The sequence below is a fragment of the Chanos chanos genome, chromosome 8 (genome assembly GCF_902362185.1).
Source record: "Chanos chanos chromosome 8, fChaCha1.1, whole genome shotgun sequence".
NCBI lineage: Eukaryota > Metazoa > Chordata > Actinopteri > Gonorynchiformes > Chanidae > Chanos > Chanos chanos.
This window is the reverse complement of record NC_044502.1, coordinates 578,806-650,894: the sequence shown is the minus strand read 5'-3', so window position 1 is coordinate 650,894 and position 72,089 is coordinate 578,806. Positions and strand designations below refer to the sequence as shown.

The following is a 72,089-nucleotide window of genomic DNA, read 5'->3' as shown; positions in this document are numbered from 1 at the left end:
ACACACACACACACACACACTGTGAACAGTGAGCAGTGACTTTATCCTCTGCATAGTGAACACACACACACACTATGAACAGTGAGCAGTGACTTTATCCTCTGCATAGTGAACACACACACCAGGCACTGGAGCAGTGGGCAGCACTGTGCCCGGTGAGGAGTGGGGGTTGGGTTCCTTGCTCAAGGGCACCTGAGTCGTGGATGTTACCTGTTGGTCCTTACGGTTCTTGAGGAGTGACTGTGATTATTCAGGCAGCACATAGCCTTGTGCTCACAGGTGCACATTCAGGGTGGGTCAGTAAGTCGGGTGACTGTAATATACAATGTAATATATCCAGTATCATATAACTGGCGTATTATATATTACAGTGTGTTATATATTACAGTATGCATAGTATTAGTGTTGTGTATTATATACTACAGTATGCATAGTGTTAGTGTGGTGTAGTAAATAGTACAGTATGAATAAAAGTGAAGAGTATTATATGGTATAGTATGAGTATAAGTGAGGAGTATTATATGGTATAGTATGAGTATAAGTGTGGAGTATTATATAGTACAGCATGCGTATAAGTGTGGAGTATTATATGGTATAGTATGAGTATAAGTGTGGAGTATTATATAGTACAGCATGCGTATAAGTGTGGAGTATTATATGGTATAGTATGAGTATAAGTGAGGAGTATTATATGGTATAGTATGAGTATAAGTGAGGAGTATTATATAGTATAGTATGAGTAGTATAAGTGTGGAGTATTATATAGTACAGTATATAAACAAACCAGGTCAATATTTCAGACAGGCTATTCTGACTGAATGTGAAGCAGTACACAGTACTGGTTGTTCATCTAGATGTACTAAAATCCATCACCATGCTAAGGCATGAACTCAGTCAGAATAAGTCGTTGGTGTTTCCTTTCATACAAATCTCTATGGGAAAGTGTTACACATGGGAATCTGTTACTTGTTTTTTGTGGCTTTGGAAAATAAAGTGAAAACAACCGTCTCTAGTTTCAATGTTTGTATTTTTCACTCATTTTCTTTTGAAACATCAACTATCCTTTTTCCCCTGTTTTTGTTATGAAACCCTTGAGACAAGCTTTGAGGTTTGTGTGGCCTTGCATATGAAGATGCGGGGCGATGGACTCAAAGGGCGGGCCGTGGTTTTAAAGGCGGGCAGATCTCCTCAGGCCCTGCGCTGCTGAGCCGTCAATGGTTGGATGAGATCATACTCGGTTCTGTTCGGTTCTCTTGGCCGCTCCCCCGGCCCGGCCCACACAGGAGTCTCATCCTCTCTGTCGTTCTCGTACACGTGACTCTGTGGAGACAAGCGAACGCTCACAGACACAGCTGAACTCAGAGAGCCGTGTATCGGGACACTCATACATCACTCTTATTGTGCTCTCAGACCAGACTCCGAAAATCGGGCGTCCGGCACACGGTCTTTGAACGGAGCACCGACCAACTCATTCCCAAACCGAACAAACAGACAGAATAAGAGCACTTGAGGAGATGTATGTGACGGCTCAGAGAGCAGAGAATGGAAGGAGAGCAGTGTGAAAATCATGACAGATTTCTGTGGTTTTAGAGACTGATAAGACTCACCATCCTGAAGTCAGCGTTGTCAGTGCCTGCAGGGAGAAAAAGTATCAGGTTTCTCAGTGAACACAACACACACGTAAATCAAATCTTAGTCTTAGTCTCCATACACATTTTACAGCACAAAGACTTTCCTTTTGTTCGACACAACTTTGAGACGAAGGTACTCAGACACAATCGTCATCTGTGAATGGTCCTTGACCAAGAGCTTTGCTTTTCTCCGTGACAGGCAGAACTGGAATATGATTTTTTCTCCCTCTCAGATCATTCAGAATCAATATTTTAATATCTCTATACTTGTGTTCCAGTGACCACATCACAGTCCTGAACTGGTTATAGGACACAAAAATGAGTCATTAAATTATGTAAATATTGTAGTGAATACATTAAATTATTAAAATTAAATATTAAATCAATTGTTTTGTTAAATACTGAATAAATTAAAATATTCAAATGAAATGTTAAATAAATGTTAAATAAATGAAATGTTCTAACAGTATTATTGGGAAATAAAACATAGACTACAAATAAAACATAAACTACAGATAAAACACAGACTACAGATAAAACATAGACTACAGATAAAACACAGACTACAGATAAAACACAAACTACAGATAAAACACAGACTACAGATAAAACAGATACAGATAAAACACAGACTACAGATAAAACAGACTACAGATAAAACAGATACAGATAAAACACAGACTACAGATAAAACACAGACTACAGATAAAACAGATACAGATAAAACAGATACAGATAAAACACAGACTACAGATAAAACAAATACAGATAAAACACAGACTACAGATAAAACACAGACTACAGATAAAACAGATACAGATAAAACAGATACAGATAAAACAGATACAGATAAAACACAGACTACAGATAAAACAGATACAGATAAAACAGATACAGTACTTTACAGATACAGATAAAACAGATACAGATAAAACAGATACAGATAAAACAGATACAGTACTTTACAGATACAGATAAAACAGATACAGATAAAACAGATACAGATAAAACAGATACAGATAAAACACAGACTACGGATAAAACAGATACAGATAAAACAGATACAGATAAAACAGATACAGTACTTTACAGATACTGCCTCATTTGTCCATGAACTCTTCTCATTTACTCAGCATGTTACAGGCAATGTGACACTGGCATGTCAGAGAGCGCGTTTTAAAGTGTGTTTTAGAGAGTGTGTCAGAGAGCGTGTTAGAGAGTGTTTTAAAGCGTGTTAGAGAGTGTTTTAAAGCGTGTTTTAGAGAATGTGTTAGAGAGTGTGTTAGAGAGTGTTTTAAAGCCTGTTATAGAGTGTTTTAAAGCATGTTATAGAGTGTTTTAAAGCGTGTTTTAGAGAGTGTGTCAGAGAGCGTGTTATAGAGTGTTTTAAAGCGTGTTATAGAGTGTTTTAAAGCGTGTTTTAGAGAGTGTGTCAGAGAGCGTGTTATAGAGTGTTTTAAAGCATGTTTTAGAGAGTGTGTTAGAGAGTGTGTTTCACTGTGGGCCTCGTGGCATAGAAACACAGCACCGTGTCATTACCCCAAACCCTCCATCCAAACCACAATGTGGACCTTTAGTCTCAGGTCTCTCTCTCTGTCTTCATCAGTCTCCTTTACTTATTTTATGATAAACAACAGAAAAAAGCCAGGCACTATTACCACTGCATTTCATTGTCGGGTTCATATCTTTAGCCTTGCCTTTCTGTTTGTATCAGTATTTTGGCGTGAAATATTTTGGATGATGAAAATGCCGAGTGGTCTGATTCCTCGCGACTACGGACGATGAGCAGAAGGTTCGTTTCGCGGCCGGTGAGGGGGTGCTGGGAACTGCAGTTGAGAGACTTAGTGACTCGTGTTACACGTGTATACTCACGCACCAGAGGGTCTCCGCCGTGTCCTCCGCCAGCAGAATCCAGCGCCAGCAACACTCAGCACCAGGACCAGAGTGACAGCCGTCACAACTGCCAATGTCACATGACCTGCCAAAACGGAGTCAAAGAAATCCTCACTCACTGTTCGCACGCTGACGCACCTGCAGAGTGGTTTACGTTACTGAGGCCGGGTCTGAACGTGAGCGGCTGGGCGGAGTCGAGGTTAATATTAACAAAGTTCCTCCCTGTTACATTAATATGCCAACTGCAAGTCTCTGTTATTTACATGTGTTCCTGACTTAGTCTCTGCCACCCTCACACAGAAATCACAAAGAGAAAAAGGTTCCATGTCAAACAGACAGAATACAGACACAGCTCTGAAACCACACTTATGAAAAAGTGTGTCTTTGAAGTCTGTGGTTGGTGGGTTACCGCTGTAATGTTCCTAAGTGTCTTTTTTTTAATTGCTTTTGGTCCCTCTGGCCAATAGAGGGCAGCAGAGATTTGGGACACGACAGTGAGGGAGAGCCAAGAACAGTCAGAGTGTGTTGAGGGAGAACGCAGGTTAGTGTGCTGTTCCCGTGACAGTAGGATTAAACAGATGAATTCCATAAACTCTTTGCCAGTCTCTAAAACTTTACCCCACCGCCTCAAAGACAGCGTTGACAGACACAGAAAGAAACACAGAGAGTCTGTGCTCCTGCAGACTGACACGGCATCTTTATTCAGACTGCAGACTCACCAGAGTGGATGGTCCATCCTGTTCTGGCCTTTTCAACGCCCTCCCTGAGGACGACACAGAGCATGTCCTCGGAGAGCCGCGGCTCAGGGAGAAAGACTGAGGAGGAGACTGTGCTGTTCTGCCGGACAGCCTCTCTTGTCTCAACAGCGTCCACATGGGGGCGCCACATCACATTCAGGTCACTGTCACACACATCGGCACATGTGAGCGTACAGATAAGACTCATGTTCCTCTCCTCCGGGACGGTGACGTCCTCTCTGGTCACTGCACATGAAAAAAATCACCCACTCAGAGACCATCTGACCACCGGACACACACACACACACACACACACACACACACACACACACACGCTCACACCCACACACACACACGCACGCACACACACATACACACACGCGCACACACACACATACGCACACACACACGCACACACGCTCATACCCACACACACACACATACACAACCACACACACATACACGCGCGCACACACATACACACACACACACACACACACATACACACACACACGCACACACACATACACACGCACGCGCACACACACACGCACACACACACACCCCCACACACACGGGCACACACATACACACACACACACATGCTCACACACACACACACATGCGCGCGCACACACACACACACACACACACGCACACACACACACACACACACACACATACACACGCACACACATGCATACACACACACACACACACACGCACACACACACACACACACGCACACACACGCACACACACACAAACACACACACACACACACTGTGTGTGTCTCGAAGTTAAATAGAAAATGTCTTCATCTTATCCACTTGGTTCTGGAGCAGAGTCACAGACTGAAGTAAACTTGTGTAAATGAACTTGTTAGTTCCTAATATAGTCTTGATAATTAATTACAATTTTATCGGTTTTATGAATTACAGGTCGGAGCTGAATCCTGATCATAGATTCAGTTAAAAGAGTCACTGATAGACCATCTGAAGAATACCTGTGACCGAGAGTGGACTCTTTAGCCTTGTGTAATAAATACATAGATCAGCTCCATTTCCAAAATGCTCATACTGACTTTAGGTTTGAGTGCCCTTAACTTTCATTCACATTTTCAGCTCCAAACTAATGTGTGTGTGTGTCAGCTCCCCCCAGCTCACAGGGCTTTACTGCCAAGCAGTGCTCACCACCCAGAGTGTGTAAGAGAACCCGTCTGTTTACTGCCGAGCAGTGCTCACCACTCAGAGTGTGTAAGAGAACCCGTCTGTTTACTGCCGAGCTGTGCTCACCACTCAGAGTGTGTAAGAGAACCCGTCTGTTTACTGCCGAGCAGTGCTCACCACTCAGAGTGTGTAAGAGAACCCGTCTGTTTACTGCTGAGCAGTGCTCACCACTCAGAGTGTGTAAGAGAACCCGTCTGTTTACTGCCGAGCAGTGCTCACCACTCAGAGTGTGTAAGAGAACCCGTCTGTTTACTGCCGAGCAGTGCTCACCACCCAGAGTGTGTAAGAGAACCCGTCTGTTTACTGCCGAGCTGTGCTCACCACTCAGAGTGTGTAAGAGAACCCGTCTGTTTACTGCCGAGCTGTGCTCACCACTCAGAGTGTGTAAGAGAACCCGTCTGTTTACTGCCGAGCAGTGCTCACCACTCAGAGTGTGTAAGAGAACCCGTCTGTTTACTGCCGAGCTGTGCTCACCACTCAGAGTGTGTAAGAGAACCCGTCTGTTTACTGCCGAGCTGTGCTCACCACTCAGAGTGTGTAAGAGAACCCGTCTGTTTACTGCCGAGCTGTGCTCACCACTCAGAGTGTGTAAGAGAACCCGTCTGTTTACTGCCGAGCAGTGCTCACCACTCAGAGTGTGTAAGAGAACCCGTCTGTTTACTGCCGAGCAGTGCTCACCACTCAGAGTGTGTAAGAGAACCTGTCTGTTTACTGCCGAGCAGTGCTCACCACTCAGAGTGTGTAAGAGAACCCGTCTGTTTACTGCCGAGCAGTGCTCACCACCCAGAGTGTGTAAGAGAACCCGTCTGTTTACTGCCGAGCTGTGCTCACCACTCAGAGTGTGTAAGAGAACCCGTCTGTTTACTGCCGAGCTGTGCTCACCACTCAGAGTGTGTAAGAGAACCCGTCTGTTTACTGCCGAGCAGTGCTCACCACTCAGAGTGTGTAAGAGAACCCGTCTGTTTACTGCCGAGCTGTGCTCACCACTCAGAGTGTGTAAGAGAACCCGTCTGTTTACTGCCGAGCTGTGCTCACCACTCAGAGTGTGTAAGAGAACCCGTCTGTTTACTGCCGAGCTGTGCTCACCACTCAGAGTGTGTAAGAGAACCCGTCTGTTTACTGCCGAGCAGTGCTCACCACTCAGAGTGTGTAAGAGAACCCGTCTGTTTACTGCCGAGCAGTGCTCACCACTCAGAGTGTGTAAGAGAACCCGTCTGTTTACTGCCGAGCAGTGCTCACCACTCAGAGTGTGTAAGAGAACCCGTCTGTTTACTGCCGAGCAGTGCTCACCACTCAGAGTGTGTAAGAGAACCCGTCTGTTTACTGCCTAGCAGTGCTCACCACTCAGAGTGTGTAAGAGAACCCGTCTGTGCTCAGACGTCTGCTCCGAGGTTTCTTGCTCGACGCACTGATAATACCCAGCATGCAGAGCGCTGACAGACCCAATGAGCAGTGAAGAGTCGTCAGTCAGGTGAAGGTCGGGGGGGCGGCTGTGGGTGGCGTCCATGGTGATGGCGGGGGGAGGACTGAAAAGTGCTCTTCCATTAAAAGACCACTCCAGTCTGTTCCTTTTACCAAGACCAGTGTCAGCACAGCGCAGACTCACAGCCTGACCGACAACTGCAAACACTTCTTCCACTCCATCTACAGCAAACAGACAAAGAGACAGTTACTCTGACTACATAAACCAGTTACTCTGACTGACTAAACCAGTTATTCTGATTGACTAAACCAGTTACTCTGACTACATAAACCAGTAACTCTGACTGACTAAAGCAGTTACTCTGACTACAAAAACCAGTTACTCTGACTGACTAAACCAGTATCTCTGACTGACTAAAGCAGTTACTCTGACTACATAAACCAGTAACTCTGACTGACTAAAGCAGTTACTCTGACTGACTAAACCAGTATCTCTGACTGACTAAACCAGTTACTCTGACTACATAAACCAGTAACTCTGACTGACTAAAGCAGTTACTCTGACTGACTAAACCAGTATCTCTGACTGACTAAACCAGTTACTCTGACTACATAAACCAGTAACTCTGACTGACTAAAGCAGTTACTCTGACTGACTAAACCAGTATCTCTGACTGACTAAACCAGTTACTCTGACTACATAAACCAGTAACTCTGACTACATAAACCAGTAACTCTGACTGACTAAAGCAGTTACTCTGACTGCATAAACCAGTAACTCTGGCTGTCTCAACCAGTTACTCTGACTACATAAACCAGTAACTCTGACTGACTAAACCAGTTACTCTGACTGACAAAACCAGTTACTATGATTGACTAAACCAGTTACTCTGACTGACTAAAGCAGTAACTATGACTACATAAACCAGTAACTCTGACTGACTAAACCAGTTATTCTGATTGACTAAACCAGTTACTCTGACTACATAAACCAGTAACTCTGACTACATAAACCAGTAACTCTGATTGACTAAACCAGTTACTCTGACTACATAAACCAGTTACTCTGACTACATAAACCAGTAACTCTGACTGACTAAACTAGTTACTCTGACTAAACCAGATACTCTGACTATAACCAGTAACTCTGATTGACTAAACCAGTTACTCTAACTGCATAAACCAGTTACTCTGACTGACTAAAGCAGTTACTCTGACTGACTAAACTAGTTACTCTGACTAAACCAGATACTCTGACTATAACCAGTAACTCTGATTGACTAAACCAGTTACTCTGACTATATAAACCAGTAACTCTGATTGACTAAACCAGTTACTCTGACTATATAAACCAGTAACTCTAACTACATGAATCAGTAACTCTGATTGACTAAACCAGTTACTCTGACTATATAAACCAGTAACTCTAACTACATGAATCAGTAACTCTGACTGACTAAACCAGTTACTCTAACTGCATAAACCAGTAACTCTGATTGACTAAACCAGTTACTCTGACTACATAAACCAGTAACTCTGACTACATGAATCAGTAACTCTGACTGAATAAACCAGTTACTCTAACTGCATAAACCAGTTACTCTGACTGACTAAACCAGTAACTCTGGCTGTCTCAACCAGTTACTCTGACTGACTAAACCAGTTACTCTAACTACATAAACCAGTTACTCTGACTACATAAACCAGTTACTCTGACTGACTAAACCAGTTACTCTGACTACATAAACCAGTTACTCTGACTGACTAAACCAGTACATAAACATTGTGGGGTCTCGTTGGTCCTGCCTACCGGGCACCAATACAGCTGACCACTTATGCCTGAGTGTAAGGCCCATCCATACCTAATCATTTACTAAACCCATAACATCTCTTTTACTAAACCCAGAACTTCTCTTTTACTAAACCCATAACTACTCATTTACTAAGCCTATAACTACTCATTTACTAAACCCATAACATCTCTTTTACTAAACCCAGAACTTCTCTTTTACTAAACCCATAACTACTCATTTACTAAGCATATAACTACTCATTTACTAAACCCATAACATCTCTTTTACTAAACCCATAACTACTCATTTACTAAACCCATAATCACTCATTTACTAAACCCATAACTACTCATTTACTGAACCCATAACTACTCATTTACTAAACCCATAACCACTCATTTACTAAACCCATAACATCTCTTTTACTAAACCCATAACTACTCATTTACTAAACCCATAACATCTCTTTTACTAAACCCAGAACTTCTCTTTTACTAAACCCATAATCACTCATTTACTAAGCCTATAACTACTCATTTACTAAACACATAACCACTCATTTACTAAACCCATAACATCTCTTTTACTAAACCCATAACTACTCATTTACTAAACCCATAACATCTCTTTTACTAAACCCAGAACTTCTCTTTTACTAAACCCATAATCACTCATTTACTAAGCCTATAACTACTCATTTACTAAACCCATAACTTCTCATTTACTAAATCCATAACTTCTCTTTTACTAAATCCATAACTACTCATTTATTAAACCCAGAACTTCTCTTTTACTGAACCCATAACTACTCATTTACTAAACCCATAACTATTCATTTACTAAACCCATAACTACTCATTTACTAAACCCATAACTACTCATTTACTAAACCCATAGCTTCTCTTAAAACCTAAAAGTGGACACACAGGTTTGGTGAAGGATGTGCAGATGCTCACTTTGGAGAAACGTGGTGTAGTTTGCTGACGCTTTCACCTCCTCTCCCTCTGTAACCACACACCTCCACGCCCGCCCGTGGTCTGACCTCCTCAGCTGAGTCTTCAGCTCCGTATGGCACGGGGACCTATCAGAGATTTTGTATCTGCTGCCATTTAATCTCATGCCCGCCTGGTTCTGCCACTCCAGCCTGACTCGAGTGTCCTGGCACAACTTAGCGATGCCACTGAAGAGGCTCAGAAAACACTCCAGATGCAGCTGTCCAGGAGCCTGAAGCACAGAGTCTGGGGCCAGAGTGACTGAACACAAAGAACAGTTAGAGTATTAGTCAGTTTATACACACACATAAAGCCTCACAAAGAACAGTTAGAGTATTAGTGTCAGGGTTCCTGCATGAACTGTTTTCTCTGTTGTGCCCCTGCTGGTCATGTCTGGTGTTAGCTGTCATTTGTTTTTGGTTTTGTCATGTGCTTTTGTTTATTTTGGTTTTCCATGAGCTCTGGCCCCGCCCCTCACTTATTGTGTCATTGTGCTCACCTGTCTCTTGTTGAAGTTGTATTAGTCTGTCTATTTAAACCCTGCCTGTTCTACCCTTTGTTTGTCAGTTCGTACCGCTGTCCCCAGTGTATCATACTCGCCTTCTGTTATTCTGATTGCCTTCTGTATTTGACCTCTGCCTGTTTTTTGATTTTTTGTTTGCCTGTTGGATTTTACCTCTTCTGCCTGCCTTGCCCTGCACCTGTTTTTGAATCTTTTGCCTGTCCCTGGAATTTGCCTTTGCCTTCCGTTTTGGATTGTTCACCTGCCTCTGACTGCTCTATGGTATGACCCTGCTTGTTTTTTGGATTCCGATTTCGGTCAAGTGTATTGAAAGACTTTTGCCTGGCAAAATAAACATCTTATTAATTTATCAGTGAGTCTGCAACTGAGTCCCCTGTTTCTCCTGACAATTAGTCAGTTCATACACACACATAAAGCCTCACAAAGAAAAGCCCATGGGGACTCTACATCATCTTGAACATCTACAACATTCATTAACTGATTTATCAATTTTCATGCAATGAAATTTAGCATTTCAAAATGGTTTATTCAACTTTATATAACTGAGAGAAGTGGGATTTAGTGGGACTTTGGTGGAAGTACCACTAATTATTTACTGATTATTCTTATGCTTGTTAAGTGTCTTTGAGTATCATGAAAAGCGCTCTACAAATAAAATGCGTTATTATTATTATTATTATTATTATTACCTTTACCAACAGCACTAAAAAAATCTGAGGCTATGTCAGCAGAAAATATTAACTCAACATCCTGCACTTGCAGTAGTTGAGCACTTTTGTTTGCACTTCACACACATACAGTGAAAAATGGGTGTGTGGAGACAGAAAAAGTCTGTCTGTTCAGAGAGTCTGGGCTTCACTGATTTGATGAGCGTGTCGTAAGTCTGTGACCTCAGGGTTAAACCAAAGCCACTCTGGTCTGTCAGAAGAACACGCAAAAACCAAACGAGTAAAAGAAAAGAAAAGAAAAGAAAAGAAAAGATAAACAACGAGGGTGAAAGTTCTTGAAAACTTCTCTTACTGTTTGGAAAATGGAGGAAAACATCTGACGTGTTGTTGTTGTCTTGACACTGGTAATTTTTTGCATCCTCCATTTGAAACTGAGAAATCATCAGTGAACAGCTGGGTGGCAAACACAGCGAGTGCATCCACCTCTTACGGTCCATTTTCTCCTTACACGAGGCCAGAGGCTCAGGAAAACCTGCTATTCCTTCCCTAGATTTCCAAACAACATCAGAACAGGAGCTGTGGTTCTGTCTTCCACATGGCAGATACACCTCCTCCCCAATGGAAGCATAAATGACTGTGAGCTCTTCAAAACCCAAAGAAAGAAAGAAAGAAAGAAAGAAAGTTATACAACATGCATCAATCACAGCAATGTCTCTGAAATGTTTAAAATGAAAAAAAAAAACAAAAAACAAAACTGTGACCCCCTATTTGAGTGTATATTTTGTGTGTAACCACACACACTGTGAACAATATGACAAACAGAAAGAGACATTTTGTCAAACCAGGAACATTTACATCCTGTGACATGTTGTGTAATATAAGGTGTTGACGCACAACCCAATGCCAGCACTTACTTCTCTCTGGACAGACTGCCACACGCTGAGTGAAACAGGGTTTGATTCGGTTAGTCAAACTGTAGAGGACACTTACCTGATGACTTAGCGTCCATTTCCAGAACTTTCTGCGACAGGAACAGGAGACGCAGGATCAGAGCTAGAGCCATTTGGACTGGCATCTGAGAGACTTTTCTCCTCGTCTCTGTTGGGCTCTGAATAAGGGAAGTGACTCATTTCCTGATGATTTCTTACAAAAAAAAAGGATTTCTTTTCTTAGCTTTACCTGTCCACAGCTCGTCATCAGCAGCGTTTATCAGAGTATTAATGAAACAGATGCACCGTCCACTGTCAGCAGATGAAAGAGCCTTAATTGCCCTGTAGTTAAAACACAAGACTAAACAAAACGCATGGCTTTCATGGCCCCCTTACCGAGGCCATCAAACACAGCCAACACAAAGTACAGACGACACTGACTGCAAGGGCAGACTTTCACTGAAACTTCACAGTTTTATTCATTCATACAAAAAAAAAAGGAAGAAAGAAAGACAGAAGTGTGACAATAATGTTGAGTAAGATTTCACACCGTCCATTTTCCTTCAAAGGTCAGTATGGGAAACAGCACTAGTGTGGCAGTAGTCTTGGATTTTGTTCTGTAATGGTGATGCTGTCCTGTAATGGTAATTCTGTTCTGCAATAGTAATTCTGTTCTGTAATAGTAATTCTGTTCTGTGATGGTAATTCTGTTTTGTAATAGTAATTCTGTTCTGCAATAGTAATTCTGTTCTGTAATAGTAATTCTGTTCTGTGATGGTAATTCTTTTCTGTAATAGTAATTCTGTTCTGTGATGGTAATTCTTTTCTGTAATAGTAATTCTGTTCTGTGATGGTAATTCTGTTCTGTAATGGTCAGTAGGTGACCATCCATCCCCTAGGTTAGTTGAATCTGGTAGTTTAGTCTAGTCTGCCTGACTCACTGATCTTTTATCTGACTGAGGTTTGTTCAAATTAGAACCTATTGCCCTGACCAGGGTCCTGCTTGCAGTGCATTGTGAGAAACGTGAGAAAACCCACTGGGTCACACCCCCCCCCCCCCTCCCCGTTAAAAAAATAACAAATCACCTACTGGTAATAGTAATTTACTTAGCAGTAACTTGCTTAGTACTTTTTGTTTTTAATATTTATCACCTAGTACTTTTGTTTTTGCTTTGAATATTGATTGTATGTTATTTATTTGTTTTATGTGGCACTGTGGTCCTTGTGTAAGGCAATCTCGTTCCCTTTATGTATGAGTCATGCATGTGTGGAAATGACAATAAAAGCAGTCTAAGTCTAAGTCTAGGTCTAATATGTTCTGTATTGGCAATTCTGTTCTGTAATGATAATTCTATTCTGTAATGGTAATCCTGTTATGTAATGGCAATTCTGTTCTGTAATGGCAGTTCTGTTCTATAATGGCAATTCTGTTCTATAATGGTAATTCTGTTCTGCAATAGCAATTCTGTTCTATAATGGTAATTCTGTTCTGTAATGGTAATCCTTTTCTCTTTATTATTTAGTACAGTAATTCACAGTTTTTACATTAACTGCATTGGTAAACCATTTTCATCCAAAAATGTAGTTGAGTTTCCTGATAATGTTCCTGTTTCTTAAAAGGACCACAAAAAAGCTTTTGTACCTGTCATGTCTGTGATGTAATAAAATCCTTCATATCTGTCATATCTGTGACGTAATGAAATCTTTCATATCTGTCATATCTGTGACGTAATGAAATCTTTCATATCTGTCATATCTGTGATGTAATGTATCTGTTGCCCAGGTATATCAGAGGAAACACCCTCTCTGTGAGTGTGGGCGAATCAAGCAGTCGGTAAATGTGAGCAGTGCTGCTCCAGGTGAGACCTGGCAGAGGGCTGGTCTGTAACATGAAGATTCACATCAGTAAATAAGAGATGTACTTTGCCTATGTTCATCACCTGTCTGAGTAATCTGAGAGACACAGGGCTTTCTGTGTTCTCACAGGCCTGCTGAGCTGATGCTGACCATAACTGTATGTTTTTTACATGCGTTCCTCATTCTTACTGTAGTGTTAAGTGTCTGTGTTTTATGGAAATGGCTGAATGTAAAGAAGTGAGACAGTTCCCCAGAGTTTCACAGGCCACTAAACCAGCACCCTGGCAAATGTGAACTCAGAGCTTCAGCCCAGGACCTTTAACAGTTCAAATGATTAAGCAAATAGAAACAGCACAGTGATAAATACCTTGTGCATAAAAGGGCCACTAGGTGGCGCACACAGCACAGAGCAGAGGTCTCAGATAAACTAACTCTTCACAATGACTGCTACTCCAGATAAACTAACTCTTCATAATGACTGCCACTTCATCTTTTGAGAGACATGACAGGAAACAGAAAACATATCTAACTGTAAGAACAGACCAGTCCTTTGTCTTTATAATGAAGTGAAATGTCCTGACCCAGGGAGAATGACAGAATAAAATCTTTAGTTAATTACACAGTTTAGGGTTAGTAACCCACTATAAACCGGTTACTGAGTAATGTCAGGTTTTCAGACTTGATACTGAGCCTGTGTATTGTAAGCAGTTAAACTTGAATATGAAGTTAAAGTTTCACAGCTGCTCGGGGATACAGGCAGGGAGTGTTTTAAAACAGTGTGATGTCGAGGAAGAGAAAAGGGTCATGTGACGTTAGCTGTGAGTGAGAGTGATAAAGAGTGAGTGATATTAACCATGAGTCATAACACGGTGAGTGATATGCACTAATTCAGGTGCATGTCTGAAGTACCAGTGAAGTAGACAGTAAGTTATTAAACTTTACAGACAGATCAACAGATTTATAATACACAGCCTCATTAAGACTTAATGCAAACAGCACCAAATTACAACCGCTGCTGTGTCTCCTCCCTCATCTACACTGAACACCATTATAATCACCGACACACTGAACATCGTTATAATCACCAACACACTGAACATCATTATAATCACCAACGCACTGAACACCATTATAATCACCAACACACCACACTGAACATCATTATAATCACCAACACACTGAACATTATTATAATCACCAACACACTGAACACCATTATAATCACCAACACACCGAACACCATTATAGTCACCAATGCACTGAACACCATTATAATCACAAAAACATTGAACATCATTATAATCACCAACACACTGAACACTGTTATAATCACCAACACACTGAACATCATTATAATCACCAACGCACTGAACACCATTATAATCACCAACACACCACACTGAACATCATTATAATCACCAACACACTGAACATTATCATAATCACCAACACACTGAACACCATCATAATCACCAACACACCAAACACCATTATAATCACCAATGCACTGAACACCATTATAATCACCAACACACCACGCTGAACATCATTATAATCACCAACGCACTGAACACCATTATAATCACCAACACACCACACTGAGCATCATTATAATCACCAACACACTGAACATTATTATAATCACCAACACACTGAACACCATTATAATCACCAACACACTGAACATTATTATAATCACCAACACACTGAACACCATTATAATCACCAACACACCGAACACCATTATAATCACCAATGCACTGAACACCATTATAATCACAAAAACATTGAACATCATTATAATCACCAACACATCACACTGAACACCATTATAATCACCAACACATCACACTGAACACCATTATAATCATCAACACACCACACTGAATATCATTATAATCACTAACACACTGAACACCATTATAATCACCAATGCACTGAACACCATTATAATCACCAACACACTGATCATCATTATAATCACCAACGCACTGAACACCATTATAATCACCAACACACCACACTGAACATCATTATAATCACAAACACACTGAACACCATTATAATCATCAACACACCACACTGAACATCATTATGATCACTAACACACTGAACACCATTATAATCACCAACACACCACACTGAACATCATTATAACCACCAACACACTGAACACATCACAATCACCAACACACCACACTTAACATTATAATCACCAACACACTGGATATCATTATAATCACCAATGCACCACACTGAACATCATTATAATCACCAACACAGTGAACACCATTGTAATCACCAATACATTGAACACCATTATAATCACCAACACACGCAACATGATTATCACACACTGAACTATACTACACAGAGTGGGTTACAAGAGCAAAGTGTATAACCCTCCATAACAAAGGGAAACTAATGTAAGGTCATATTTCTGTCTAATGTAAGGTCATATTTCTGTCTAATGTAAGATGTGAACTCATGGTGTTGTGATGTGGCAGATGTCTCCCGGCCCTAATGTGGTCTTTATTTACTGTCTCTGCCCACATCACTTCTAGAGAAGCGTGTGTGTGTGTGTGTGTGTTTCAAAGGTCAGTTGCTTTGTCAATATGCCACACCACAAAACCACAGTGAGGATGTTCATCACAGCACAACTGCAGTTTTTCCGGACTGTTCTCGAGTTAACCACACAAGTCTCATCAACAACACAGAGAAAACTGAAATTAAAAGACCCTTAGTGTAGGTAGGTGTGAGTAATCGTGAGTTAATCATCCAGAGCTGTTAGTCTTAGACTGATCACAGCTCTGAGTGTTAATCATCCAGAGCTGTTAGTCTTGGACTGATCACAGTTCTAAGTGTTAATCATCCAGAGCTGGTCGTCACATTCTTATCGAACTCAGCTGCATTTCAGTCATTTCCCCTGCTTAAAGTATGATCATTACATAGAATGAGAACAGGATATAAGAACCTCTATACAGAATGATCTAGAAACAGGCTATCAAGCCAGTAAACACAAATGTACTTTTATAGATTTTAGGCGGTGGTTGACATCTAGGGGCTTTAAGAGATGAAATGACATCAGGTCGTTTCCATGTGCATCAGCCTCGTAGCATTTATCCCTGAAATGAAAGAGACGTTGACAGTTTTTACCGTGAGGTGAACCGCCTAAAATCACACGGAGTCACACCTTCTCAGTTCTACATTTAAATGCAGTACTGAAGCTGACTTGGATCTGAGAATGAATTTCGACTGCTCATTCTCTAAAAACTGTGCACTGTGCAGACCATAAGAACACTACCGCACTGCAACTTCTCTCTGCCCCTCTCTCTCTCTCTCTCTCCCTCTCTCTCTCTCTCTATCTCTCTCTCTCTCTCCCTCTCTCTATGTAGATATAGATATAGATATGGATGTAAACACATAGTGAAGTGACAGACAGGCAGAAAACAGATGTGTGAACAGTTTTCATGTTTTGACTCTGTGACATTTTGAGCCCTCTGTCACTTCACTCATAGAAAGGGTCACACAGAGAACAGAAAAAGGAAGTGTGTCTTTGTCAGTGCTGTTGCTGAGGGCTGTGAGTGGAGGCCAATACACTGTGAGATTTGGCTGTTATTTGACTGGGTCACAGAGTGCTCACTCTATATGCGCAGAACCAGTACCACTGCTGTGACTAAGAATCTGGCTTCATGTCTGTAGGATTTCAGCAGATGTCTCTGTACTTGTGGACAAGAGTATGGAGCAAAACAAGCTCTCACTGCTGAAGAGCTCAAGCGTGTGAATGCACCAAACAAAATAAACCTCCTCCTGCCAAACACTAAAAATCCCCAGCTCAAGTTTGGCTTCTTTGAAATCAATCGTGCATAAACAGAATAAAAATAATCATATTTGCATCACAATTTTCTGTGTACTTTTCAAAATACACCACTACTAAACATACACACATTTACTAAAGTGCAGGGCCGTGGTGTATTGGTGTGAGTTTGATTTGGCAATCACACATGCCTTTACTGATACAAAGATTTCTCTTTAGCTCTGAATGAATCCTCCAGAGGTTATGTCTGTAAGCAGACTCCATATCTGTGGAAGTCCAGAACTTTATCGCCTAGAGTTTATCTGCAAACTGCAGGTGCAAAACACTGTTTGACTTTCCTGTTTGAGGAGTTTCTGTGTGTCTGTAATAAGCATTTATGTTTGAAGAGTTTCTGTTGTTTGGGTTTCTTTTTGATGCGTTTATGTTTAAAGAATTTCTTTTAGAGGAGTTTATGTGTGAAGAGTTTATTTGTGAAGAGTTTATGTGTGAAGAGTTTTTCTGTGTGAAGAGTTTATGTGTGAAGAGTTTTTGTGTGAAGAGTTTATGTGTGAAGAGTTTATGTGTGAAGGGTTTTTCTGTGAAGAGTTTTTTCTGTGAAGAGCTTTTCTGTGTGAAGAGTTTATGTGTGAAGAGTTTATGTGTGAAGAGTTTTTGTGTGAAGAGTTTATGTGTAAAGAGTTTTTCTGTGAAGAGTTTATGTGTGAAGAGTTGGAAGAGTATCTGTATGTTGCTAAAGTCATTTTATGGACATGAGGCCAGCAGTGCCTCTCTTCCCACTGAAAGGACAATGTCAATGAATGAATTTGACACTTACCACCCTGGCTGCCCTGTCACCAGCTGCAAAACATGGCCATTACCAGAACCAGAACCAGAACTGTTTCCAGGACCACTTTTGACAGTGGACTCTGCATTTGGAGACGTAGTCAGAGCTGAGCTGGGCTCATGAGGGTGTGTGAAGTTTTAGATGTTTGTGTTAATCCCATACATCATATTATTTTGTTGTTTTAAAAAACAATCTTATAAAAAAACCCAAAACAAATCTATCCATGAGCCACTGGTCTTATGAAGGGAAATTTCAGGTCAGCGTTGACTTTATGGGGAATAGTGGGGTGAATAGTTACACTGCTCACTTAAAGAAACACTCCAACAAACTCCACAGTCTGTGTCAAAGAGATTTATTGCAGGGTGTTTAACAACAGAATTTAAAACTCCATTTTTCTCTTCAGCTCATGTACTTCAAATGCATGACTGCAGTGTCAGTGAAGTAGACAGTTCGACTTTACAGACAGATCAAAAGATTCATAATGTACAGCTTCAGTAAACCGTTACTGTAATGAACACCATCACAATCACCAACACACCACACTTAACATTATAATCACACACACTGAACACCATCACAATCACCAACACACCACATTTAACATTATAATCACACACACTGGATATCATTATAATCACCAACACACTGAACACCATCACAATCACCAACACACCACATTTAACGTTATAATCACACACACTGGATATCATTATAATCACCAATGCACCACACTGAACATCATTATAATCACCAACACACTGAACACCATCACAATCACCAACACACCACATTTAACGTTATAATCACACACACTGGATATCATTATAATCACCAATGCACCACACTGAACATCCTCATAATCACCAACACACTGAACACCATTATAAAACACAGAGTGGGTTACAAGAATCAAGTGTATAACCCTCCATAACCAAGGGAAACTAATGTAAGTCATATTTCTGTCATATTTCTGTCTAATGAACACACGGTGTTGGTATGTGGCAGATGAGTCCTGGCCCTCATGTGGTCTTTAGTTCTTTATTTCTTTATTTGTGTTTATGGGTGAGTGCGAATTTATTTCAAAGATCAGTTGCTTTGTGAACATGTTCTTACCACAAAACCACTGAGAGCGTTCACCAAAGCTTTTCAAAACTATTTTCAGTTAACCACACAACACTGTGTGTGTGTGTAGGGTGTGTGTGTGTGTGAGTGTGTGTGTGTTGGGGGTGTGGGGTTTAGTGTGGCACATCCGTCCAAGCGTTCACTTACTTACAACACAGTTTTAGCTACTGATCTCTGTAAAGCTGTTTCATTAAAACATTAGGTTTAAGGCACTGATCTCTGTAAAGCTGTTTCATTAAAACATTAGGTTTAAGGCACTGATCTCTGTAAAGCTGTTTCATTAAAACATTAGGTTTAAGGCACTGATCTCTGTAAAGCTACTCTGAGACAGTGAAAAGCACTATGGAAATCGATTCGATTGTGAGTTGAAGTCATTCTGACATAAAGGTGACATATGGAACACAGTCAAAGCAAGTGAACGTTTCAGCGACAGTCCTTGTTTTTATGTGCATCTCACAAAACAATGTAATTCATAAAAAGACTAAATTTACATCTTTTGTACAATATTACGCAAACAAACAAACAAACAACAACAAAAACACAGCAAGCGGATTTGTGATTGTTTGCTGTAAGGGACTGAGACGTGTGAGTGAAGAGTTGAAGAGGTCTGTGGAAGAGTTCAGTCTGACAGCCGATGCAGGAGCGAACGCGGAGAGACGCCCAGCGTTGACACAGATCAGACAGGTCAGCGTGTGATTTGGCAGCATGGCTGATACCTCTCAGTGTTTACCGTCTGTCCAAGAGGCACATCACATTTCAACATCTAACTCTTTCACGCTCATTAATGTCACTATGTTTTACAATACAGATACACAATTACAAGACTTTCCAAAATCTCCTCACATTCATCTTAAAACTGGGTAACCGGATAACTGGGTAACCGGAGCCCCATCATGCAGTAAAATAAACAGTGCTGACACTAACCATACACTATGGGTCATAGAGGGAACATTTAAGATATTTAAGATATGAAAACTGTACATAAGATTACACCATAAATAAAACCAAAGATTTTCATCTGCTGGAGTTGAAACTTACAGGAGTGCATGTCAAAGGTGCAATCTGAAGCCTCACAGTACAGGACATTGTCCTGCAACACTGCTGAAACATCGCACAGACAAACAAACATCAGGATATTACTGTGTGTCTCCTCTCATGGTGCCAATATGACAGATCAACTAGTTTCATAAAAGGGTTGTGACAAGAAACAAGAAAGAAAGAAAGAAAGAAAGAAAGAAAGAAAGAACTATCATCTGAAAAACTGCCTATATGATTCTGTGTATTTGAGCTTGTTCATCCTGATGACCCTGTGCTCTGAGCATACAGCAAGTACATACGACAAATATAAGAATAGAACCAGTAGGTGATTTTTAGGAGGATGAGGGGGGATGCCATCCCCCTATATACTCTATAGAGCAGTGTCAGTGACTGTCAGGCCGTCCCCCTATATACTCTATAGAGTAGTGTCAGTGACTGTCAGGCTATACCCCTATATACTCCATAGAGTAGTGTCAGTGACTGTCAGGCTATACCCCTATATACTCCATAGAGTAGTGTCAGTGACTGTCAGGCTATACCCCTATATACTCTATAGAGTAGTGTCAGTGACCGTCAGGCCGTCCCCCTACATACTCTATAGAGTAGTGTCAGTGACCATCAGGCTATACCCCTATATACTCTATAGAGTAGTGTCAGTGACCGTCAGGCTATACCCCTATATACTCTATAGAGTAGTGTCAGTGACTGTCAGGCTATACCCCTATATACTCTATAGAGTAGTGTCAGTGACTGTCAGGCTATACCCCTATATACTCTATAGAGTAGTGTCAGTGACCGTCAGGCCGTCCCCCTACATACTCTATAGAGTAGTGTCAGTGACTGTCAGGCTATACCCCTATATACTCTATAGAGTAGTGTCAGTGACCGTCAGGCTATACCCCTATATACTCTATAGAGTAGTGTCAGTGACCGTCAGGCTATACCCCTATATACTCTATAGAGTAGTGTCAGTGACCATCAGGCCGTCCCCCTACATACTCTATAGAGTAGTGTCAGTGACTGTCAGGCTATACCCCTATATACTCTATAGAGTAGTGTCAGTGACTGTCAGGCTATACCCCTATATACTCTATAGAGCAGTGTCAGTGACCGTCAGGCTATACCCCTATATACTCTATAGAGTAGTGTCAGTGACCGTCAGGCTATACCCCTATATACTCTATAGAGTAGTGTCAGTGACTGTCAGGCTATACCCCTATATACTCTATAGAGTAGTGTCAGTGACCGTCAGGCTATACCCCTATATACTCTATAGAGTAGTGTCAGTGACCGTCAGGCCGTCCCCCTGTTAAAATATGACAAATCACCTACTGCATAGAACAAAATGATTAGAGAAAGCGACAGCCTAAGAACCCATTTATATGCAAAGTCAGGACCCTTGTCTGTTGTACTCAGTACAGTACTGACCAAAGACAGACCAGAAACACACGACACAGACAGAACCAAAGCCTCAGTACTGACCAAAGACAGACCAGAAACACACGACACAGACAGAACCAAAGCCTCAGTACTGACCAAAGACAGACCAGAAACACACGACACAGACAGATCTCTATATATCGCTGTTATCTGCTCAAAAATATGAGTTATATAAATATAAAGTTAACAATGTGCTTTCTCGGAGAAAAAAATACAAGTCATGTTTTCTCTCCTTATGGTTGGTGTCAAAACTACTCTTAAAATCAAGCCAAAAATAAATTAATCGCGGAAGAACAGGGTGTACAAAGTAACAAGATTGGATCACAAATAATTGTGACATCAAATATTTTAGAAAGAAATTTATTATTGTAGAAAAGCATACATTTGAATGATTTCTTTACATCCGACTGAGGAAATACAAACTCGAAAACAACATTTATCTCATGTCTCCTGGGTCCAGTGCCCCTGTGTGTGTTGGTCTGTATGTCTTCACTCAGGTTGCCAGGCATTCTGAGGGTGACAACACGCGTCAACTGAAAACAACAATCTGGCAAATGCTCAGAATAGCTTTGGCCTTTGGAACGGAAACATCTACCAGAAAGTGATGATTTGTGTCTAGATGTGGGCGAAACCTCAGAAAAAAGGGAAACAGAGCGAAAAAAGGCGGGAGTCCAAAGTTTCAGGGGGATCTGAGAGGTCTCGCTCCTGTCAGCAAGCAGTGAACCAACCACAGGAATGTGTGTGTGTGCGTGTGTGTGTGTGCGTGTGTATGTGTGTGTGTGTGTGTGTGTGCGTGCGTGTGCGTGTGCGTGCATGTGTATGTGTGTGTGTACGTGTATGTGTGTGTGTGTGTGTGTGTGTACGTGTATGTGTGTGTGTGCATGTATGTGTGTGTGTGTGTATGAGTGTGTATGTGTGTGTGTGTATGTGTCTGTGTGTGTGTGCATGTGTGTGTGTGTGTGTGTGAGTGTGTATGTGTGTGTGTGTGTATGTGTGTGTGTATGTGTCTGTGTGTGTGTGTACGTGTATGTGTGTGTGTGTGTGTATGTGTCTGTGTGTGTGTGCATGTGTGTATATGTGTACGGAGGCCAGTGATATTTTAATGTTAGCAGACCTTCTGTCAACCTGATATTTGACAACAATGTCTGAGGTCCTGAATAATATCACTTCTTCACCAACATCACTTTATATCCATGACAACAGCACTGTATTTCCATGACAACAACACTGCATTTCTCTAACAAACAGTGACAGGTGCCAGGACAGACATATATATATAACACACAAATAACACACACAGTGCAAGGACATTTGACTTCAACATATACAGCTCTGCTTAAACTCACATAGCCCCACCCCTTAGTTAAATTAAACTCGCATAGCTCCACCCCCGAGTTAAACTAAACACACACAGCTCCACCCCTTAGTTAAATTAAACACACACAGCTCCACTCCTTAGTTAAATTAACACACACAGCTCCACCCCTTAGTTAAATTAAACACACACAGCTCCACCCCTTAGTTAAATTAAACTCACACAGCTCCACCCCTTAGTTAAATTAAACTCACACAGTCCCGCCCTTCATTTCACAGGCGCAGTGAATGCATTTGTAGGGATTTTTCAAACGTAAGGAAGGAAAAGACTCTGAGTCTGTCAGTGTAAAGCCTTCATGAACAGTCACTGTACTTACAGTTAGAACTCATGGCCGGTTCATTCACAGCTGTACAGTACAGGTCACAGGGCATGTTATCTACAGGAACAGTACAGAAATCAAGACATGTTACCGTGATTATTATCAATAACAAACACTCTGTGTTACTGTGATTATTTTCAATAACAAACACTCAGTGTTACTGTGATTATTTTCATTAACAAACACTCAGTGTTACTGTGATTATTTTCATTAACAAACACTCAGTGTTACTGTGATTATTATCAGTAACAAACACTCAGTGTTACTGTGATTATTATCAGTAACAGACACTCAGTGTTACTGTGATTATTATCAATAACAAACACTCAGTGTTACTGTGATTATTATCAGTAACAGACACTCTGTGTTACTGTGATTATTATCAGTAACAGACACTCAGTGTTACTGTGATTATTATCAGTAACAGACACTCAGTGTTACTGTGATTATTTTCAGTAACAAACACTCAGTGTTACTGTGATTATTATCAGTAACAAACACTCAGTGTTACTGTGATTATTATCAGTAACAGACACTCAGTGTTACTGTGATTATTATCAGTAACAGACACTCAGTGTTACTGTGATTATTATCAGTAACAAACACTCAGTGTTACTGTGATTATTTTCATTAACAAACACTCAGTGTTACTGTGATTATTATCAGTAACAAACACTCAGTGTTACTGTGATTATTATCAGTAACAGACACTCAGTGTTACTGTGATTATTTTCAGTAACAGACACTCAGTGTTACTGTGATTATTATCAGTAACAAACACTCAGTGTTACTGTGATTATTATCAGTAACAGACACTCAGTGTTACTGTGATTATTTTCAGTAACAGACACTCAGTGTTACTGTGATTATTTTCAGTAACAGACACTCTGTGTTACTGTGATTATTATCAGTAACAGACACTCAGTGTTACTGTGATTATTATCAGTAACAGACACTCAGTGTTACTGTGATTATTATCAGTAACAAACACTCTGTGTTACTGTGATTATTTTCAGTAACAGACACTCTGTGTTACTGTGATTATTATCAGTAACAGACACTCAGTGTTACTGTGATTATTTTCAGTAACAGACATGCAGTGTTACGGTAACAAACACTCAGTGACATTTTCAGTAACAGACTGTGTTTATCACTGATTATTATCACTGGCAGACACATGATGTTACTGCGATTCTTTTCAGTACCAGATCTGGGGAAGAGCAGCTGCTTTGGTAAAGTTTACCCACCGAAATCTGTGACCTGTGAATATTCTGCATACTGAAGCTCTGGTTTGGCTGGAAGAAAGAGTGAGAAGACAAACACACACACACACACATTTGAAAATAAACAAACAAACTGTGAATTCAATGTCAAAACATTTAGCGGCATAGTATATGTATGTACTTCTCATTGTATTGTCAGTTGTTATAAAGAAAGAGCATTTTTGGATGAAAAATACAAAACACTAAAAATTCAACTGACTGAACAACCACCTGAGGTACCAACAAACACACATGTGAGGGTTACAAATGGCTTATACGCATGTGTGTGTGTGTGAGAGAGAGAGAGAGGGGGCGGGGGGGGGGGGGGGGGGGGGGCTCTGTGAGACCTTCATTAACACATTAAGAACAGTAGATGTGCCCCTGGAACAGGATTTACACGGTAGACCAAATTCCAAACACCCAATCTGGGGATGGTTTACTCTGTCCCAGGACAACGATTCAGTGCTTATCTGTAAAATTAATTGCTAAATGTGCTTTTGTGGTGCCATTGAAAACAACATGGGGAACATTAGACTGATATGTACCTTCATTTTTACCCTTGAGATGTCTCCAACATACAACTGCTACAACGGTTAATGCACCAACGACACACATGGATGCAACTAAAACCGCAGTCAAGGCGTGTTTTACTTTGTCTTTAGGACTGGTCTGTCTCTGTTCCGTTCCTGTTTTGATGTTTAAGTGAAGAAAAACAGCACGATTCAGTGAATCAAAATTAGGCCCACACATTTTCAGAACCATGATACAGACGGAAAAAATCCACACACCAACCTGCAGCAGAACTTGTGGTCACTTTGATTGGCTCAGTTATTGTTGATGAATTCATTTTTCCACTGTCTGCAGCATCTAGACAAGACCACGCAATACATTTTACACCCAAACTCAGTGAAATTTAACATAGGTCTGAACTGAGAACACAGAGAGCGTCATAGCCTAAGTCAGGGCAGATACAAACCGACGACGTGTAGCTTGACTTCGTAACACCGCTTTGACGAATGACTTGCGACTCGGCAACGATACCAGTTGGTATCGTTGATCTTCAAGCTGGTTATTTTCAACGAGGCTTCTCCCGACGAAAAGTTTCTACTAAGTCTTGCTCTGTTCCCTAGGGCTTTGGAATTTGAGGAAAGGGGAGGATATTGGTCTATAAGAGTGACCTGGTCACCCTGAACAAGTTCCCATGTTACATTAAAGTCTGTGGAGGGTGGATTCAGTAGAGGGCAAGTGAGCATGACACTTGAATTCTTCACCTTTTCGACCTTATCGAAAAATGAGCATTCTGTTTGTGGGGAGAGAGAGAGAGACAGAGAGAGGATCAGAACGCGAGGTTTGTTTTTTTTAATCAACAACCAATGATAAAACTAGCCTAAAAATAGCCTACTGTATATAACATGAAAAATGACACTAATTAGCACAAAGCAACGTGTAAATGAAACTCTTCTGTAAACTCTATAGCTCTACCTGAATGTGGCATTAACGTCTTGTTATGTTTGTCACACAGAAACGGTAGAAAAAGCCTTCTGCTACTGTTTTTGAGCACCGTGAGGAACAGACCAAAAGACCACATTAAAATAGTGACATAAAAGTGTTATTAACCTTTTATCTTCAGTGTGACGTTGGCCGACATCAAGCAGTTCCATGTCTCCCAGACCTCACACGAATAAAGCCCTTCATTTGACAAACTAACGTCCTTCAGAAAAAGCGAGAAATTCCCACCAGCTGCCCCCTTTTCAGCCCACTGGAGAGACGCTTTCCCTGACGGCGAGGCTGGGTCCTGGCTTGGCCACTTTAGGATTTCGGTCTTTGAAGACGCTTTGGACCATTTGACTCTGAGTCCCTGATGTTGCCGAATGTTTGGCATAAAGCAAGGTAACGAAACATGATCGCCTCTAATGGCCGTTACAGCTGCGGCGGGAAGTTTCTTCACCTGTTTTCCCTTACAAGAAGTGTCAGCTTAGATGAAAGATGAAAGAAGAACAGAAAACGGAAAATTAAGGAAACAGTAAAGTGGTCATTAACACGAAAATGTCAAAAGACCCTACAGAAAACCAGTCCAGATTCGTTTTGTGCAAGCCAACTTTTTCCCGTAACTGAGGGGATGAAGAAGCTGAAATTACGTGTGATAATAAGACTGAAGTTCCTTGATAGTGTTCTGTAACATTCGTAATGTGGCATAAACAGTAATAGCCTATTTCTACTGGGGCTCCTCCTCCATCATACTAATGTTAAAGTGTTGCGTTACTAGTCTCCAATCATGTTATTTTCATACGGATAAAGTTTTATAATTTTGAATAATGGGGCAGCGTGATTACGATACGTATTTTTTTTTTTTTAGATCAAATTACTGTGAACAGTGCAACACTTGGATTGTCCAACTGGAGTAAAAGAATGAAATACCTCGTTCGATGTTGTGTCTAACAAACAAACAGAACAAACACTGAATTTTATCCATTCTCTCTACTATTTTACCACTGACTAAACCGATACAGTCATCACTGCTGAAACCCGCTGGAACATGCGCTGATTCCTGTTCATGGCTAAAAAACTGCTGGACATTCTATAACAGTCAATTAATTTATGACAATTGATACATTTTCTGAATGATTTTTTTAAAATCCTTGTATGTTTTGTATGTGATCATGTCATGACTAAAATAGCTCACAGATCTGAAAGAAGCAATTCGATTTTACTGTCTTCTGCTACTGTCTAAATGCAACTTTTCACTCTCACAAAACATATTTAGATTTAGTTTTTAAAAAGCATTTAATGTCAGCCTCACACAACACTGATTTATTGGGCTGAAACAGTTGCCATTATCTCAGAACTTTTAAATCTCCGTGATCAATTCTAAACTAGTATGTAGAGAAAGGCGTCTTACCATAACCTGTTTGTATAATTGTCATTATACTCAAAAACCTAAAGACATGGGAAAACAGGTAGTGCGCCATCCCGTTTCTAATCCACAAACTCTTCTCAGTAAATCTTTTATATTCCACAACCCAGAATACTCCTGTACGAATGTGTAACTGGCTGAAGTCCCACAGATGTGACCAGTTCCCAGTCTTTCTCTGTTGACTGGTTTCTCACTGTGTGACTGGAGTGAAGAGGAAGTTACTGTGACCAGTGTCACTGTTTCCTGTGCTGCCACCATCAAAGCAAAGCAGAGCATGTGTACCATAGAACTGTCAGCTCTCAGCTCTCACCGTATGACTGCTAAACCACTCAGCTCTCACCGTATGACTGCTAAACCACTCAGCTCTCACCGTATGACTGCTAAACCACTCAGCTCTCACCGTATGACTGCTAAACCACTCAGCTCTCACCGTATGACTGCTAAACCACTCAGCTCTCACCGTATGACTGGCAAACCACTCAGCTCTCACCGTATGACTGGCAAACCACTCAGCTCTCACCGTATGACTGCTAAACCACTCAGCTCTCACCGTATGACTGCTAAACCACTCAGCTCTCACTGTATGACTGCTAAACCACTCAGCTCTCACCGTATGACTGCTAAACCACACAATGTCAAGAATGTTTTAGTGGCCTGATGAAAATCTATTCTGTATGAAATAACGCTCTAAAAGAATTTCAGGCCTTGCTTTTCCATTACATAAAAACACATTATGGATTCAGTGGTGGAAACCATGTGGATAGTGAAAGTGAATGTCTTACAGAGTCCAGAATGCTGGTGCTTCCCTGCCCAGCCAATCAGGTCCCTGGGATGAGTGTGGCCTCCTGTAGCAGCTGAGAGACGCACAGATCTCCTCAAAGAAGAGACGCATCTGCCCTCTACAGAATTGGAGGAGGAATGATGTCTCCCATCCAGTGGGGAGTTGAGTCTGGCACTGGTAAAACAGCAGTGGTTATGGTAATGAAAGTGCCTGCTCACAGTAAAACATCTGCTGTAGCAATGCTGCTGTGTGCCCCAAAACTCACCTGGGCTACTAACCACTGACTGTTTAACTTTTTTGGTTAGCACAGCACTACGGGATGATGCAGTGTGTGCTGTGCAGTTGGCAACCACTAGAGGGAGACACATCACCACCTGTCAGAGACCTTTGCCTTCCACAGACTGACAGCTCCTCGGGAATGATAATTGTGTTACTTTTCTATGGAGACAGGTATGTAGCTTTGAGAAACAGCAGGTAGTGAAACTTCTCATCTGCTCTTCACTGGCACTGAGCGACAGACTGTCCAGGTTCTTCACAAGCTTCTCAGAGCTTCTCTAACCAGCTTTATGCTCAGTGCATTCCTCAGAATTAAAAATCGGAATGACACAGATTTCTTCAACTGTGTTAGAGTGGCCAGTCTCTGAGTCAATGCCTGAACCCCCCAAAATAGCAAATAGCACTGTGACATTCTCTGTGCATGTAACTGATCGAGAGGAGTACGTCAGGCCCCCTCAGAGTGGAGACAGAGCAGAAACGGTCGGGGGGGGGGGGGGGGGGGGGGGGGGGGCACACAACCGTTTGGTTTTGCGTAACTAAAAGAAAAGTATTTTTTGTGTTTAGTCAAACCTAAATGGCCATTTATGCCAAACAGAAAAATTTGTGTCTGTTTGTGTTTTGTAAATTTGTGCTGTATGTTGTCACGTCAGTGACGCTGACTGTGTTCTGTCTGGACTCATGTTAGTGATGCTGACTGTGTTCTGTCTGGACTCATGTTAGTGACGCTGACTGTGTTCTGTCTGGACTCACGTCAGTGACGCTGACCGTGTTCTGTCTGGACTCACATCGCTGCAGCTCTAGTCTTTTCCATAGCTAGAATGCACTTCTTCTCACAAGTCAAAACCATCCATAAATATTAAGATCTACAACACAAGCCTGTCCATTATCGAGACTGAATCAGTCTCCATTAGATTTACAGACAGCCCCATTGAAATGTACCTCACACCATCATCTCCAGTCAAACTGCTATGCTGAAAGAGTAACAGTTCATCTCATTCAGAGGTTGAGACTGTAGTGAAGCTTTAAGTTGAATATCAACAAAAATATACATTTAGTGTAAACACTGAGATAATGACATATAGGAAGTATACATAAACATTTATACTCAGTTTCTTTAGACTCACCAAAACCCTGTACACCATTATAATCACCAACACACTGAACACCATTATAATCACCAACACACTGAACATTGTTATACAGTAATACACAGAGTGGGTTACAAGAACCAAGTGTATAACCCTCCATCACAAAGGGAAACTAATGTATGGTCATATTTCTGTCTAATATAAGGTCATATGTCTGTCTAATGAAGGTCATATTTCTGTCTAATATAAGGTCATATTTCTGTCTAATGAAGGTCATATTTCTGTCTAATGAAGGTCATATTTCTGTCTAATATAAGGTCATATTTCTGTCTAATGAAGGTCATATTTCTGTCCAATGTATGGTCATATGTCTGTCTAATGTAAGGTCATATTTCTGTCTAATGTATGGTCATATTTCTGTCTAATGTAAGGTCATATTTCTGTCTAATGAAGGTCATATTTCTGTCTAATGTATGGTCATATTTCTGTCTAATGTAAGGTCATATTTCTGTCTAATGTAAGGTCATATTTCTGTCTAATGTAGGGTCATATTTCTGTCTAATGTAAGGTCATATTTCTGTCTAATGTATGGTCATATTTCTGTCTAATGAAGGTCATATGTCTGTCTAATGTAAGGTCATATTTCTGTGTAATGTAAGGTCATATTTCTGTCTAATGAAGGTCATATTTCTGTCTAATGTAAGGTCATATGTCTGTCTAATGTAAGGTCATATTTCTGTCTAATGAAAGGTCATATTTCTGTCTAATGTAGGGTCATATTTCTGTCTAATGTAAGGTTATATTTCTGTCTAATGAAGGTCATATGTCTGTCTAATGTAAGGTCATATTTCTGTCTAATGTAAGGTCATATTTCTGTCTAATGTAGGGTCATATTTCTGTCTAATGTAAGGTCATATTTCTGTCTAATGTATGGTCATATTTCTGTCTAATGTAAGGTCATATTTCTGTCTAATGTATGGTCATATTTCTGTCTAATGTAAGGTCATATTTCTGTCTAATGTAAGGTCATATTTCTGTCTAATGTATGGTCATATTTCTGTCTAATGTAAGGTCATATTTCTGTCTAATGAAGGTCATATTTCTGTCTAATGTAAGGTCATATTTCTGTCATATTTCTGTCTAATGAACACACGGTGTTGGGATGTGGCAGATGAGTCCCAGCCCTCAGGTGGTCTTTATTTATTTATTTATTTATTTACTGTCTCAGCCCACAGCACTTCTGGCTGTCACACTAAAGCAAGGCCTTGCCTCTCTGCACCAGAGAAAAGCAACAGACAGTGAGAAAGCAAGCAGGCTGTAGGGGTTACTTGTGTCTGTGGGTGAGACAGAGAAAACGTACGTGAGTATGCGCCCATAAACGTATTTGTGGAAGAACTTAGCTGAACTGAGGTCAGAGGTCTGTCAGTGGTTTCGTAGATGAGTATACCTTTGCTAAAAAAAAACCCTACCGTGAGAAGGTTCATCACAGCACAACCACAGGTGTTGTTTTTTTCCCCAAAACTATTTTATTTTGTATATCAAAAATAATCGAGACACAGAGATGAATATTTCTTGAAGGTCTTTTATTGGAGCTCAGTGGTGGTTACAATCAAAGAACAGGGCTCTCTCTCTCTCTTTCTCTCACTCTGTGTGTGTGTGAATGTGTGTGTGTGTGTGTGTGTGTGTGTGTGTGTGTGTGCTTCACAAGGTGTTACTGAGAGCAGACAGTGTGTTTGGGATAGAGAAATGCACACACTCCCATACCGGGCCCAAAATGAACACCCACCACTCGCCAAATGCGAGTAAAAATCTGCATCGGTGAATAAAATAAATGAGGTCGGTCGTCATTGGCGTGTTGCTGAAATAGGCCTACTTCACAACAAACTTTCATCACGACAACACACTGATTCTTAAGACATGGGACAAAACATGTCCAGCAACTGTAACTGCAATCAGGTTTAATAATTAACATATGTTTAATTGTAAATGTTATGAAGGATTAATAATCTAATGTATTTAACACAATGATCCTTCTCAGTTTTATTTAGTCATTATTATATCAAATTTATGACACCTAATGACTTCTCACTACAACTAAAACAGTGTGTCTACAGCAAAGGGTTCAATCGTTCATAAGTAATAAAATGTATTTGAGTGTTTAACAAATGATTAAAAAGAGACTTTTTCATCAAAAGCAACATTTAAAAATATCTCATATGAGCAAGCTTGTTTTCCAACGACACATACGTGTTTTCATACAGTGTCACAGCTGTGTCCCCACTTTTTGTCAACACTGTCAGACATTCATTAAAATGTAATACAGTTAGGCAATATCATGGACAGCTGTCACTCTCAAGGACCCCTTGGCACATTTCACCTCTGCAGAACACAGCATTGTCAGACAGGCTGTGATACGTTTGGTAGTTTTTGAATATTTTAAATCTTAATGTTAATGTCCTAATGTCTCCTGTGTCACTACCATGATATGTCAACATCGTCTTTGGATCTCTGAGGAGCTTATTTGCAATTTTTGGATAACTTTATTCTTATGAAGTAGGTTCTGTTAGTCAACACTGACAGATTTTCTGTCTGACGGTGCTGACAGTGTCTGACAGAGTTGACAGTCAATTTGGTTTGTTTAACTATATTAAATATAGTTGCTATTCCTAATAATGTAGACATACTAAATGCGACATGACAGCTTATATGGCCTTTATGGATTGCTAGTTATTAAGTGCAGCACGGTTAGGGCTTAGGGGTAGGGTTAGGTTGGAGTGAGGGGTTAGGATTATGGGTAGGGTTAGGTTGGAGTGAGGGGTTAGGATTATGGGTAGGGTTAGGTTGGAGTGAGGGGTTAGGATTATGGGTAGGGTTAGGTTGGAGTGAGGGGTTAGGATTATGGGTAGGGTTAGGTTGGAGTGAGGGGTTAGGATTATGAGTAGGGTTAGGTTGGAGTGAGGGGTTAGGATTATGGGTAGGGTTAGGGTTGGAGTGAGGGGTTAGGATTATGGGTAGGGTTAGGGTTGGAGTGAGGGGTTAGGATTATGGGTAGGGTTAGGGTTGGAGTGAGGGGTTAGGATTATGGGTAGGGTTAGGGTTGGAGTGAGGGGTTAGGATTATGGGTAGGGTTAGGTTGGAGTGAGGGGTTAGGATTATGGGTAGGGTTAGGGTTGGAGTGAGGGGTTAGGATTATGGGTAGGGTTAGGTTGGAGTGAGGGGTTAGGATTATGGGTAGGGTTAGGGTTGGAGTGAGGGGTTAGGATTATGGGTAGGGTTAGGGTTGAGGGAACACAGATTAACTCCCCTCTAGTATAGCATAGGCTATTCTGATAACATGATACTCAAACATGGGAGAAATGGAGCAGCACAGCCACATTCCTGCTGACAGAAAGAGAGTGGCAGATAACATGAACTGGGCAGACTGGCCTGCTGTGGTATAAGACAAGAACTGGTGGTTAGCAAAAGGCATCACTCGAAATAGACAATACCAAGATGTTTCAGTGGAATTCTTCCACACAGATGGGTCAAACACTCATCCAAAACGGGGAACAATGTGTGTGCTTCACTCCATTCCAAAAGATCCTGGTGAAGCTGACTGGGTGAAGCTGACTGGATGACGCTGACTGGGTGAAGCTGACTGGGTGAAGCTGACTGGGTGAAGCTGACTGGGTGAAGCTGACTGGGTGAAGCTGACTGGATGAAGCTGACTGGGTGAAGCTGACTGGGTGAAGCTGACTGGATGAAGCTGACTGGGTGAAGCTGACTGGGTGAAGCTGACTGGATGAAGCTGACTGGGTGAAGCTGACTGGATGAAGCTGACTGGGTCATCGTCTCCTAGTCGTGCGAGCAGCACTAGAGATATGTTTCTCCTCTTAGCTGAGGTGATGGACCATATAGAGATAGAGCACGTTCATTTTCTGAAGTTTCAGTGAGCAGCATGAGATAAGAGCAGATCCCAATTTAGAATGATAACCAATTATTATTCATTTTTTAATCTGTTAAAAAAAATGGTACCATAGTAGATGTACTGCTGACATATTGTTCTTGAGATTAGATTAAAAATAAATCGATATAATACATCTATAGATTTGTGTTCTGATGATATGATACACTCTGATTTTTTAAATCATTTGTCAGAATACTTAAATAATAAACTTCAATAAAATGTTTATAAAAAATAACACCCTCACTATTATTTTTGTTTTAATATTGTAAGTGATTAATTCAAAGTATTAAATAATTAAAATGACTACAAATCCAGGCTTTTGAATGAACATTTGGTTTATTTTTTATTATGGATATTTCATATTTGTCGAGAATTGTAGGTCATGAGTAAAAATATAAGTTGTCTTCCAACAAGAGAATGTGTTTTGAAATCTTAAAAACATCTTGGTTGCTGTTAAGGTCAAAGTTAAAATTGTATTGCACAGTACAATTAAAAAAAAACACAGATCAAAAGCTCTATAATATTTATGTATGTGTGTCAAAAGTAACTGTTACTCTGCCTCTTTGGCATTCTTGGTGAAACTGAGGGGTTACAATACCTCTTATAAGTCTAGCATGATGTAGGTGAAAATTAATTTGAGTTTTTGGTGTCTGACTGTCTTGACATAAAATCAGTAACAGCAAGCTAATAGGCATATTTTGGTAAAAGGTTTGGGAGGGAAGTTGGGAGGTTTTATCAAAACATATCTCTGTAGTTTAGCATTTGTTAAATGTATACATGCAGAATAATTACGTCTAAGCGGTTTTATTTTTTTCAATGTTTCATCGTGTTTTGTCCCGCTTCTCAAGAATCAGTGAACACATAAGTTGATTGACTACGTTTCGCAATTCTTTGATTGAGCTTCGCTGTCCACCGAGTAATTAGTAATTACATTGTTTTTAATGACATCGTTTCCAGTGGCGTAGCCAGAAATTTATTTCCGGATGGGCCTCGGCAAAAGTGAGCGGGCACGACTTTCACTCACGGTCCATCACTGGCCTACACATTCTATATAACCTACTATACTATATATACTACTACACTCTATATAGGCCTAACCTACTATACTATATATTCTGCTACACTCTATATAACCTACCGTTGAACTGAATGACAGGTCAGACACCCCCGCATCACAACTGTAGCGTACTCAATAACCAAGCCAGTCCAGTCGTCCGTTCTTTGTTGGCATTGAAACGGAATATGTCGTAAGCCACAAAGTACTGCCGCATTTAGGCTGCTGAACCCACTTTAACCAAGCACACTTAAAACAGAAGTAACGTAAAACGCATACCCTGCCACAACAAGCGCACAATATAATGCCGTCACAACACTAGCTAGGTTTCCTTCCAACTATTTAATACAACTAGCGCTTAAACTTCGCTTCAAACCTTTTAATTCGCATAAGAAATTTATTCGCTGTAAAGAGGTGCTTAGCATAGGGTAAAATGATAATATTTGATGGAAATAGATTACGTCACATCAGCAAGGAGTTTGTTGCGATTTTCCGTTAAATTAAACATTTTTCCGTTAAAGTTGCCCTAGACAAGTTGCCCTGTTCACAACTTCTCCCGCGATGAGGAGAGTGCACATTTTTAATCCGCATAACACAGTTGATGGAAATGCGCATGGACATTTCCTTGGCCGAATTTTCGTAAAGATAGATATGCGAGGTTGCTGGACGGAAAACAAGCCACTATCTCCTGTTGAGGGTTTACATCGCTGAAAATATAAAGTCAAACCCAAACTTGTTAATTGGCTAATACAGATGTCACTCAAACCCTCAAGCATTAGGCTATACAAATAAAAAAACAGGACACATTCTCTGTACTTCAGGAGCATTTGTGATGATATTTTAGTTATATTATCAACCAATCTGACTAACAATAACATATAATTTTTTTTTTTTTTAGTACTCAATGAAATAATTCCAACCTAACTTCGGGGGGGGGGGGGGGGGGGGGGGGGGTCTATGCATCTTTTGGGCGGGTCTAGGCCCGTCCGTTGGCTACGTGCCTTCTCATGTCTTACGCAGTTCTATGATGGCCGTTGATAAACAATTTGGCTGGTAAATCGTTTCCGTCTACTAGCCATTGGCAGATAGACCAAAACGTTAATTATGGACCCTGCTCCCATGACCGTGGTGCATCAGATAACAACAGTCGGAGCACCTTACACACACACGCATCTAGTAAACAAAAGAGCACATTTAACATTACTTAGCCCCACATCTCCCCATTCTTAATCATTAAGAGTTGTGATGATTATGAGGAATATGCAAGCCAATCACTCATTAAACCTCTTTACATATAATGGGTGATCAGGCCATTATCCATCCTCATCCTCAGAGTGAGGAAGTCTAACAGATTCAGGCTGCATAACAGGCAAAGGGGGAGGAAAGTGTCAAGTCCAGCAAATCAAAGATGCCATGTTCTGCTTCATGATGACTTCAGCAAACTCACAATACACTACAATACTTAATTTTGCTAGTACAATCAGTAGCCATGCACATATATACACACAAACACATACTTTCAAACACATACCCACATAAACAACCAATTAGGAGATTGTTTCCTCTAACAAAAACTGTCTCAAAACACTGCTTTAATTCTTACCCGCACACTCTGCCTCTAAGAAGACACTATGAAGTTTGCATTGACAGCCTTTCGCAGTGCTAAGTTAATATATCAACAATTTATCATTTAGCCAACATGATGTATAAAGTATTCCTGTTTTCATTAATTAATTGTTGATTAATTGCTAAATGTGTTTGTGCTTTTAGTGGCGCCACTGAATATAACACAGTGAACATTTCACTGACATGTGCCTTTGTTTTTACCCTTAAAGTGTCTCCAACGCACAACTCCAACAGTTAATGCTCCAGTGACACACACGGATACAACAAATGCCAACGCCACAGACGTGCAGTAAGACAGTTTCACTTCAGCTCCTCCACCGGGCTGGGTCTGGTCCATTCCTGTTTTGTTGTCTTGAGTGAAGAAAACAGCAGGATCGCATTCAGTTACAAATGACACATTTTTCACAACCATGATACAGACGGAAAAAATCCACACACCAACCTGCAGCAGAATTTGTGGTCACGTTGATTGGCTCAGTTATTGTTGATGAATTCATTTTTCCATTGTCTGCAGCATCTAGACAAGACCACGCAATACGTTTTACATCCAAACTCAGTGAAATTTAACGCAGGTCTGAACTGAGAACACAGAGAGCGTCATAGCCTAAGTCAGGGCAGATACAAACCGACGACGTGTAGCTTGACTTCGTAACACCGCTTTGACGAATGACTTGCGACTCGGCAACGATACCAGTGGGTATCGCTGATCTTCAAGTTGGTTATTTTCAACGAGGCTTCTCCCGACGAAAAGTTTCTATAAAGTTTTGCTCTATTCCCAAGAGCTTTGATGGAATTTGAGGAAAGAAGAGGATATTGGTCTATAAGAGTGACCTGGTCACCCTGAACAAGTTCCCATGTTACATTAAAGTCTGTGGAGGGTGGATTCAGTAGAGGGCAAGTGAGCATGACACTTGAATTCGTCACCTTTTCGACCTTATCGAAAAATGAGCATTCTGTTTGTGGGGAGAGAGAGAGAGACAGAGAGAGGATCAGAACGCGAGGTTTGTTTTTTTTAATCAACAACCAATGATAAAACTAGCCTAAAAATAGCCTACTGTATATAACATGAAAAATGACACTAATCAGCACAAAGCAACATGTAAATGAAACTCCTCTGTAAACTCTATAGCTCTACCTGAATGTGGCATTAACGTCTTGTTATGTTTGTCACACAGGAAAGGTAGAAAAAGCCTTCTGCTACTGTTTTTGAGCACCGTGAGGAACAGACCAAAAGACCACAATAAAATAGTGACATAAAAGTGTTATTAACCTTTTATCTTCAGTGTGACGTTGGCCGACATCAAGCAGTTCCACGTCCCCCAGACCTCACACGAATAAAGCCCTTCATCTGACAAACTAACGTCCTTCAGAAAAAGAGAGAAATTCCCACCAGCTGCCCCCTTTTCAGCCCACTGGAGAGACGCTTTCCCTGACGGCGAGGCTGGGTCCTGGCTTGGCCACTTTAGGATTTCGGTCTTTGAAGACGCTTTGGACCATTTGACTCTGAGTCCCTGATGTTGCCGAATGTTTGGCATAAAGCAAGGTAACGAAACATGATCGCCTCTAATGGCCGTTACAGCTGCGGCGGGAAGTTTCTTCACCTGTTTTCCCTCACAAGAAGCGTCAGCTTAGATGAAAGATGAAAGAAGAACAGAAAACGGAAAATTAAGGAAACAGCAAAGTGGTCATTAACATGAAAATGTCAAAAGACCCTACAGAAAACCAGTCCAGATTCGTTTTGTGCAAGCCAACTTTTTGCCGTAACTGAGGGGATGAAGAAGCTGAAATTACGTGTGATAATAAAACTGAAGTTCCTTGATAGTGTTCTGTAACATTCGTAATGTGGCATAAACAGTAATAGCCTATTTCTACCCGGGCTCCTCCTCCAACATACTGCGTTACTAGTCTCCAATCATGTTATTTTCATTCGAATAAAGTTTTATAATTTTTGAATAATGGGGCAGCATGATTACAATACATATATATATATAATTTTTTTTTAAGATCAAATTACTGTGAACAGTGCAACACTTGGATTGTCCAACTGGAGTAAAAGAATGAAATACCTCGGTCGATGTTGTGTCTAACAAACAAACAGAACAAACACTGAATTGTATCCATTCTCTCTACTGTTTTACCACTGACTAAACTGATACAGTCATCACTGCTGAAACCCGCTGGAACATGCGCTGATTCCTGTTCATGGCTAAAAAACTGCTGGACATTCTATAACAGTCAATTAATTTATGACAATTAATACATTTTCTGAATGATTTTTTAAAATCATTGTATGTTTTGTATGTGATCATGTCATGACTAAAACAGCTCACAGATCTGAAAGAAGCAATTCGATTTTACTGTCTTCTCCTACTGTCTAAATGCAACTTTTCACTCTCACAAAACATATTTAGATTTAGTTTTTAAAAAAGCATTTAATGTCAGCCTCACACAACACTGATTTATTGGGCTGAAACAGTTGCCATTATCTCAGAACTTTTAAATCTCCATGATCAATTCTAAACTAGTATGTAGAGAAAGGCGTCTTACCATAACCTGTTTGTATAATTGTCATTATGCTCAAAAATCTAAAGACATGGGAAAACAGGTACTGCGCCATCCCGTTTCTAATCCACAAACTCTTCTCAGTAAATCTTTTATATTCCACAACCCAGAATACTCCTGTACGAATGTGACCAGTTCTCAGTCTTTCTCTGTTGACTGGTTTCTCACTGTGTGACTGGAGTGAAGAGGAAGAACTGTCAGCTCTCAGCTCTCACCGTATGACTGCTAAACCACTCAGCTCTCACCGTATGACTGCTAAACCACTCAGCTCTCACCGTATGACTGCTAAACCACTCAGCTCTCACCGTATGACTGCTATACCACTCAGCTCTCACCGTATGACTGCTAAACCACTCAGCTCTCACCGTATGACTGCTATACCACTCAGCTCTCACCGTATGACTGCTAAACCACACAATGTCAAGAATGTTTTAGTGGCCAGATGAAAATCTATTCTGTATGAAATAACGTTCTAAAAGAATTTCAGGCCTTGCTTTTCCATTACATAAAAACATGTTATGGACTTTAACTTTTGTGTGAGGACAACAACAACGCTGAGAGTACCGTTATGGCCCTCTGGAGATGTAAAGAGACCGGTCTGAAATATCTGAGCACTAATCAGTGGTGGAAACCATGTGGACAGCACGGTGTGAATGTGAGTATCTTACAGAGACAGTGGCAATCCTGGACTCTGAGGGGTGCCAGGCAAAGAAGTCCATTCAGGTCCATTTACAAACACACATATAATGTACACCTAGATTGACCAAAAAAAAGAAAACGACCTCAAATCAGTTTGACTATTTAATGAACAGTAACGATTTAGCAAAACGAAAAATAACGATTGAGCAAAACCTTATCATTAGCCGCTAAAATGTAGGCTATTACGAAACATCTGTAACCTGTTACATCTGTAGCCTGCTTTTATAAAAATGCCTAGGCCTACATCGCATCAAATGTATCCTACAGGCTACCAGGTAACATTTTATTTTCTCCTTTTTTCATTGTGGCAAAGTCTTCTGCTGCTGACTTGAAATCGAACGTGTCTAATGTGTCTTTGCAGCGTGCAATGCTGTTCCGCTGTCAAAACACAAATGTCCTGTTTAGGGATAGGCTCCGTTATAGCTACGTTTTATATGAGCATTGTTACCGGACATTTTGACAGGCAAGTTTTTAATTTCTCTTTTTTTTTTTTCATATAAATTTTACCAGGGAAAATCCGGTAATTATCAGCGAATGGGAGCCCGAACGTCTGAGTATTTGAACAACCAAAGAAGAGCAACATGTAAATATGTAACCTCAAATGTCAACTCAGAATAATGCTAACGGTGGCTAGAAGGGGCCCCACTTAGGGGGGTTTTGGGGGCAGCAGTGGTTCACTGTATAGTGCCTTTATGGGGGGTTTAAGGGGGTTTACAATTGTCTTTGCAAAATGTGCCAATAAAAGTGGCCACCTTAGGCCCCACTTCCCAAATTTTTTTGTGGGGCCCCAAACATTTGCCTGGTTTGCCTCTCCTGACGGTGTGCCCCTGAGTGTCCAGAATGCTGCTGTTTCCCTGCCCAGCCAATCAGGTCCCTGGGATGAGTGTGGAGGATGCCTCACAGCGTTAAGAAGTTGAAATTAATCTTTCTAACCCTTTCTAATGATCTAATCTGGTGTTATCATCTTTCATCCTCCTGTCAGCCTCCTGTCAGCATCGCCATCCCCTTTGTTCATGCTCCAATTTACTTGCAATTTAAACTGCCCGCTGGGTTGGCACCTATTGCACACCTGTCTGGCCAAGGAGGGGTCTCCTCTCTCTGTGGTCCTTCTCAAGATTTCTCCCATTTTCCCATTTCCCTTTGGGGTTTTTGGGGAGTTTTTTCATGCCTGCCATGAGGATTCATTTTGACTGTTGTGGCCTGTAAAGCCCTTTGAGACTGTAAACAGTGATATTGGGCTCTAAATAAACTTGAAAACTGAAATTTAATCTAACCTCAACGTTGTCCAGGCAAAATGATCTACATCAGCAATTTACACAGATCTGAAATCAGGCAGAATGTTATTTAGACACCCACGGTTAAAGTCTGATTAGTTCGAGAAACTGTAAAGTATCGCGGTATTTTTTCACCTGTCTATTGAATGAGTCGTATATGAAATACCTTCCTGACCGGGGAGGTTTGTCATCTCCGGAACGTCCAGACCATTAGGCGGCAGTGTTCTTCTTCGAGATCATTCTCTGTTGTCGTAATTGAGAGAAGAAGAAAATACCCCTTTTTAGAAAAAAACTGACGTCTGTGAGGGAGTTAGCGTTTCCGCCATAGGTGTGCCTATGGTTCCGACCAAAACGTTGTTTACAGTTTATGTGTAGGCGGACATACCGATTTTGCAATGTTTCTCCACAGTCTCGACGAAAATATGCATTTTAAACCGACCCGAAATAGACTTTACACCACTAGATGTTGCGGATGTTGCCATGTTAGGACGGGAACTATCATTCTCGGCACTTGGTACATGGTACGTGAAAATGGTTCCTGATGAACAATCTAGATAGTTCGTTTTTTCTTGTCTTTCTAACGACGGCGCCTCTGTGTTTCTGACCATTTCAGCAACAGATCATACGCGGAGCACCATAGGTTTAGCTAAAAATCTGCAACGTCCGCGGAGCCGTGAATATTTGATGTGGTAGTTACGCGGCCTTGGGTTATATCCCCATAAGCTGAGCTGGCGGAGCTTCTGTTAACCTAGCCTAGCAGCAAGAGCTGGCTCAGCCGAGTCTGTGGTGATCACAGGCTAACAGCCGTCCCCCTTCTACATACAAACGATTCAAGGATAAAAAAAAAACGTGTTTGACTCAAAATGCCAATTGGTCGCTCTGATAAAGTGATGTTTTTTTAAATTGTGCAGTCGCCTTGCGTTTTGTGTGGCAGCCAGCTAACGTGTGCTATTACAGACGATAGGATAGGTTAACGCTAGGTGAAGTTAGCGTTAAACTTTTATGCCGTGCCATTTCATCACCACGTATTTTTATATGGTGCCGTTAACTGATTACTGATCTTAACTGATCACAGGTTTTCCTGACATAATTCTTGCTGTTTAAATTATGATAATGAAAAAATACCATCGTTAAACACTCCCGGTCTCGTCAGAGGATATATATATATATATGCATAAGACTGAATTTATTTTTTTTTTACACAATTTGTCGTCAAGAAACTTGATATCTCTCCGACTCAGACAAAGTAGACTTTTGTTAATGGGTTTATTTGAGTGGTTTTGTCCAGCTATACTTGTTTGGTGTGTACTGGGTAATGCCATTTTAAGAAGACTTCTTTTAAAAAGTGTTCCAGATGTGTTCTCCATGGATATAAATTATTGTATTTATTTCAGTGAACTTGGTTTGTAGTAACGTTCTCTGTTTCTGTGCTCTAAACGGTTATCAGAATGTTATTTAGGCCTAAATTGGTACTTTTTCCAGACTCCTAAAATGAGGCCACTTTGAGTGAGGTTAATGTACTGTAGTGTGCTTTTCGAATTGATGTAAATGATATTTTGAGGACGGTGTTTTTATCTACGTTTGAGCCCTCTGGGAATTTAGAGGTTCCGGGGACTCTCTCCATACATTAGGGCACTTTTCTGGGAAATCTCCAGAGACTGGAGAGGTTCTGGAGTCTAATGAATGAAGTGTTATGAGTGTAGATTTTGTCTTTGTGCTGATGTCTCTCTCTCTCTCTGTCTTTTCTGTGGTCAGGTGGTGAACCTGCTGATGGGCATCCTGTTGACCGTGGCAGTCACCCACCCTGAGAATGTCCCCACAGTCGACCTGCAGTATGAGGTCATTGAGCACTACTTTGCCTCGGACAGGATGTCAGGTATTCTCACATCACTCATTACTGCTTCATGGGCCTGGTCAACAGGAACTCAGGGAGCTGGACCCGTCACTGTAACTTTTCATACTAGTCTTGGTGTAAGCCACCTGTCTCACCCTCACGGTGTCAGTCACCTGTCTTACCCTCACTGTGGCATGTGATGTTTGATAGATTTCCTCCGCTCATGTTTTTCATTCAGAATGTGGTAGAGATGAGGTTTAAAAAGGGTTAAATTAAACTTTAAAGTTACACTGTTACAAACCAGTAAAAACTCTCTCGGGAATAAAACCTGATGTTTCTCCGATGCTTGTGCGTGTTTTCTGTCCATGCCACCTGGAGCGCCCTTTGGCTACGCAGGGATTATTAATGGAAACATACTTAGAATATCTGTGAGATTTCTGCCAGTCAAAACCCGAGTCATCTCTCAGTCAGATACTCCCTTGTCCCTGTGCATGTTTTGATTCTCTGTGTGATGGAAATGACTTGTGTCCGTACTGACGAGTGAAGATCAGTGGGTTTTTTCTCTTCTGTCAGGGAGACCTGGATCCAGTGATGTTCAGGTCCTTCACTCCGGTTCTGTTACTTGTTTAGCAGAATGTTGTTATTTGTTGTTTTTCTCAGAGTGTGTATCAGTGTGAAACTTGCGAGGCCGCGTTTAACTGCCAAGACAATGACGCGCTCTCCCCCCTGCTTTGGTCTGGTCCTTTTTCTGAGGTTCCAGTCTGAGTTTGTCTGGGAAAGTAAAACATGAATATGCCTGTTTGGCTTGTGATTCCTGAATCTCTGGGGAGTTTAGTTCCCCATTTAGTTCCCTGCCTTTCAGACCTGTCAGTCCTTGTCTGTTCTGTTATGGGTGAGCGTAGCAGTGTAACAGGTTTGCTTCAGTAGTATTTATTGACTTATTTAGTTTGTCTGGCAGACAGATCCTGTGTGTGTGTTTGAGAGAGAGAGTGTGTGTGTTTAGTGTGTGTTTTCTGAATGATAAATGTGTGTGTGTTTCCTCTCAGAGAATGCCTGTGTGGGATTCTCCATCTCCCTCTTGATGCTGACCATCAGTGCCATGCTGGTGTATGGAGCCGTCACTGTAAGTCTGTCTGTTCACACACACGCACATACACACACACACACACACACACACATGCACGCACACACACACTAGGGGTGTAACAATCCACTGTTCTGTATCGACGCGTCGACCAAATAGCGTGCGATGTGGTGTCATGGATGTGACGCGTTAACACTGATGCGTGCGTGTTCATTTTCACACCTGTTCCAGCATTAACCACAGGATTCCTCTCTGTACACTCCCACGCTGTAGGTGGTGGCATGCGGCGTAAGCCTGCTGCAGTCTGCCAGTTAAAACCTTGGCTTGCGTGTTAGTGTCCACATTAAAGCGCCTATACAGCAATCTACTGGTCGTCTGAGCAGTAGCAGCCAAGAAAATGAAGTTTGACGCTCTCCTGTTAGTAACGGGTCATGAGTGTGGAAACATTCTGGTTTTAGAAAAAATAACGGACAGATGGGACTTTTACCATCATAAGAATGTAAGCGTGAGTTCAGGTAAAACCACAAACCTGTCAGCTCACCTGAAAAGGTGACACAGTGTTGAAGCTGGTGGCTCTAACACGAGAGAGAGTCCCACACCCACATCACTGACCACCTTTTTTCCTCAAAAATTCACCCCCTTCTTCCAAAAGAGCGATGAGTATTACATCATTATTTTACTTCACTTCACTGTATTATAATTACTTATGTTATGGACATGCAGGGAGTCTAGGCTACTGTATTTGCACTTTTCAGTGACAACCTTGGTTAAAATGTGTCATTTAGTACTATTAACCAATAGTAGTAACCAAAGCGACTTTGTCACTGTAGAGGTTTGCAGTAGGACTACTCTTTGTTTAGCCTGTCACATTCCATCAATCAGTGTTACTTAATCATTCACTGAGAGACTCACGGTAGGATCGCATCATGATGAAACTTGTGATTTACACCCCTAACACACACACACACACACACACACACACTCTCTCTCTCTCTCTCGCATGCCTGTTTTTCCAGAGAAGCAGGCTGTGTGTCTTGCAGGCTATGTGTCTTGTATCTAAGTCATGGTTTTTCTCTCTTCCTCAGCATCGTGATGGGTGGCTCATCCCTTTCTTCTGTTATCAGCTCTTTGACTTTGCCCTGAGTTGTCTGGTGGCGATAAGCTCCCTCACGTACCTGCCCCGGATCAAAGACTACCTGGACCAGCTGGTCTGTGCCCCACCTCCCTGTAGCACACAGCACCAGCACTCCTAAACTTATACAGCTTTTTGAATAGCAGTTTAACCCATTAACCTGTAGTGTGTTGAGTGAAATGGGTTGAGCTGTAATGTGCTGAGTGAAATGGGTTGAGCTGTAGTGTGTTGAGTGAAATAGGTTGAGCTGTAGTGTGTTGAGTGAAATGGGTTGAGCTGTAGTGTGTTGAGTTGACATGGTCTCATTATGTGTTAGTTTTGTACTGTGTGCTCTGCTCAGTAAAACCTGTGTGGTTTCCACAGCCTGATTTCCCGTACAAAGACAACCTGCTCTCCCTGGACTCCAGCTGTCTGCTTCTCTTTGTCCTCGTCTTCTTCACCTTCCTCATCATCCTCAAGGTAAAGGCTTGGCTCTGTAGTGTCCTGTAGTTAATCTGTATGCTGAAGTTTAAATGAGTTTAAGGTAAAGGCTTGACTCTGTAGTGTCCTGTAGTTAATCTGTATGCTGAAGTTTAAATGAGTTTAAGGTAAAGGCTTGACTCTGTAGTGTCCTGTAGTTAATCTGTATGCTGAGGTTTAAATGAGTTTAAGGTAAAGGCTTGACTCTGTAGTGTCCTGTAGTTAATCTGTATGCTGAGGTTTAAATGAGTTTAAGGTAAAGGCTTGACTCTGTAGTGTCCTGTAGTTAATCTGTATGCTGAGGTTTAAATGAGTTTAAGGTAAAGGCTTGACTCTGTAGTGTCCTGTAGTTAATCTGTATGCTGAGGTTTAAATGAGTTTAAGGTAAAGGCTTGGCTCTGTAGTGTCCTGTAGTTAATCTGTATGCTGAGGTTTAAATGTGTTTAAGGTAAAGGCTTGGCTCTGTAGTCTCCTGTAGTTAATCTGTATGCTGAGGTTTAAATGTGTTTAAGGTAAAGGCTTGGCTCTGTAGTCTCCTGTAGTTAATCTGTATGCTGAAGTTTAAATGAGTTTAAGGTAAAGGCTTGGCTCTGTAGTCTCCTGTAGTTAATCTGTATGCTGAAGTTTAAATGAGTTTAAGGTAAAGGCTTGACTCTGTAGTGTCCTGTAGTTAATCTGTATGCTGAGGTTTAAATGAGTTTAAGGTAAAGGCTTGGCTCTGTAGTGTCCTGTAGTTAATCTGTATGCTGAGGTTTAAATGAGTTTAAGGTAAAGGCTTGGCTCTGTAGTGTCCTGTAGTTAATCTGTATGCTGAAGTTTAAAAGGTTTTGATATGTATTTTGCTTCTCGGCCAAGCGTCTGAGATATTGGGATGGTATTGCTATTGTTTGAGTGTAACTGGGTGCACACGCATGTATGTATGAGTGTGTGTGTGTCTGTGTTAGCGTGTGTGTGTGTTTATGTGTGAGAAACATGCATGCTTTTATGTGTGTGTGAGAAACCAGGCACACACGCTGTGTGTGTGTGTGAACACAAGTGTGTGTGTGCGTGTGAACATGATTGTGTGTGTGTGCGAACACGGGTATGCGTGTGCGTGTGAACATGACTGTGTGTGTGTGTGAACACGGGTATGCGTGTGCATGTGCTTGTGTGACTCATTTGAAATAACCAGATGACCTTCATCTCCTCACACACAATCCTGTGACATTCTGAGGCCATGCTTAGATGGGTTGTGTTGTTAACACTATGCTGCTGTCTGATTGGCCGGTGCTGCTGTCCGTAGGCTTACCTCATAAACTGTGTGTGGAGCTGCTACAAGTACATCAACAACAGGAACATCCCAGAGATCGCTGTGTATCCTGCCTTTGAGGCTCCGCCCAGGGTACGTGTGCAGTACACACACACACACACACACATCACCTCCTCTGTCTCTGTGTGTGACGTCCACCCTGTGTGGTCTTCATTCACTATATTTACTGATCTCTTCTGTCCTCAGTACACACATACACACACATCATCTCCTCTGTCTCTGTGTGTGACGTCCACCCTGTGTGGTCTTCATTCACTATATTTACTGATCTCTTCTGTCCTCAGTACACACATACACACACATCATCTCCTCTGTCTCTGTGTGTGACGTCCACCCTGTGTGATCCTCACTATTCACTGTAACACACACACACACACACATCACCACCTCTGTCTCTCTGTGTGACGTCCACCCTGTGTGATCCTCACTATTCACTGTAACACACACACACACACACACACACACACACACATCACCTCCTCTGTCTCTCTGTGTGTGACGTCCACCCTGTGTGATCTTCACTCTTCATTCACTGTATTTACTGATCTCTTCTGTCCTCAGTACACACATACACACACATCACCTCCTCTGTCTCTGTGTGTGACGTCCACCCTGTGTGATCCTCACTATTCACTGTAACACACACACACACACACACGCATCACCTCCTCTGTCTCTCTGTGTGACGTCCACCCTGTGTGATCCTCACTATTCACTGTAACACACACACACACACACATACACACACACACACACACACACACACACACACACATCACCTCCTCTGTCTCTCTGTGTGACGTCCACCCTGTGTGATCTTCACTCACTGTATGTATTGGTCTCTTCTGTCCTCAGTACATCCTGCCCACCTATGAGATGGCCGTGACGATGCCGGAGAAGGAGCCGCCTCCCCCCTACATGCCTGCCTGAAGCCCCGCCCCTTCTGTACGCATCACTCCTCATTCTCGTTGATCCCGCTCTTATGCCGCTTGCGTTTCCTGACCCCGCCTACATTACCGCCGAGTGTTTACTGACCTGTGTCCTTATTACCATGCCAACGCAGCCCCTTTTGCTTTGGGTTTTTTTGGCTGAGCGTAGAGTGACAGTCATTTGACTCATTTGCTGTGTGGGATATAAGAAGTGTTTGATTTGCAGTCGTTCGTTCCGGCCTGGATCTGAGGCATGCAATAAATCCCGCCTTTTCAGGCTGAGGAAATCCCTGTAGGGAAGAGCCATGGTAACAGTCGTCATGGAAATGTTGTATAAGTCTGTGTTAAATAATGAAAGCTTTTGGACAAATACCTTTTATAAAGTCATATTATTTTTCTTGCGCAGTGTTTTGGATGCTTTGATGAAAGAGATTATTGTGAAAATAACATTTTTCTTTACTCCTCAGCGTCGTTCGAATCCTTATCCCGGTGGGAAACCGAAAACAGAGCCTGTTCTTCATTAACCAGCATTTCATGTATTTTCAGTTTTATCCTTATGTGTTGAAGCAGTTTCTTTAATCTTAGTAGAACATGAAAGAAATGAAAGCACTTTATATTCTGACTGATTAAATGGATACTCCATCCAGTTTCCACATTTGTGTTCTGGTTTTTTCCTGATGGCTCCAGTGCGGCAGGTGACCATGGCAGGGCTGACATGCAGGGTTGTGTTTTAGACTGGAGCAGGGTCAAGAGCTCCACACCTGACAACTCAGTCACCGCAACAAACGCGTTTCATGTTCAAAAGCAGATTCTCTCTGGAAAATCCCAGATTTTGAGCTGTTTTGAAAGCAGTTTGAACAGAAAACTGAGTTGTGCAGGAAAATCATTTCTAGTCAATAGTGCAGCAGTCAAAGCGGTTTACTTATCTTAAACATCACACTCTCGCCCAGTCTGAACCCAGTCTGAACACACTCCCACCCAGTCTGAAACTGGTGGTGTTAGCTTAATTTTTACTGGAGTTGGACTAAGGGGCTCATAAATCATTCTAAGACAGTGATCTGACTCCACCGGAAAAGACTTCAGTAACCGAACCAGCCCGAACCAGAGCTCAGTGTCTCAAAGCTTCAGCTGCTCCTGTCTGCTGCGCTGGAGCTGTCTGAACAACCCTGTTGTTTTGTTGTTGTGTTGCTTTTCTGAATCTTTTGTTGTCTGTGCATTCCTGAATGGGTGCCATAGAGGTTGTCATAGCGATCCGTCGCCGTGGGAACTGCAGGGTCGTGCCATAAAGTCTTTCTCTCACTAGAAGAATCCTTTGGAACTCTCTAGAAACCGATGGTGTTGTGAAATGCATGCCTCTCTTCCCTTGTTGACTTCTTTCTGATCGTGCATATGTTCTTGTAAACAAATTACACTACAATAAAGAGTTAAAAGAAAGCCGTGTCCATAGCACCTGTCGGAAACGATTATATTATGGAAGTTTTATGGGTCCAGCATTTTCAAAGAATTAAATTTGTTTCTGCTCTGAACAAAATGTCTTTCTTTGCATTTGTTTGGCTAAAATTCATCTTGAGTGTGGAAATATTTCAGGGACAGAATGGCAGGCTCAACGGCTAACGGCTAACTACAGCCCAAGCTGCCCTCCCCGTGTGTGGCCTTACACGAGAAATGAGGATACAGACTACATGCCTCATAGCATACTGTGTTTTATGGAGTCAAATGTATCCAGTCATTTCAAGGTTTGATGATGCTATTCCAGCAGTTGCCACATGAGGGAGTAGTTGCCACATGACTATGGAGTGACAGTGCCACAGTCTCTCATTAACATCAGTGTTCAGTGCCATAGTCTCATTAACATCAGTGTTCAGTGCCACAGTCTCTCATTAACATCAGCGTTCAGTGCCACAGTCTCTCATTAACATCAGCGTTCAGTGCCACAGTCTCTCATTAACTTCAGTGTTCAGTGCCAAAATCTCTCATTAACATTAGTGTTCAGTGCCCCAGTCTCTCATCAATTTCAGTGTTCAGTGTGCACTGATGAGAGCAGCACCATCTCTGTCAAACATACTGTCACATGCATGGAACCGTTTGATGGGTTAAGTCACAATTCAGTTCTATAATACACTGAAGAATTAGAAACAATTCTTTGTATTACCTTAAACCCAACGCAAACCCTAACCCCTGACCTTTTACCTGCGCACTAGTTAACCCTAACCCCTGACCTTTTACCTGCGCACTAGTTAACCCTAACCCCTGACCTTTTACCTGCGCACTAGTTAACCCTAACCCCTGACCTTTTACCTGTACCTAACTCTGACCCTAAGCCTGAGTCTAGACCTGATGTTTCAGGGCGTCTGACTTGAACCAGCACTCAAACCTTGCAATAAATCCAGTAATAGTTGCTTCAGGTTTCCTTGTGTTTTCTCAATAAATATTTGATATTTGTGAACTTCAGTTTTTAGAATTCAGTTTGTTCAATGTTCTGGTTGTGCAAACTGTGAACTCATCAGGATCCGGAACATACCTACGATCCCATTCTTTATTTACACACACACACACACACACACACACTCAGAGCTGAGTGAGGAGTGTATATTTCACACACTGTCCCCTTTGCTGCACTGATACCATGGGAGTGTGGAATTCTGCACAAACAATGCGTCTTTATACGAAACCCAGCTTCAGGTCAGCTCACAGTCGGGCGGTTTGTCTGCTACGAAACATTTTACTGCCTGTGTTTCAAACGTCTGCTGGGACGGAATAAATGTAATTTAAAATCTCTCAGTGTCCGTGTAAAACAGAAAAGGCGTAAAAGTGCAGGATTAGGATTAGGATTAGGATTAGGATTAGGGTTAGGATTAGGATTAGGGTTAGGATTAGGATTAGGATTAGGGTTAGGGTTAGGGTTAGGGTTAGGGTTAGGGTGTCTGTCCTCATTCATCATTACAGACACAGACCCTCATCTGGGGTAACCACAAAACAATGTCAGCAGGTCCAGCGATCAACCACATGACAAATCAGTGACAGACAGACCGATGTGCTAAATGTGCAGAGACAGAGGGAATCAGAGCTGCATTCTTGTTGCTCTTTAAAAGACACAAACTGTCAGAACCCGAGGTGAGTTCTGAGAGGTCCATGACAGAGTTGTGGTATCAGTGAGAGGGAGTGGGTGGGCAGTAGAATGATTGTCATGTGGACTTTATCAGTTATGTCTCTGCAATCATTAGGAGTAACTTCTCAGGTAAGTCACATGACACCACCTCTGCAAAAACATACCAACACCATAGAATCATTTTAAAATGAATTGTGGAGTCTGAAGCCAAATTTTAGTTTTTCTTGAAAAGAAAACTTCGTAAAAGCCAGATAAAGAAAAGAAAACTTTGTAAAAGCTAGATAAAGGGCCTAAACAGCAGCATAGTAGCAATGCTTGTGAAGAATAATCATTAACATATCACTGATATATCAATAACAATAATTGGTAATAAAAATAAAAAAAATAATAATAATTAATAACAACGAGCATCTGGAAGTCAGCACACAGCACAACCTCCACCCACATCCATCAGAAACATCCATCAGAACACTGAAATTTATCAGGTCATCTGAAGTACTGTCAGCTTTTCATGACCACAGACCACATTCTTGTATACAGACCACACCCCTGCGGAGTTTTACATACAGATTAGAGGTTTCTCACAGAACACACCCTTCGGAGTTTTACATACAGATTAGAGATTTCTCATAGAACACACCCTTACGGAGTTTTACATACAGATTAGAGATTTCTCACAGACCACACCCTTACGGAGTTTTACATACAGATTAGAGATTTCTCATAGAACACACCCTTACGGAGTTTTACATACAGATTAGAGATTTCTCACAGACCACACCCTTACGGAGTTTTACATACAGATTAGAGATTTCTCACAGACCACACCCTTACGGAGTTTTACATACAGATTAGAGATTTCTCACAGAACACACCCTTACGGAGTTTTACATACAGATTAGAGATTTCTCATAGAACACACCCTTACGGAGTTTTACATACAGATTAGAGATTTCTCACAGACCACACCCTTGTGGAGTTTTACGTACAGATTAGAGGTTTCTGACAGACCACACCCTTACGGAGTTTTAGTTACAACAGACCATAGTTCTGACAGACCATACCTTTGCGGAATTGTAGATACAGATTAGAGATTTCTGACAGAGGCTGATTAGAGGCTGATCTGCATTTTTTTGACTTGACAGCTTGATTTTAAGAGGCTTTTGTGCAGTATTATTGCATTATGTTACATTATAATATCAGTGTATTTTGCAGCTTTATTTTATTATGGTTAAGATGCTTTTATACAGTGTTACTGTATTATATTATATTATATTATATTATATTATATTATATTATATTATATTATATTATATTATATTATATTATATTATATTATATTATATAATGCAGTATTGTTGTATTATATTATATGTTAGGATGGGATAAAGGGTGAGGGAAGCAGGGGTCTGCTGGCATAAAGGCAGACAGAAAGAGGGCATGTCCGTTCTGTGTGTAAATACATCTTGATTTAATGGGTGGAGTTTTGGGTGTGGTCTTACTTTGAAGTCCTGAGCAGCTCCACTGAAATTAAGAGATGTTGCATCATTTCCTAAAGACTTAGTGACAGGAAAATTTAGAGTGTGGTTTGGTCACTGTGGAAGTGACAGCGTCTGATTTCCCGCCATCTGACAAGGCTTGGCTCTGCACACGCTCACCATGTTTGGTTTTACAGTCAGCCGTGAGTCTGCTCTCCTCGTCATGAAACACAAAGTCAAAATCCAAAATTCCACTAGCACTGTCTGAAAGCAGCTCCGACACCAGTCACGCCAAACTCCTGACTGTGTCCCTTCTCAAGTCTGTCATTCAGACAAAACCATTTTCCCCCATGAGTCCATTAGAGTTCTCAACTAAAGTTCACCTCCAGGCTGGAGTGAATAGAACTGGTTAATATTGCAGATTTAATGACTTCTTAACTTTCCAAAACTGCCTCTCTGAAAATGAATGGTGACATGTGATTCAGATTCAGAACTCAGACTGTGTGTTATTGGCACACACCCAGAGGAGGGAAGGGTGAGGGTTGGGTGAGGGTTGGGTGAGAGTTGGGTGAGGGTTGGGTGAGAGTTGGGTGAGAGTTGGGTGAAGGCTTGGGTGAGAGTTGGGTGAGGGTTGGGTGAGGGTTGGGTGAGAGTTGGGTGAGGGTTGGGTGAGGGTTGGGTGAGAGTTGTGAGAGTTGTGAGAGTTGAGTGAGTTGGGTGAGAGTTGGGTGAAAGTTGGGTGAGAGTTCGGTGTTTCAGTCTTTATTTATTGTCAGTATAGGCTGGGAAGCCATGCCTTTCACATCCTCTCTGTGTATCCTGCGTGGGAGGAGAGTAGTGGCCAAAATGTATTTTATCTTTACTATTAATCATGTACATTATCTGCATCATCGGTAGATGGTCTTTGGCTGTATGTGAGCTGAGGTTCCCAGGTGCCTTTGTCCTGTCTGAAAGAACACCTTCATAAGAGTCTGGACAGGGCGACCTGCTACCACTGTGAGGGGAGGGGCCCAGATTCAGTTCTATTATTCATTATTTTAGAAAACCCATAGAACAAAGCATTTTAACCTTTATGTTTAAATGTTTAAGTGTTTTTGCCTTTATCAGCTGTGTGAACAATGGAAGATATTGTGAGCCCGACGGCTCTTATTTAAGCCAACTTTAAACATGACTGTACAACCTCAGGTCCAGAGGACCGGCCTTCAGGAGTCGGCCACTTCCTCCTGTGTTTGGATTGGATGAGAGTTTTCTGGATTTTCTGCTGTGGTGTTTAAATAAGCTGTGAGGTGTTCTGTCAGAAACACACGGGTGTCAGTGAGCACAGAGGCCAGAGTGAGAGAGTCTGACGAGTTGGAGAGTGAGTCAGGCAAAATGAGGTCTTTCTGTGAGTCTGGGGTCTGCTGTCTCTTGCTTCTGATGCTGGAGATGTCCTCCACTGACGGTGTTATTGATCCGCAGAGTGTTTTAGCCCAAAGCTACGCTCAGAGCAGACATCTCGCTCCCAATACTCGACCACGACAGAGGACTCTTAACCCCGCCGGTACGTCCTTACAAACCGTTTTAGAGAGTAGTTTTGTGAACTTTTAAAAGAAAATTATTGATAAACATTTGTAGAGAATAGCTTTGTGAACTTTTTAAAAACATTTATTTGTAAACTTTATTAGAGAATAGTTTTATGAACTTTTAAAAGACATTTATTCATAAACTTTTGTGGAGAATAGCTTTGTGAACTTTTAAAAAACATTATTTAGAAACATTTTCAGACAGCTGATTTGTAAACTTTTAAAAAACTTTCATAAACTTTTTTTCTATGATTTATATGAAGATACATTCAGGCCAAAATTTTCACAGCCTACAGAAGTAATCAGGCAGAACTGTTTACACAGTGTCATAGTATTTACAGAATAACAGACACCAGGACAGATATGATATAATGTATTTACAGAATAACAGACACCAGGACAGATATGATATAATGTATTTACAGAATAACAGACACCAGGACAGATATGATATAATGTATTTACAGAATAACAGACACCAGGACAGATATGATATAATGTATTTACAGAATAACAGACATCAGGACAGATATGATATAATGTATTTACAGAATAACAGACATCAGGACAGATATGATATAATGTATGTACAGAATAACAGACACCAGGACAGATATGATATAATGTATTTACAGAGTAACAGACATCAGGACAGATATGATATAATGTATTTACAGAATAACAGACATCAGGACAGATATGATATAATGTATTTACAGAATAACAGACATCAGGACAGATATGATATAATGTATTTACAGAATAACAGACATCAGGACAGATATGATATAATGTATTTACAGAATAACAGACATCACAGCAGATAAGATATAATGTATTTACAGAATAACAGACATCACAGCAGATATGTATTTGTGTCCATGTTTTAGTAAATAGATTATTTGTAGTCAGCAACTGAACTTTGCAGAATTTACTGATGTTTTAACTATACCATGTTTGTTTTTCTTGTTTTGGTTTTGTTTTTTTTTTTGTTTTTTTTATCTATGAAGTCTTTCCTTGCCCGGGTGTCACATGCATTCACAGAGCATCATTCTTTTCACATCAGTGTATGCTGAATTTTACACCTCATTCTCACACAAACAGTAAAAATGGGCAGGCATTTTTAAAAAGAGTGATATTGTTTGTGTTGTACATTATTATTATTATTATTATTATTATTATTATTATTATTACTGAGATTATGATACAGTAGACCCTGAGCTTGCCGTGTGTTCTCTAATTCCAGCAGTCACCAGTGACATTCAAACCTTGTCAAAATGGGTCTAATGAAAATTGTACTATGCTGCTATTTTTTAAAATCTGAGAGTAAATTAACACACGAAGAATTTGTCAGTGAAATGAAAGACGAAAAATGCATTTGTTTTGATCTCAAAGCCTCAGATTCCCAGTGTAGGAGTCGACCACTGGACCTGGTCTTCATCATCGACAGCTCCCGAAGCGTCCGCCCCGCGGAGTTTGAGAAGGTTAAAATCTTCTTGGCCGACATGGTCGACACTCTGGACGTTGGTTCTGACGCGACCCGCGTGGCTGTGGTCAATTACGCCAGCACCGTGAAAATAGAATTTCTGCTAAAGGACAACTTCAGGAAGGAGGACATGAAACAGGCCATCTCCCGCATCGACCCTCTGGCCGCCGGAACCATGACGGGACTCGCCATAAAGACGGCCATGGAGGAGGTGTTTACGGAACAGGCTGGTGCCCGGCCACGCTCCAAAAACATCTCCAAAGTGGCCATCATTGTGACGGACGGGCGTCCTCAGGATCAGGTGGAGGAGGTTTCGGCCGCTGCCCGCGCCGCTCAGATTGAAATATACGCCGTCGGAGTTGATCGCGCCGACATGCGCTCCCTCAGACTCATGGCCAGCAACCCTTTGGAAGATCACGTCTTCTACGTGGAGACCTACGGAGTCATCGAGAAACTCACCTCCAAGTTTCGGGAGACCCTGTGCGGTAGGACTGGGGCAGGAGAGAGGGGTGGAGCTGTTTCCACTGGCTTCTCTAGCAGAAAATGTTTTTTTCCTGGTCTTGGGTTTGGGGGCTCGTGACTAATTCTTTTGCTGAAGTTTCTTGCTTATGTTGGCATTAATCAAACAAAGTTGTCGTTATTTTGTCCCTGTTATCGCTTTCTTCTGCCCGAGGCGTATCTCGTGAGATCGGGTCTTTTATTTTTTTAATTCAAATTTGGGGCGGTCCAATATGAGCACAGCTGATTTTTCATTTGTTTTCATGATATACACCACAGATAAGCCCCTGTACGTGGAACAGGCGTTGTCTGTTTTGAAACGGACAATGTGCTTCTGCGTTACTTGTGTGTTTACATGTCATATTTAAGAGCGACATGTGGCGGATAGAAAGTTGAACTACTCACGTGCTTTCTCTTTGCTTATAGTCGTTCAGCACCTGAGCCTCGCGGGTCTCTCGTGTTCTTATTATTTTTCTCCTCTCTCTCTCCAGCGTCAAATGTTTTGCTGTAACATAGACAGCTCAAACATGTGTGGCCAGCCATTGCATCTGTTCCCACTCTAAGCGGTGTAACGCTGCCAGACAGAACACACATGAATACTGTTCTTATGTGACTGCGTACAAACCTGACCTGCAGCGACCACCTCTAGCCAATGGGTGGCAGTGTGTCCCTGACTCACACTCTTAGGACCGCAGTCACAGTGAGCCGCCCCAGGCTGTGGTTAACTCTGATTCTCTGATGTACAACATTTACTGTAGTCATTCAACTGGATATCTCTCATAAATTAATCATTGTAAACGTAATCTGATTTAATCGCAAATATTTCACTTACTAATACTTCTGTTAACAACACCAACTAATTAATTAATTTATATTAATAGTAATATAACTGTTAATCTTGTAAAATGGAGACAGCATCCCTTTAAACAACCCTTAATGTAATTTCATGTATCTGTTCATCAGTCTAATTTGAGTTTATTCAGCTGCTTCTGTGCAGGTCAGTGTTTTGTGGGACATGAGTTTGTGGACAGAATGACCTCACACCCTCACTCAGAATTTCCTGTGTGAGGTCGCGGTGAAGAGGTGCAGAGGGACAGTGGGTCAGCTCGGTGTGGTTGTTAAGTGAGTGTGACATTCGTGTGTGCTCACACAGTGCAGTGGCAGACATTAACAGGGAAAAACAAAAGCTGTAGAAAACTGTGCTATCGCTTCCTGAGAACATAAGGATGTAATTCACTTTGGTCCTGTGCCCACAGCTGTGCACAGTTTGTCTCGTGTTTTCAGAGGGATTTAAGACAAAGCCTTGCAAAATCAGCGATACTGTGAGAGACCTGGACTACTATGAATCTTTTTTTATCACACGCAGAATGAGGGAGTAGAAATCATCCAGTAATTTTAGTGTCACAGAAAGCATTGGACCCTCACCACCAACCAGACAGACATTCAGGGGTAAAAACCACTCAAGCCTCAGCTCTGTCATCCAGTTTCTGGGAAAAGACCATGTCATTTTCCCCCAGAGCCCCAGGACAACAGACATGCACTTCCATCCAACACTCTTAGTCCAGTTTATAACTATCTGACTAAAATGTTTCACCCAATTCAGAACCTGACAGTGATAGATGTAAATCCATCACACCTTCACAGACAGGGAGGCACAGCACAAAATGCAGAATTATTCAGTTTCTCTTAATCTGGGAGGAGTTGAAGTCACGAGACAGAAACTCTCCGAAGTTTGCTGCATAAATAAGTGTTTGTGAAAAGTTCATTTTGAATGTTGATGGATGTTTGTTCGTGTTAGTTTCTCTTTTTTTGTGATAGCAGGTAGGCTCAGGGTGACCTCAAAGCATATCTGTTGGGGTGAAAATCTAGAATAAAGTATGACCCCTAGTAAATGCGGTCGGTCCCTTGAAAAGGGAGTGACATGTGCTGCTCCCCAGTCAGAGCTGAAACATTTAGTGGCTTGAGGAGGGAGTGTGGACCGCGGCTGAGAGACTGCACTAACTGCATCCTTCCAAACCAGCGCTTGGTAAGGAGAGCACTCGCATTGCGCAGTGAAAAAACAGCTCATCGGGCGTCTAAGGCCAAACTCACGGGCTTCTGGGTGAGAGGAGGAGACAGATAACTGGACAAACGGGGTGTGAGAACTGTGTGTGTGTGAGATGTGTGTGTGTGAGATGTGTGTGTGTGTGTGCTTCTGCAGTGGCTTTGATAACCACGCCTCCTTCTAGGTCTGGACCCCTGTGCCCTGGGACACAACTGCCAGCACATTTGTGTCAGCAACGGAGCCTCCTACTCCTGCAAGTGCCGGGAGGGCTTTGTTCTGAACGAAGACAAGAGAACATGTTCCAAAAAACGTAAGAGCTAAGGCCCTTTCAGCCTCACAGTGCTGTGCCATGTGAACAGTGTGAGAACATGCCCTCCTCTCTCTCTCACAGAGCTGAAAGCAGCTGTTTTGCTTAGTCATCCAGCGGGCAACCTTTCCGCTGGACGGCCCGGTCAGTTCACCTGGCTGCATGACCAGGTCATCAGCTTATCCATATTACAACATGCATGACAAAGGCACTTACCCAGGAATATTCATAAATATTCTTCAGATAAACATCTCTCTTTGTCACAAGTGTGTGCGTATTTGTATACATATATATGTATATGTGTGTGCGTAGACACACATATATGCGTGTGTGTGTGTGTGTGTATGTATGTATGTATACACATGTGCGCACACACATACACCCACACACAATTTTATGAGTTTGTGCATGTGCTAATATGAAATTGCTGTTAGATCAGTAAGACAGTGAATTGGCATGACAGTAAGACAGTGAACTGATGTAAGACAGTAAGACAGTAAATTGATGTGTAAGACAGTGAATCGACATCTAAGACAGTGAGACAGTGAATGGACATGTGAGACAGTGGACTGACATGTAAGACAGTGAGACAGTGAATTGACATGTGAGACGGTGAGTGGACATGTGAGACAGTGGATTGACATGTGAGACAGTGAGACAGTGAATTGACATGTGAGACAGTGAATGGACATGTAAGACAGTGAGTGGACATGTGAGACAGTGGATTGACATGTGAGACAGTGAGACAGTGAGAGGGTGAAATGACATCTGACACAGTGAGACAGTGGATGGACATGTGAGACAGTAAGACAGTGAATGGACACGTGAGACAGTAAATTGACATGTGAGACAGTGAATTGACATGTAAAACAGTGAGACAGTGGATGGACATCTGAGACAGTGAGACAGTGGATTGACATGCAAGACAGTAAGACAGTAGGTGGACATGTGAGACAGTGAGACAGTGAATGGACATGTGAGACAGTGAGACAGTGAATTGACACATGAGACAGTGGACTGACATGTAAGACAGTGAGACAGTGGACTGACATGTGAGACCGCGAGACAGTGAATTGACATGTGAGACAGTGAGACAGTGAATTGACACATGAGACAGTGGACTGACATGTAAGACAGTGAGACAGTGGACTGACATGTGAGACCGCGAGACAGTGAATTGACATGTGAGACAGTGAGACAGTGGACTGACATGTAAAACAGTGAGACAGTGGACGGACATGTGAGACAGTGAGACAGTGAATTGACACATGAGACAGTGAGACAGTGGACTGACATGTGAGACAGTGAGACAGTGAATTGACACGTGAGACAGTGAGACAGTGAATTGACACGTGAGACAGTGAGACAGTGGACTGACATGTAAAACAGTGAGACAGTGGACAGAGATGTGAGACAGTGAGACAGTGAATTGACACGTGAGACAGTGAGACAGTGGACTGACATGTCTGTAACTGCTGAGGAAGCTGAGAACAGTGGTGCACATGCAGTCTGTGTTAATGTTTGTATTTTCTCTGTTCAAACATATGGAACACACAGCTTTCACATGACACTATTTCTCCCTTTTACAGTCATTGAAAAAGTGCTGTGAGCTGACTCCGAATAAAAACAACTAGGGTCTCAATTCGACATATTATTACAGCCTCATAACACAGAATCATAATGTATTAATTTGAATGAATGTACTTTGGATTTTTCTGTCACTGAACAAACACTGTAATGTCAAAGTGAAAACTCTGACTGGACACTTGTGCAGATAAAATATTTTCAGGTGGATCCAAACTGTGATCTTAATAGACTCTGGTGAATCCAACTGTTTTTACGAGTTTCTTATAATCTCAGGTGAAGAATCCACCTGTGTGTAATGACGGAGTGTCAGAAGAGTTAAGACAGGCCTGCGGCTGGGAGAAACTAAATTGTATTAGTCTAGTTGCCAGCACTTTCCTCAGGAGAGGGTTAGACCTGTTCGAGGAGACTGTGTACCTGCTCAGACATGAAACTGACGGCATTCCTGTGTCCCTGCTCTTTAGTGGACAGGTGTGACAAACGCAGGTCACGGTGAAAGAGGGGAGATGACAGGGGACTCTGATGCAGTGGAGGAGATGAGTTTAACACTGAGTTTCTGCATCATGAGACTCTGCAGTCTGATTCTGTCCCCGTCAGGAAGTGGCACATATGCTTTGTAGGAACTCCAGCCATTCCAGTCCATCTGAACTGCGGCTTGTTCCAGGTCTGGGCTCCTGTCCTGCGGACCACGGCTGTGAGCACATGTGTGTGAGCAGTGGAGACTCGTATTACTGTGTGTGTCAGACGGGCTTTGTGTTGAATGAGGACCAGAAAACATGTTCCAGGGATGACGGTAGTAACCGTGAGTGACAGGTTTTTATCATAAATGGTTATGACTCGTACGTCAAACCATTTAATGACATTCATAAAGGCTCCATAAAGTCAGAAATCATTCAATGCTAACTGATCCTACCACAAAATGAAAATGATAAAAATATATATATATATATTGATAAATTGATTTTTTAATGTTAATGTAGGTTAGTACTGTGGGTTACTCTGCAGTTGTTCACCGAGAATACTCTGCCCAGGAGAAGACAAATCAGAACCCACAGATAAAACTTCTGAACAAGGACTAAATAACTAAATAAGTAATTAATTAACCCAATGAATGATTAGAAGCAGCAGTCTGAAGAGGCAGTCAGTCCTGTCTGAATCAGTCACACTGACCTGGGTCATGAAGAGGAAGTCAGTCCTGTCTGAATCAGTCACACTGACCTGGGTCATGTTTCAGTGTGGGGTGCTGTTGTTCGCACTCATGGGAGCAGCGATCTCAGATTTCGCCCCAGATCCTCGCACAGCGAGGTGTCCGCGTTTGCAGCTCATGTGACGTATCACTCTCTTCTTCTTGGTTTGTCTGGAGTTCACTCTCAGCTGTTTATCCAGCATCCTCTGTGCTCCCGCCGTCCACGTCTCACCCGGGTCTCCCAGCATTCACTGTGTTACGCAGACCTCACCTCCGCCAAATCACTGAAAATGTAGGGATAATGAAATTCATTCCAAAAGAAATTTAAGTGATAGATCATGGATGAACACGCTGAATAAACGTAACCGTCAGAGAAAGGGTGAGCAACTCAGACACCCTGCTGAGCTCAGACAGAATGAAACTATACTGGAGATTCTGACTAAACAAGACCGGGCAAAGAAAAAAAACGTAGGCGATTTAAATGATGCTTATTTCAATTATGGGACATTACGTGTTCAGAACTTTGTGTTGACCTAAATGTTACCCACTCAACACCTCATCTGGTGCAATGAATAATCATTTCTCTTCAAACTGATTTGTTTTGAAAAAGTTGAATGCAACTATATGAAGTAATTTCTCAAACTTACGTCCTCTAGATGCAAAAACTGATACTGCTATTTTTTTCTCCAAAAGCAGCTCCAAAGACTCCCATAGGACAGTTTGACAGGGCTAGTATGTTACCTTTCTTAAAGAACCAGTCTGGTGGACAGCATGAGAACCTGCTAAAAAACATTTCTGTACAGTGCTGTAGGAACTCCAGCCATTCCAGTCCATCTGAACTGCGGCTTGTTCCAGGTCTGGGCTCCTGTCCTGCGGACCACGGCTGTGAGCACATGTGTGTGAGCAGTGGAGACTCGTATTACTGTGTGTGTCAGACGGGCTTTGTGTTGAATGAGGACCAGAAAACATGTTCCAGGGATGACGGTAGTAACCGTGAGTGACAGGTTTTTATCATAAATGGTTATGATTCATGTGTCATACCATTTAATGACATTCACAGAGGCCCTGTGCTAGTGTATGATCAATTAGACTCCCAAAGGTTTCCCACTGATTAAGAATTAGAGTAAAATGCAAACAATGTTGTTTTCAAATGGATGGCACACACTGGTTGGACAGGGTGTTGGCCTGACCTCCCTGAACCTGTCTGAACTGCCAAGCTAAAGGCAGAAGAAAAGCATGAAATCTTCGATGGCACAAGAATAAAAGAGCTTGTTCAAACTCCAATATAACAATCTGATTAAGTCATTTTAGAACCAGCTGGAAAACGCAGGATGATTCAAAAATATTTGGTGAATATGATATATATTTCAGTGATAACTTTAAAGTAAAACAGCAAAACAGTAAAATGTCCTGATTCAAAACCAGTGTACTGTTGAAATGGTGACAGTGGCCATGTGATTCCAGTGTTTCAATGATTCCAGATGAGACAGAATCTTAAAGAACCAGTCTGGTGGACAGCATGAGAACCTGCTAAAACATTTCTGTACAGTGCTGTAGGAACTCCAGCCATTCCAGTCCATCTGAACTGCGGCTTGTTCCAGGTCTGGGCTCCTGTCCTGCGGACCACGGCTGTGAGCACATGTGTGTGAGCAGTGGAGACTCGTATTACTGTGTGTGTCAGACGGGCTTTGTGTTGAATGAGGACCAGAAAACATGTTCCAGGGATGACGGTAGTAACCGTGAGTGACAGGTTTTTATCATAAATGGTTATGACTCGTACGTCAAACCATTTAATGACATTCATAAAGGCTCCGTGTCAAGTGGCACTAAATTCTGTAAGTCGTCTGACAATATGATAAGTGATCTACAATAATAGTAGGGGACCTACAGCCTGGTAGTTTCTAGAGACAGAGTTTTTTTTAAAACTAATTCATATATCATTAAATTATAACTGCACAAACAAAAAATGAACATTTTTCTATTTTAAAAAAGAGTTTATGTTTTTGATAATTTTACTGGTAACCACAGAGTCATGTCCATGCCTCGACTTTCTAAGTGACAGACATGTAAAGACTGTCTTTCCAGCGTTAACTGGCATCTGTGAATATGAAACAAAAGCATTTTGGTTGTTGTTGAGTACTTTTTTGGGGTCATTTGTTGTTTTTGTACATTTTTAAAGGGAGCATCATGAGTATAAATCAGGTTTTTGAGCTGCAGGGCATTATTACTGAGTAAACTGAGTGGGCCTAAGACAGAGCTGTGAGGAACTCCATTTGGTGCATGAGCAAAGAAAATGAACATGTGACAAGTGCCTCAGTGGACAGTCATTTTCCTGGTTCAAACTGAACTGACAGTAGGGGTGTGTGATATTGACAAAAAATTATATCTCAATGTTTTCTGTGATCTCGTCGATAAAAATAAGTAAACGATATTTTGCATCATTCAAAAATGTATTTGTAAAGGTCTTATATTGCACTAGCTCACTCTTGTTAATAGGATATTAACCGTTGCTTGCTAATAATGTTAATGGAAACAACATATTTAAGGAAAACAGGTCTTATTTATTTACTTAAAACTGAAGTGTTCAAGTCAAAACTATACAAAAAAACTGAAATCACCAGTTCAAGTATTACTGAGATCAAACCCTGCAAGTCAGTTGTCGAGCGGTCTTTAACAACAACCGATTTCCGACATAGTTTGCAGACTGCAGTCTTTTGAGTAACATCCATCTTTTCAAAGCCAAACCACCTCCATGTGAGTGAGGATGATCCACTTCTAGCAGTTAAATCTAACGAAGTAGATTGTGAGACTGGTGGTGTCTGTAGTTTGTCTCCTGGTGCTGTTTGTTCACTCATTTTTATCTTCGGTCATGCAGTTTTAGGCAGCTACGCTAGCTTGACTTGTGGAGTGCTGACTATGTACGCCTGTACTAGCAAGCTGTATGCACTCTCAATGCCCACGTGCAGTAGTCTATATCCTACTGGGCTACATAACGCAGTGAATGCCCGGACTCTCAAGGTGTGTCTTTGATTGGTTTTTGCAAAGTGAATGATGTACTTGATAATGTCAACTCACACATCCTTAAAACAACAATTAAGACATTATCATAAACGATCGCACACCCCTAATTGACAGTTTATTATTTAAAGAGGGAAATCATGACTGACCACATCTGATGCTCTCTGCAGGTCTGTGTGGAGCTTGTGTAGTCCATATATCAACATTAGACTGGATTTGGTTTATGAAATGAGCTCCGCTCAGTCTCTTAGTATAGCAGTATATGCTTAATTCATGTAATGATGGCTCTTGTCATTTTTAATGGTGGGATTTAGTGAAGAGATTGCTAATGCACTGGGCTTGGACTCGATGTGGCAACTTGTGCTCAGCTTATACAGGCCAGCGGCAGGGAACTGACCTGAGACACGGCCACCTTCAGCTGATTTCAGACTGGACACAGACTCAAGTTTAGGGAGCTAAATATCTGGGAGAGGCTAACACTGTTGGAAAGGCGTTTTAAAGGCTTCTCTCCAGGTACAATTCCACGGACAAAACTCCAGTCCATCTGAACTGCGGCTTGTTCCAGGTCTGGGCTCCTGTCCTGCGGACCACGGCTGTGAGCACATGTGTGTGAGCAGTGGATACTCGTATTACTGTGTGTGTCAGACGGGCTTTGTGTTGAATGAGGACCAGAAAACATGTTCCAGGGATGACGGTAGTAACCGTGAGTGACAGGTTTTTATCATAAATGGTTATGACTCACGTGTCATACCATTTAATGACATTCATAAGGGCCCCATTACAGGGGCACTTGGTTTTTTAACAATATGTTTCCTTAGAGTACTGAGGAGAAACAAGCAAAAGGGAATAATTTTTGCACTGCAAACTAAAGAACCTTATATATGAGAGACCGAAATTCACTGCTTTTCGGTTTGGAGCAAGTATATGTATCACCAGATATTAACATGAGAGTTAAGACAGGAATGGACTCAGATTCATGCCAGTTTGGAATCAGCTCCTGCAGGTGACAGAAACTAGGGTCTAGTGCAGGAGCTCTGTTTGAATATGTCTCTCCCCCAGACTCTGGCAAATCTTCATTTCTCAGGTAAAATCCTAATTATCCTTATTATGTGCATGGGATGATGTTTTGTCATGTGGATGGAGGAAAACAAAATTGATTTTTCTAGAAACGGTAATTAGAGAACTTAAAGATGGGTGGCAATTGCCTAAACTTGATCATCCAATCACATCCAGCGTGGGAGTTTCCAACTGAGAACCTTTACTTCTCTCTGATGTTAGAGACAGAAAGTCCTTCCAAACCGACCATACTCTCCTGACACAGGGGCTGGCACACAATATTACAATAATACAATAATACAGTCAGCAGGTATTACAATATTACAATATTACAGCAATACAGTCAGCAGATATTACAATATTACAATATTACAATGTTACAATAATACAGTAATACTGTCAGCAGGGATTACAATATTACAATAATACAGTAATACTGTCAGCAGGGATTACAATATTACAATAATACAGTAATACAGTCAGCAGGGATTACAATATTACAATAATACAATAATACAGTCAGCAGGTATTACAATATTACAATAATACAATAATACAGCCAGCAGATATTACAATGTTACAATATTACAATAATACAATAATACAGCCAGCAGATATTACAATGTTACAATATTACAATAATACAGTAATACTGTCAGCAGGGATTACAATAATACAGTAATACAGTAATACAGTCAGCAAGTATTACAATATTACAATAATACAGTAATACTGTCAGCAGCTATTACAATATTACAATAATACAGTAATACAGTCAGCAGGGATTACAATATTACAATAATACAATAATACAGTCAGCAAGTATTACAATAATACAATAATACATTCAGCAGGTATTACAATATTACAGTAATACAGTAATACAGTCAGTAGGGATTACAATATTACTATAATACAATAATACAGTCAGCAGGTATTACAATATTACTATAATACAGTAATACAGTCAGTAGGTATTCAGTTCACAGCCTTCCATATTTGCCTGAGGGTTTATGTTGGATCAGTTTATTAAATGGGGCAGGGGAACAAATGTGTCATGATTAGTGTTGCAGTCAGTGCTGAATCAGTGCGACACTGATTCTCCACTGGACTTCCTGTCCTGTCCCTCAAACTCTGACCAGTCTTACAACGTTGCACACAATGTTAGTCCAACATTGCTCCAGCACTTTGTAAGTACCACTGTACAGCTGCTAACAGATGTGTGTCCTGTTTATGCCGGGCCTGTCAGAGAAAACCAGTGAGACACCAGTGCCACTGCCTGCCGCGCTGCCTGTCTCTCACTGAGTTCTCACAGAGTGGGTGGTGGGTTCTGAGGAAGACTGTTGAGAGGCGGGGGGTTGCAGTTTTGGGGTAGGTGTTGAGATTGGGGAATAGTAGCTGAAACTTTACTCTGTCTTGTATCACTGGAGCAGTGATAATGTGATATAATTAAGTCAAACTAATGTCATTTAAGGAGAATTCAGATGAATAATATTTCCATGCAGCTCTACAGAAAAAAACTGTTACCATTACCATTTTGACTTAATATACTGAATGAAGCCATCCGTTCTCTTCAATCTGACAGTTTAGAGAAGTTCAAATACCTAAAATTAAACCTTTTTTTTTTTTAGAAATAAATTTATGGCTGACTATCCGGAGTGTTCTCTACAATACTTTTCCAAAATAGCTGGTGTTTCTGTTCATGGGAGAGTTAGAGAACAGATGGTGAATGTCTGTTGTGAGTGTGTTTCTCTGTGTCATGTGTGTCTTGACTGGTCTGAGAAGAAATGAAAGTGGAGATAGTTCAGGATCCCTGCCTGTGCGAGGCCCGTCTGGCGTTCCAGAGACAGACTCTAGCCTCCATCCAGGACCTCAGTACCAAACATATCCTTTATACTCCAACGCTGACGTGCGACTGGGGCGGTCCACTGCTCAGCATCCCCCAGCTGGACAGATCACCTGATACATAATGAACACACCTTAGAAAATGTAATTCCATAAGAGAGAAACAAGGATACAACAAAGTATTCCCAGTATTCTCAGTGCAGTACCACTTCACACTGAGCACAAGTTCAGATCCTTAACGACTGTTATACTCGCTGATATGACCAGGAAGGTCCAGCAGTTGGAGGGTGCCCTGGGTCGGATGTAACGACACTGATTTTGGTGAGTTTGGCACTGCCCACCCTGACAGACTTATTCACCCCCCTCCCACTGTCACTTAGACCTCACACTGTCTGTGTTCACAGACTGACTCACAGACCTCACACTGTCTGTGCTCACAGACCGACTCACAGACCTCACACTGTCTGTGTTCACAGACCGACTCACAGACCTCACACTGTCTGTTTTCACAGACTGACTCACAGACCTCACACTGTCTGTGTTCACAGACCGACTCACAGACCTCACACTGTCTGTTTTCACAGACTGACTCACAGACCTCACACTGTCTCTGTTCACAGACCGACTCACAGACTTCATGCTATCTGTTCACAGACCGAATTACAGACCTCACACTGTCTGTGTTTAGAGACCGACTCACAGACCTCATACCGTCTGGGTTCACAGACTGACTCACAGACCTCACACTGTCTGTTCACAGACCGACTCACAGACCTCACACTGTCTGGGTTCACAGACCGACTCACAGACCTCACAGTGTCTGTGTTTACAGACCGACTCACAGACCTCACACTGTCTGGGTTCACAGACCGACTCACAGACCTCACAGTGTCTGTGTTTACAGACCGACTCACAGACCTCACACTGTCTGGGTTCACAGACTGACTCACAGACCTCACACTGTCTGTTCACAGACCGACTCACAGACCTCACACTGTCTGGGTTCACAGACCGACTCACAGACCTCACAGTGTCTGTGTTTACAGACCGACTCACAGACCTCACGCAGTCTGGGTTCACAGACCGACTCACAGACCTCACAGTGTCTGTTCACAGACAGACTCACAGACCTCACACTGTCCGTGTAAACTGTAGACTCATTGTAGACTGATAGTTTTATCTCAGCACTTAATTTTACATTACTTTTTTTGCATGTGTCAGAGTGAGCCTGGTTTGACATTCTGTGACCCCTCCCTGGCTGTGGACCACCGCAACACAGGCCTCTCCATGTCCTCTGTCTTCTCTGTCTCTTTCATCAGTAAACCCACTGCCCACAATGATGCTCCAGTGTTAACGCTCCCACCAATCTTTAAAACGTACCTAAGGAGAGAGGAGATCATATTGTTAGTTCGACAGTCTTCACTAAGAGACTTTGTAGCACAAGGTTAGTTCATTTCACTGCCGGAACAACCGCAGGTCTCCCCTGTTTTCTCAGTAATCAGAACACCAGCTGGACACACCCAGGATAGTTAACAAACTTAGTCAGTCTTCAGTCTTCAGTCAGTCTACCAGTCCTCAGTCAGTCTAACAGTCTTCAGTCAGTCTAACAGTCTTCAGTCAGCCTAACAGTCTTCAGTCAGTCTAACAGTCTTCAGTCAGTCTAACAGTCTTCAGTCAGTCTAACAGTCTTCAGTCAGTTTACCAGTCTTCAGTCCGTCTAACAGTCTTCAGTCAGTTTACCAGTCTTCAGTCAGTCTAACAGTCTTCAGTCAGTCTAACAGTCCTCAGTCTAACAGTCTTCAGTCAGTCTAACAGTCCTCAGTCTAACAGTCTTCAGTCAGTTTACCAGTCTTCAGTCCGTCTAACAGTCTTCAGTCAGTTTACCAGTCTTCAGTCCGTCTAACAGTCTTCAGTCAGTCTAACAGTCAGTCCTCAGTCAGTCTAACAGTCTTCAGTCAGTTTACCAGTCTTCGGTCAGTCTAACAGTCTTCAGTCAGTTTACCAGTCTTCAGTCAGTCTAACAGTCTTCAGTCAGTCCTCAGTCAGTCTAACAGTCTTCAGTCAGTCTAACAGTCTTCAGTCAGTCTAACAGTCAGTCTTCAGTCAGTCTAACAGTCTTCAGTCAGTCTAACAGTCTTCAGTCAGTCTAACAGTCAGTCCTCAGTCAGTCTAACAGTCTTCAGTCAGTCTAACAGTCTTCAGTCAGTCTAACAGTCTTCAGTCAGTCTAACAGTCAGTCCTCAGTCAGTCTAACAGTCTTCAGTCAGTCTAACAGTCCTCAGTCTAACAGTCCTCAGTCTAACAGTCCTCAGTCTAACAGTCTTCAGTCAGTCTAACAGTCTTCAGTCAGTCTAACAGTCAGTCCTCAGTCAGTCTAACAGTCTTCAGTCAGTCTAACAGTCCTCAGTCTAACAGTCCTCAGTTTACCAGTCTTCAGTCAGTTTACCAGTCTTCAGTCCGTCTAACAGTCTTCAGTCAGCTTGGAATACCAGTGGATCATGCTGTGTTGGAAGAACTTTTCTGTGTTTTTAAACTTGTTCCTAACCTCATGACATACTCAGTAAAGCTTGATATCAGATCAGAAATATCTTTTTTATTCAGACAGAGGGGCTGTATCAATAATTTGATCATAATCAATACCAAACTTTCACCATGGGAATTCTAAGAATTTAGCCCTGTTAGCCAGGAGTAGTTGAGGGTAAGGAGAGACCTGATGTTAGGAGTAGTCAAACAGGAGAGAAATCTCACAGAGTTAAAGACAGTGTTTGATGTTAATTTCCATGTGTTTAGCCCCAACACATTAAAGTAATTGTGTTTGTTTAACTTTAGTTATGAATACAGATGAGTTAGCCACAATAACATCAATTCCTCTTAGTTATTTTTATTTCTGTATTTACAAGTGACATGAATATTTTTCCAGTTCTAAATGTTCATGTTGAACAATGAATGTATAGCCACACATACACACATATGAGATTATGGATGCTTGGAACCTTTTTTTTTTGTATTTTTTTTGTTGTTGTTATGACCAGAGAAAATGTAAGAATGCAGCACACTTGCATTAGACTTACTGCTGGCAAAGATTCTATGGTATTAGTATAGTATGACTACTAATTAGTAAATTTGGTTCTTTACATGTGAGCTGATGTCTAAACCAAATTCTCTTTGTAACAGAAGTGTCATAGTAGACATTTTTGCTCTTTGTTTTTTCAGGCCATCTGATCTTTTACCTTAGTGCTGTTTGACAGTTGACTCTTTAGTTAAAGAGTGTTTGGTTTCATGGATTAGTTTGACTTTGGCAGGAAAAATCCTGTCACAATAAATCTACTTTACACATCACTCCATGTCTCATATCTCTGTCTCTTTTCTCTCTGTATGGAAATTACACCAGTCAGTTAATTAATCACTTAAATAAGGACATTTAATTAAGAAACTCCTCACTGTGCCATTAAGATATTAGGTCCTTTTTCACCCATACATGCATTTGATTAGAAGAAGAAGAAGAAGAAGTTTATCTGTCACACACACACTGAGGAGTGAAGTGCAACCTCTGAGCAGTGAAACCCATCCCAACACCAGTGAGCACACACACACTAGAGCAGTGAGACACACACACACTAGAGCAGTGAGACACACACACTAGAGCAGTGAGACACACACACACTAGAGCAGTGAGACACACACACTAGAGCAGTGAGACACATACACACTAGAGCAGTGAGACACGCACACACTAGAGCAGTGAGACACACACACTAGAGCAGTGAGACACACACACACTAGAGCAGTGAGTACACACACACTAGAGCAGTGAGACACATGCTAGAGCAGTGAGACACACACACACTAGAGCAGTGAGTACACACACACTAGAGCAGTGAGACACACACACTAGAGCAGTGAGACACACACACACTAGAGCAGTGAGACACACACACTAGAGCAGTGAGACACACACACACTAGAGCAGTGAGACACACACACACTAGAGCAGTGAGACACACACACTAGAGCAGTGAGACACACACACTAGAGCAGTGAGACACACACGCTAGAGCAGTGAGACACACACACTATGGACCAGGAGCAGCCGGCGGTGCCCAGGGACCAGCTCCTGGTCTTTTTGCCAGTGCCTTGGTCAAGGAGGAGGGCTGTTAACATAAACCCTGAAATCAGTGTACATTTTTTTAACATGTTACCAAACTACCAGAGTGATCAGAGAGCACTGGGCAATGCTCATGTTTTAAAAAACCTAGATACCTGAGTTTCAATGTCCAAATGTCTAAATGCACAGACCTGAGTTTCAGTGTGAGTCCAAATGGTGAAAATGCAGAACTGCACAGACCATAAGCATTTCTCAGCCACTGGGAACCCTGAACTCAAACCGCTCATAATGCTGAACCAGAACTAACACCAGTTTTAGAATAAAAATCGACAATTTATGTGACAAATTAACTGAAAAAATCTTTACTCAATAAAACTCCAAATATGATGATGAAGTTGTGACACTGGATTCATAAAAACCAGGCCAGGATGCATTACTTCACTAAATATGTGAAAGAGCAACAGCCAAGGTGACCTGCATGTCACACAGTGTGTGGGGGTTTATTCATAGTTTGCTTGTGTGTAGATTTCTTTACTCTTTACTCCTGACATAAATCTACGTTTCTCTCCAATCAAGCTGATCTGTCAAACACAACTGTCTCACATCAAACAGAGGGTGAGTTCTATCTAATGGGGGAGACATTTCTGTGTAACACCAGTCCACATCATTAATGACAGTCAGTAAGCACTGAGATGGAGGAGACATTTCTGTGTAACACCAGTCCACATCATTAGTGATAGTCAGTAAGCACTGAGATGGAGGAGACATTTCTGTGTAACACCAGTCCACATCATTAGTGATAGTCAGTAAGCACTGAGATGGAGGAGACATTTCTGTGTAACACCAGTCCACATCATTAGTGATAGTCAGTAAGCACTGAGATGGAGGAGACATTTCTGTGTAACACCAGTCCACATCATTAATGACAGTCAGTAAGCACTGAGATGCCTGACTGTCTGCCACTCCAGTGAGAT

General features: G+C 41.6%; 2 protein-coding genes across 4 annotated transcripts; both read left to right on the top strand.

Moving 5' to 3' along the window:
* Window positions 1-41,398: 41,398 nt before the first annotated feature.
* On the top strand, window positions 41,399-49,341 carry laptm4a (lysosomal protein transmembrane 4 alpha). 2 transcript variants are annotated; one of them, XM_030782216.1, is made up of 8 exons: window positions 41,399-41,611; window positions 42,846-42,966; window positions 43,971-44,047; window positions 45,094-45,216; window positions 45,504-45,599; window positions 46,882-46,980; window positions 47,764-47,853; window positions 48,305-49,341. In XM_030782216.1, exons 1-7 carry the CDS (start codon window positions 41,486-41,488, stop codon window positions 47,836-47,838), a joined length of 717 nt encoding a protein of 238 aa, XP_030638076.1. In that variant the 5' UTR covers window positions 41,399-41,485; the 3' UTR covers window positions 47,839-47,853; window positions 48,305-49,341. The 2 variants fall into 2 exon arrangements, with proteins under 2 accessions (XP_030638076.1, XP_030638075.1); XM_030782215.1 differs by lacking the exon at window positions 48,305-49,341 and having other exon boundaries at window positions 47,764-48,238.
* A 4,454-nt stretch (window positions 49,342-53,795) lies between these two features.
* matn3a (matrilin 3a) lies at window positions 53,796-67,317 on the top strand. Of its 2 annotated transcripts, XM_030782753.1 has the most exons (5): window positions 53,796-53,964; window positions 55,382-55,957; window positions 58,199-58,324; window positions 66,951-67,049; window positions 67,262-67,317. In XM_030782753.1, exons 1-5 carry the CDS (start codon window positions 53,796-53,798, stop codon window positions 67,315-67,317), a joined length of 1,026 nt encoding a protein of 341 aa, XP_030638613.1. The 2 variants fall into 2 exon arrangements, with proteins under 2 accessions (XP_030638613.1, XP_030638614.1); XM_030782754.1 differs by lacking the exon at window positions 58,199-58,324.
* Window positions 67,318-72,089: the final 4,772 nt, after the last annotated feature.

What these genes read in the sequence shown, in the direction of transcription:
- laptm4a (XM_030782216.1), top strand. Translation starts at nt 41,486, where the DNA reads ATGTTTCTCCACAGTCTCGACGAAAATATGCATTTTAAACCGACCCGA. An exon ending in TGGTGTATGGAGCCGTCACT is followed by an intron (nt 44,048 to 45,093) that starts GTAAGTCTGTCT and finishes TCTCTTCCTCAG; the next exon opens with CATCGTGATGGGTGGCTCAT. An exon ending in CCTTTGAGGCTCCGCCCAGG is followed by an intron (nt 46,981 to 47,763) that starts GTACGTGTGCAG and finishes TTCTGTCCTCAG; the next exon opens with TACATCCTGCCCACCTATGA.
- matn3a (XM_030782753.1), top strand. Translation starts at nt 53,796, where the DNA reads ATGAGGTCTTTCTGTGAGTCTGGGGTCTGCTGTCTCTTGCTTCTGATG. An exon ending in GAGGACTCTTAACCCCGCCG is followed by an intron (nt 53,965 to 55,381) that starts GTACGTCCTTAC and finishes TTGATCTCAAAG; the next exon opens with CCTCAGATTCCCAGTGTAGG. An exon ending in GAGAACATGTTCCAAAAAAC is followed by an intron (nt 58,325 to 66,950) that starts GTAAGAGCTAAG and finishes TGGTCTGAGAAG; the next exon opens with AAATGAAAGTGGAGATAGTT.